The sequence below is a fragment of the Ipomoea nil genome, unplaced genomic scaffold (genome assembly GCF_001879475.1).
Source record: "Ipomoea nil cultivar Tokyo-kokei standard unplaced genomic scaffold, Asagao_1.1 scaffold0804, whole genome shotgun sequence".
NCBI classification, from domain to species: Eukaryota; Viridiplantae; Streptophyta; class Magnoliopsida; order Solanales; family Convolvulaceae; genus Ipomoea; species Ipomoea nil.
Window position 1 is genome coordinate 185837 of NW_017617232.1, and position 72089 is coordinate 257925.

At 35.5% G+C, this 72089-nt stretch overlaps 4 protein-coding genes, 3 long non-coding RNA genes and 3 other non-coding genes across 14 annotated transcripts; 6 read left to right on the plus strand and 4 right to left on the minus strand.

The window, feature by feature from the left end:
* Positions 1-4333: 4333 nt before the first annotated feature.
* On the plus strand, positions 4334-7809 carry LOC109177369 (glycosylphosphatidylinositol anchor attachment 1 protein). The gene is made up of 6 exons (XM_019326726.1): positions 4334-4483; positions 4627-4718; positions 4824-4923; positions 5282-6140; positions 6388-6518; positions 6686-7809. The coding sequence occupies exons 1-6, from the start codon at positions 4398-4400 to the stop codon at positions 7515-7517; spliced, it is 2100 nt and encodes a 699-aa protein (XP_019182271.1). The 5' UTR covers positions 4334-4397; the 3' UTR covers positions 7518-7809.
* A 4766-nt stretch (positions 7810-12575) lies between these two features.
* On the minus strand, positions 12576-30952 carry LOC109177375. The gene is made up of 3 exons (XR_002053573.1): positions 30937-30952; positions 27598-27600; positions 12576-12730 (listed from the first exon to the last, which is right to left on the minus strand). It is a non-coding gene; the product is annotated as an uncharacterized LOC109177375 (long non-coding RNA).
* On the minus strand, positions 21605-21892 carry LOC109177376. The gene is made up of 2 exons (XR_002053574.1): positions 21765-21892; positions 21605-21674 (listed from the first exon to the last, which is right to left on the minus strand). It is a non-coding gene; the product is annotated as an uncharacterized LOC109177376 (long non-coding RNA).
* Positions 30953-32194: 1242 nt separating the features above from the next.
* Positions 32195-35147, plus strand: LOC109177370. The gene is made up of 2 exons (XM_019326727.1): positions 32195-33085; positions 34363-35147. Exons 1-2 carry the CDS (start codon positions 32223-32225, stop codon positions 35000-35002), a joined length of 1503 nt encoding a protein of 500 aa, XP_019182272.1. The 5' UTR covers positions 32195-32222; the 3' UTR covers positions 35003-35147.
* On the plus strand, positions 33096-33655 carry LOC109177374. The gene is made up of 2 exons (XR_002053572.1): positions 33096-33236; positions 33535-33655. It is a non-coding gene; the product is annotated as an uncharacterized LOC109177374 (long non-coding RNA).
* Positions 35148-35611: 464 nt separating the features above from the next.
* On the plus strand, positions 35612-35693 carry TRNAS-AGA. The gene has a single exon. It is a non-coding gene; the product is annotated as a tRNA-Ser (tRNA).
* Positions 35694-35783: 90 nt separating this feature from the next.
* On the plus strand, positions 35784-35865 carry TRNAS-AGA. The gene has a single exon. It is a non-coding gene; the product is annotated as a tRNA-Ser (tRNA).
* A 4799-nt stretch (positions 35866-40664) lies between these two features.
* On the minus strand, positions 40665-44330 carry LOC109177371. The gene is made up of 6 exons (XM_019326728.1): positions 44234-44330; positions 43860-43942; positions 43465-43604; positions 42825-43361; positions 42366-42482; positions 40665-41378 (listed from the first exon to the last, which is right to left on the minus strand). Exons 1-6 carry the CDS (start codon positions 44302-44304, stop codon positions 41121-41123), a joined length of 1206 nt encoding a protein of 401 aa, XP_019182273.1. The 5' UTR covers positions 44305-44330; the 3' UTR covers positions 40665-41120.
* A 3892-nt stretch (positions 44331-48222) lies between these two features.
* On the plus strand, positions 48223-48304 carry TRNAS-AGA. Its single transcript has one exon. It is a non-coding gene; the product is annotated as a tRNA-Ser (tRNA).
* A 2543-nt stretch (positions 48305-50847) lies between these two features.
* Positions 50848-58911, minus strand: LOC109177401 (WD repeat-containing protein 26-like). 5 transcript variants are annotated; one of them, XM_019326771.1, is made up of 6 exons: positions 58710-58911; positions 55643-56531; positions 53072-53173; positions 51754-52383; positions 51215-51367; positions 50848-51078 (listed from the first exon to the last, which is right to left on the minus strand). In XM_019326771.1, the coding sequence occupies exons 2-6, from the start codon at positions 56432-56434 to the stop codon at positions 51007-51009; spliced, it is 1749 nt and encodes a 582-aa protein (XP_019182316.1). In that variant the 5' UTR covers positions 56435-56531; positions 58710-58911; the 3' UTR covers positions 50848-51006. The 5 variants fall into 5 exon arrangements, with proteins under 5 accessions (XP_019182316.1, XP_019182317.1, XP_019182318.1 ...); XM_019326772.1 differs by having other exon boundaries at positions 58613-58911; XM_019326773.1 differs by having other exon boundaries at positions 58574-58911.
* Between the last annotated feature and the right edge of the window lie 13178 nt (positions 58912-72089).

Consider the following 72089-nt stretch of genomic DNA (forward strand, 5'->3'; position numbering starts at 1 on the left):
GGCGGCCCGCTTATTAAAAAAAAAAGGCACAACGCGCAGAGTGAGACGACATAAGACAAGATCAAATTACCTAAAATCCTAAATCAAAAAAATCAATTCTCCTAAGCCGACGCTGCGACTTGCTTGCCTGTGACGCTGCCTGCCTTCACTCTTTTGTCTCTTTGTCGTCTACTCGTTTTCGTTCTTCGCAGCCACTCGCCGAGAGCCCGAGACGCAGCTCAGCGACGCAACCACTCCGATCTCCGACAACCACTCCCAGCGACGCAGTCACTCCGGTCTCTGTCAGCCACTCCCAGCGACGCAATCACTCCGGTCTCCGGTAGCCATTCCGATCGTCGCACTGCTTGCAGGTAATTTATTTTCTTATCTTTAATTTAAATACGGAGTATTTTTTTAATTTGTTGGCTTATTTTTCCAGTGTATATATTGTTTTATATTTGTACTAGTTTTTTACGCGCATTGCGCGATTGAGATAATGCCCAATGTGTTTTTTTTAAATAAGTGCTTTAAAGTATATAAATGCAAGATTATATTGGAATTGTTCATGCATGGATAATTGAATGTCGAATTTGCGTATTTAAATAGGCAATTCTAAATTTACAAATGCAAGGTAGTATAGTCAAGATTGATTATAATTGTCAATAAAATAATTGTATATGTATGGTTGAAACCAAATACGGGACATAAGGGACAGCAAATAAAAATTAAGGCATAAAATATTAAATATATACTAATATTGAAGAGTTAACAGCTAATTGTCAAACAAGGACATTGCGAGGTAGTTTCGTACTTCAATTTGTTGTGTGATTTGAATACTTTTTTTGTCGATAAATCCCCAAAGTAGTTAATATGATTGGCTTAATTATATTATATTATTATTTTTTATTTTTTAAAACAATTATTATTATTATTATTATTATTATTATTATTATTATTATTATTATTATTATTATTATTATTAGTATTATTATTATTATTATTATTAAATATGTGTATACCCTTAGCTCATTTTACATGTTAATCTACACAGCTAATTTTTTCAAATATTTTTTTACAAACCGTTGATATAATTCGCTGGTCAAATCCGCTAACTGCTGATTGTCAAACAAGGACATTGCGAGGTAGTTCTCACTTTTTGTTGTGTGGTTTGAATACTCTCTTTGTCAATAAATCCCTCAAGTAGTTAATATGATTGACTTTATTAATTATATTTTTTTAATTTTTCATGGTATTAATAAAATACTTGGTAAATAAATATATAACATTATTTTGTATTATAACTTTGATATTTAGTTAAAAATAGTGCACAAAAAAGATAATAGACAATGTAGTGAATATAATCAATTGATGAATTTGAATGTAAAAAATTTTTATATTGGGGAAATATAAAGACAATATAACAAATAAAATCATTTATCTTAATTAATTTATTGATAATGATTTTTTTTTTTAATAAAGACATTGTAGGGATAATGTAGCGAATATAATCAATGGATGAAATTGAATGTAAAGAATTTTTATATTGGAGAAAAATAAAGACAATATAACTAATGAAATTATTTATCTTATTTAATATATTGATATATTGATAATGAATTATTATTTTTTGAATAAAGACATTGTAGACACATAATTCTAAATTAAAGAAATGCATATGTATTATTTTTTGTTGTAGCTACTAAATTATTATTTAATTTAATACGAGTAAAATAGAATACTAATTATGTCAATTTTGATTGGGATGATGTTCGAACCTAAGACCTTTCTTATTAAAATCAATGAGTAAGTTAACGGTGAACTAACAGAAATTAACGGAAAAGATAATATTTAACGAAAAAGTTAACGGAAAATCATATTCATTAAGGATAAATTAGGAAATCTTAAGGAAAAATTAAAATCTGATCAATCTGAGCCATTCATTTGATTAAAAAATTTGATCGCCATTTTTTCTACCCATTATAGGCCTAACTCTCTTGGGCTCTTATTAGTATAGTAGAGTAGATTATTAGTATAGTAGATAGTAGATATTACTGTGTATATTTTTCCTTCCAGTGTATATTTTTCTAGGGAATTGATTTTTTTTTTTAATTTTTTTTTCAGTGTAGTGTATATCAGTATATTGTATATTACTATCAGAATTTATTTTTATTTTTTATTTTTTTATTCGAACCAAACTGTGCACTGTTGAACCGGAATCGAAACCGAACCGTCCGTACGGTTCCGGTTCTGGTTCCTAACCAGAACCAATATGGTCCCGGTTAAGGTTCGAGATGAAAGGAACCGGAATCGGCGGTTCTGGTTCCAAATCGGAAAAAATTAAAAATTATAGTGTTTTTTTTATTTACTTTTATTTTTTAATAAACCCGGTTAGAATCGGAATCGGAACTGGGACCTTACGATAAGGTTTCGGTTCCGATTTGTCCATTTGCGGAACCGGAACCAACGGTTCCGAACTAGAACCGAACCGAAACGGGAAACACGGTCACCCCTATATACATGGCAACCCAAACCTGTTGTTAACCTGCTAAAAATACTAATAGGTTCATGGATGAATAAATTTGGAGCGTCTTGACTGAGATTTGAACCCACAACCTCCCATATGAAAGTTTAACATTGGTGTCATTAGACACAATATTATTAAACACAAAGAAAATTAAATTTAAAAATAATCGATTTGATCAATAAATAATAAACATAATAATAAAATGTGAGAGATATGAGTATTTCTCTCTCTTTTTTTTTTTTTATTTTTTTATTTTTATTTTTATGTAAACCACAACGTGGTCCGGGTCTTTCTTTGTCCGTTTAACGGAAGCTAGCCCAAAGGAAATCGTCACTCGTAGGAATCGAACCCAGGTTATTATCCTAGAATTCTTCACCACAAAGAGAGCTCATTTGCCACTTGCTACCCTGTTGGGTTGATATGAGTATTTCTCTTCCTCCACCCAAATCACACTCAAATTTAGGGATGACAATGTGCCCCGTCCCCGTTGGGGATCCCCATCCCCGTCGTGGATGGGGACGGAGACGGGGAAGTTTTGAAATTCCCCGGTGGGGACGGGTACGGGGACGGGGATACCCCTCCCCGCCCCGTCCCGCCCCGCCCCGTCCTCGAATAATTAAAATATATATATATATATATATATATATATATATATATATATATATATATATATATATATATATATATAATATTATATATTTATATTATTTTAGGAATTATATTATTAGATTTTAGAATTAAGATACTATAACCCTAATATATAATACCCTATTCAATGTATTTAGTGTGTGTGTGTATATATATATATATATATATATATATATATATATATATATATATATATATATATATATATATATATATATATATATATATATATATATATATATATAGAAGAGCGCTCATATGCGGCGGGGTCTTACGGTGCGGCGGTGCGGTCAAATTCCAGAATACACCAACAATGTTAACAATATGCACCAACAGTGTAATAAAAACACACCCCAATGAAATGTAATAAAACATCACAAAATACACCACGAACTTAAAAAAACACACCATATAACTCACCACCCCCAATGGTGTATTTCCGAACAATGTATGGTGTTTTTACTCACACCTAATGGTGTGTGTTTGGTGATGCAGGACTCTCTTTACTCTGTTTTGTGTGGTGTATTTCCTAACGTTGATGATGCATATTTGGTGAACTATTGGTGTTGCCGCACCGTAAGACACTGCCGCACCTGAACCCGCCTATATATATATATATATATATATATATATATATATATATATATATATATATATATATATATATATAGTGTTTTCATTGCTTTTATATATACATATATCTATGAGTTATTTTATTAACTAATTTATTTGGCTAGTATTGGCTTTTAATTTGCATAGATTAACAACCAAAATATGAAAATAGGAATTTAATTAAGTTTTGCCACTATGCTAATGGCAGAACATATTTTTATGCATTTTTCTTCACTGTTTCGATTTTTTTAATTTTATTTTTAAAAATTGTATTAGTTTGACACTATGACTATGGATTGATCGGGGATGGGGATTCCCCGTCCTCGCAGGGACGGGAACGGAGAATTTTTTCAATTCCCCGCCGAGGACGGGGACAGGTCGGGGTAGCAGGGACGGGGATGGGGAGTATACTCCCCGCCCCCGCCCCGTTGCCATCCCTAGTCAAATTCTATGACTAGTGGTTAAAAATGTAAATCACTTACTTCCATTAAATTAACATTTTGACTTTACCTTTAAACACTGCAATCGACGACGTCGTTTTACTGTCGTGCTAATATGCAGACTTGCAGAGTCCATTAGAAATCGAAGGGAACTGAAGAAGCCGATCCAATCGGCCTTATCGGCGGTTGATGCCATGGCGGAAATCGATCCTACGAAGCCGAGGCCTCGACCTATCATCCGCATCGGCCTTCTTCTTGTTTCTCACAGCCTCCTCGTCAGGTTATCTTTCTCTCAGTATATTTGTACTTATACACACACTTTTCTGTACATATAACTGGAAGTATCGACTTAGTTAACACTGAAATTGGCACCGAAGTTTTGAAACGGAGACTGATCAATGTTTCATTTTCGTATGGATTCAGCGTTGTGTGCTGTACAGCGGGGGTTTTGGCGCTATTGCTCTTACCAGTTCTCGCTAAGAACACTTACATTTCCGAAAATGCGCTCATGCCTGGTTAGTTGCGGTTGTTAATTTTGCAGTATTTTCCGTCAGGCTTGTGAATTTCAATCTTTTGCTCTAACAGCTTTCGAATCCTTTGTCTTGACTGTTATTCTGTAGGTTCTGCTAGTCCAATGCTTTCACATGATGATGTTTCACAGGCCAGTAGATTTGTGAACAATATACTCAGCTTCAATTCAGGATCAGCTGGCTCAGGCATGTATGTGCTTATTCTCTATTTGTTTAATCTCCCTATCATGCTGCTTTGTCTGATGAATAGGCTTCATTTTTATTTTAGTTTATCGCATTTGATGTAAGTGAGCAAAAATGCAAAATTACTTTGGAAATTCAAATTTCTCATCGGTATTCAGAGTTCAGAATGAAATTTTTTAATTTCACTTTACTTGGATGAAAGCGCATTATCTTGCCTGCCGCAACAGTTATTAAGTAATTACAAATGAACATTTGAGGTCACTACTTTCATAGTTTCATGTTTCATCTCCATTACTGGTTATTTATTTATTTATTTATTTTTTTATATGTATGTAAATTAAATTACCCCAATTTACTGGCCACAGAGGTATTCCAGGAATAATCGCACAGCACATTAAGGATTTGGGTGGTGAAGTAAATTTTCACAAATTCCAGCCTCAAGTGAATAAGTTTCAACCGTTGCGTTTCTTTTCTAGTCCTGATCCTGAAATAGTTCAAGAGAACTACAGCTGTTCAACATATGGTATCAATACAGTTGGAATAATTAGAGCTCCACGTGGTGATGGAAAGGAAGCTATTGTACTGGTGACACCTTATAATTCTATGAAGGTCACTGCGGGTGAGGCTTTATCTCTAGGCATTGGATACTCAGTGTTCTCTCTGCTTACTCGAGTCACTTGGTTAGCCAAAGATATTATATGGCTTGCTGCGGATTCCCAGCTTGGGGATTATGCTGCAGTTGCTTCGTGGCTAAGAGACTATCATACACCATCTTTTGGTGATCTGGGGAAGCTACATTCTGAGATGTGTTACCAAAGAAGTTTGTTTGAGTCAAGTACAAACACAATGACAGGAAAAGAATCTTCTGATGGTTTCCGACGTGCTGGCACGATGGCAGCTGCTCTTGTCATTAAGGTTGCTGATGCCGGTGAAGAAGTGGATAAAGATGCCCTTTACATATATCCTGAAGCATCTAATGGGCAGATGCCAAACTTAGATCTGATCAATATTGTGAACTATTTGGCAGTACATGGGCAAGGTTTTCGGGTGAAGGTTGAGAAATTGTGGTCATTGCTTGACTCTGGGTGGCTGAAAAGCTTAGGCAAATTAATTGAGTCACTGGGGAAAGTGGCTAAAACTTTGAACCCTCAATGGAACTTTGCAATTCCTGTTGCAGAATATGTTGAAGGCACTGCTACACTTGCTAGTTCGCTGTACAACCAGGTATTGAGCTTAAATCAAATCCACCAAGAGAAATTTAAAAAAAAAAAAAAATATATATATATATATATATATATAAGAGAATACCAGCAAAGCATACGTGTCTGCGACTTTCCATCTAAATCTTCTGTTGGTTGGTATAAAAGAGGAGGTTTTGTAAGAAAAGGAATTTATTTGGCAATTATGCATTTGACACTACATACTCATGAATGTTAAGTTTCAACTTTTGTGATCTGTCATTCTCTTTCAGGCATTAGGAATTCCTACAGGACCTCATGGTGCTTTTCGTGATTTTCAAGTGGACGCAATTACTATGAAAGTCTCTCCCAAATATTCAAGTTATGAAGTTCGTCAAAATGAATTCCTTTTGCGAGGTGGCAGGTAAATATCAGATTTAATTTTTGTTTATTTGTGTGTGTGTGTGTGTGTGTGTGGGTACAAATTGGTAGTAAGGTGTGTTGGGATTGGAAAGAACTAGTGTATTCTTTTTGTATTTCTTGTACTCTTGTCAATAGAATTCAAAGTTACCCTTTTGTTTCTAATTACAGGTTGGTTGAAGGAGTCATTCGATGTGTTAATAATCTGCTTGAGAAGTTTCACCAATCTTTTTTTCTATACCTCCTAACTTCTCCAAATAGATTTGTGTCGGTTGGAGTCTACATGATTGCTTTTGCATTGCTTATCTCTCCCCTACCATTGGTTGCGGCATCTCTTTTTATTAGTGCTGATAAATTGGATTCTAATGAAACTGCCTTCACTTTTAAATCTTGGAAATGGCTTAATGCAGCAAAGACAGTTTTTGTTGTCCATTTATGGGGTGCCATCGTTACTCTACTCCCGCAATTTTTTTCCGTATTACCAGATTCATCGATCCCAACCAAGCTTTTAATCTGGGTTTCACTTTCGCTGGTCAGCCTCTTGATCTTGCAAGTTATAATTGGCTCCCCGGTTTCATTCACCCACGATAATCAGGCTCAAAGTACTGAATGGGCTCTATTGAAATCAGTGACAATTGCTGCTGCCTTCATTGGACTGTGCCTTATGTCAGTCATAAACTTTGCAACTGCAGAAATTGGAGCAGTGATACTAGTCCCAATGTGTTTGATGGCTAGACCTTTAAGGCTCGAGGCCAGAGCTATGACTTTGAAGGCATTTGCCAGGGCAGCTTGTAATCTGTTCTTCTTGTTGCTGGGTTTTCCTCCAGTTGCCTTCATCGTTTTCAAAGGTTTGTTGGAAGGATTTAACAATCTTGTAGTTAGTGACTTGTGGAACTGGGTCGAGTCCCTTTGGTTGTGGGGCAGTGCGACGTACATTTATATATGCATGGTTCACATACCATGCTGGGTTTTGTGCATCCGTACACTACTGCATAATTTCTGATCCATTCCCAGGTTCCTCCATCTGCATTGGTGTACTAGCAAAAGAATGACTTTAGTTTCCCATGTATCCAAGTTTTGTTAGATTGCAAATGGCCTGTTAGAATTCTGTCAACTAGAAATGGCCCTTTTGTTGGGCTGATATTCAGGTTAGTTTATGAGTTTGTGGTATAGACTTATAGATGTATCAAGTTTGATTTTATTTCAAGTTTGGAATATTTTCTTGTTTCACTGTTAGGTAATGTTTGGTTCAAGTTATATACGATAATTAGGATAATGTAACTATGGTTATCTTATATAATCTCTTTTGGTTCAAGTCGCTCGTGAAATGTAATGCAGAGTATTATCTTAAGTAACATGATAACCTTCTAAGAATTAATGTGAAATTATAAGAAGAAATAACATTCAAAATAGTTATTCGATTATGTCATAATTCTTAAAATAATCGTCTACTATCAATTCACAAGAAAAAAAAATAAAATGTAATTATGGTTATCTTATATAATATCTTTTGGTTCAAGTCGCTCATGAAATATAATGCAGAGTATAGTATTATCTTAGGTAACATGATAACCTTCTAAGAATTAAAGTGAGATTATAACAAGAAATAACATTCAAAATAATCATTCGGTTATGCCATAATTCTTAAAATAATTCTCCACTACCGATTCACAAAAAAAAAAATGTTCTCTTGACTATGAAAAAAATTACTCAATTTAGTCCTTGATGTAAATAATGAAGGATTAAAATGAGTAAAATTTTGCATAGTCTAGTTGATAATTAATTTGAAAATTATAAAATAATCTAGGGACTGTTATAAATATATTCAATGGACATTTATTTGTAACGGATAATTTTATGCCTCATTAGAGTAGTTATGCTATGCATCCATGGTGCATACGGATGCAAAAACGACGTCGTTTTATTAAAAACGCGCGTCTCCCCTTAAAAAAAAAAATTCAGGTTCGATTCCCAGCAACAACATTATGTTGTTCATTCATTATGTAATTTTAGTTAATAGATTATGGAATTATAGTTCATCGATTATGGAATTGTAGTTCATCGACCATCGATTCTGAAATTTTAGTTCATAGATTATGGAATTTTAGTTCATTCATTCTGGAATTTTTAGTTCATAGATTAGATTCTGGAATTTTAGTTCATAGATTCTGGAATTTTAGTTCATATGTTGTTGCTGGGAATCGAACCTGATTTTTTTTTTTTAAGGGGAGACGCGCGTTTTTAATAAAACGACGTCGTTTTTGCATCCGTATGCACCATGCATGGTGCATACGGATGCACAACATAATTTGCCGCCTCATTATGTTTATTTATGTCCTTTTATATTAGTTCTTTTGTATTAGTTATATATAGAAGTGTATTTCATGTATCATAATGATGAATAAAACAGATGATTCTCCCCTATCTCTCTATTCTGATTTTCCTCTTAACATGGACCATTTTAAGTGTTAACTCTTATCATAATTTAATAACATTACTTTGTGTTTAGTTAAGATCATGAGAATGTAATCTAATCTAAAAACATAATAAGTGTGAAGGAAGGTTATACCCTTCATTTATGTCCGTTTTTTCCGTTAAGTTTTTTTTTTTTTTTTTTTTTTTTTTTTTTTTTTTTTTTTTTTCTACTTTATAATATTTTGGACAAACATACCCCTACCGTTATAACTTCCGTTATCTTTTCCACTATTGTTATCATGCACATGCATCCACCATATATTTTCTTATCTTCTTCAATAATAATAACATTTATACATTATAATTTGGAGTTATTTCCTACACTATAAATATCAAATGTATAAAAATATTATTATTATTATTATTATTATTATTATTATTATTTATAATTATAAATATCAAAAATCTTAATATAAAATACTAATATTGGGCATCTAATTTTTGCGCACGCGCATAAGAAAATACTAGTAATATTATAAAGGTTAATCATACTTAGGCAATATTATGTTATTTGAAATAAACATCCCCTCATTAACGTGATTATCTACCTTGTTTTTTTTTTTTTTTTTTTTTTTTTTTTTTTTTTTTTTTTTTTTTTTTTTTTTTGAAAATAAAAGGCTAATTCATTAATCATAAACAGAAATGTTTACAATATAGATCGTTAGAATGACGGTGCATTTTTTACCGTCAGACATAGAAACAAATTTCCTAGCAATGTTATAGAAAACATGGATCGCGGACTGTTTTATAAATTTGAAGCCGAAGTTGTTGAATGAACTTGGTGCTTCTTCACAGATCTGGTCAACCATAGCCAAGCCTGACTCTGATGTAACCATTTTATCATTCCACGCTTATGAGAAGAACTTGCCAAAGAAACGAGAGGAAAACTCGCCAAAGAAACGAGAGGGAAACACTCACCAGAGAGAAGAGAGAAAACAAACTAGTCAAAGGAATAACGTAGAACCAAAAGATAACAAAATAAATGGAAAAGATGATAGAAAACCTGTCAGATCTGGAGAGTCTCTGACGCATTCTCTGAAAAAACGATCGGAGATAATATGAGATCTAATGCTTAATCCTAATGGAGTCTACTAATGGCACCGCTGGCTCAATCCTCCATTAGAGTGTCAGTCGGCAGCCGGAGGATGGAGTTGCAGGGCCTTTATAGATAAAAAGGGAGAGAAAGCAGTTGTTGGGAGAGAAAGAGATTATTAAGTGAAATAAACTTTTAAGAGTATCTACCTTTTAAACATTGTAATATCACTTTCAAACATTTCAAGTTTACTCTTCGAATTAGGGATTCATAATTCATGTTTTCCTCACTATCATAAATTGTGCCTCCTCCTATATATATATATATATATAGTTAAGTTCAGGTGCGGTTGCGCCTTCGCGTGCGATTGCATCAATAGTTAAGCGAATATACACAATCAACGTTAGGAAATGCACTACAAAAAATACACAAATTAGATACGCATCACCAAAAATACACCATTAGGTATGAATAAAAGCACCATACAGTGTTCGGAAATACACCATTAAGGGTGGTGAGTTATATGGTGTTTTTTTTTTTTTTTGGGTGTTTGCACTTCATTATTGTGTGTTTTCCTTACACTGTTGGTGTATTATGAAAACGGTTGCACGGGAGGGTGCGACCGCATTTAAGCACTTTCATATATATATATATATATATATATATATATATATATATATATATATATATATATATATATATATATATATATATATATATATATATAGGGTTGCATTCAAATACAAACCCCCTTAAAATACAAACACTCCTTAAAATACAAACTTGAGCTCGTGCACACATTAACATACTTACATGCACACAAGGCGCACTGCCAATAATTTCTTGGATTAGCACGTGCACACATTAACATACTTGCATGCACACAACGCGTAGGAGGAAAAATCACAACCATCCATCAAAGCTCGTGCAAACATTAACATACTTACATGCACACAGCGCGTATGAGGAAAAAATCAGGACCGTCCAATACCACCATCCAACGGCGTCAAATTGTCCACAGGTTTGTATTTTAAGATGTGTTTTTACCTGAATGTAAATCTATATATATATATATATATATATATATATATATATATATATATATATATATATATATATATATAGAATAATAATCATATAGGAACCTATGTTTAGGTAGGAACATAAGAACCAATCTAATCCCTTGATTTTTGTGGATCTACGGTTCGTGTTTTGTTTTGTTTTTGTTTTTTTTTTTTTTTTTTGTGTTGTTTTTTTACGCTGATGGTTAGGGCTGTGCAACGGACGGATCGGATCGGATCGGACTGGTTTTCCGTTCATCCGATCGGATTGCGGATTAAAATTTTGAAGTCCTATCCGTCCGTTTTGAAACTAAAACCCTATCGGATATGCTATGTCGGATTTCGGACTACTCGGATCGGATGTCGGACCTAATTCGGATTTGGAAAAGTTCATTGATAATTGAAAATAAAAAACTGAAAAAACATAATAATGATAATATGATTAACAAAATAAGTAATAACTAATAAATTAACAAACTAAAACATGCAAGTGATGCAACAACTTAATAATGGACAGTTTGGAGAGCAAAATAATTCAAGTTTACAAACCAAAGTGCAAAAAGTAAACGAATACATAAAGAATATAAGTTTAAGTGTTTAACTTCCAAAACATTACAAATTTGAAGTTAATCACTTAAACAGAACTTCAGCAAAACAGCAAGTCAGCAATCATTCAAGTAATCCAGTCTAGGCCTTTTCATCAAATCATCAATCACCATTCACCATTTCTACACGACTACACTTCTTCCTGTTAATATGAAAACTTAACAGAATATTATATTATTAGACAACCTATGTAGTCAACAGCTAACTAAGTAGGGGCATTAGGCTAATAGCCTTATAGGCTCAGATTGTAATTTTCCATTTCAAGCTAGGATAGTGGCAAATTGCTCAAATGTGTTATTATAGCACATGAGCAACATAGCAACACTATACCATTTGTTCAGACAGTGGTGGAAGCATCATCATTGCCAAAAAAACAAGTAAGAATAAATAATAATGCATTAAAACTGAACAGAGATCAGTTAAGAGGATGAGAGAAATACCAGAGATCCAGAATGGATGTAATGGGTGTTATGGGAGTATGGCAACTCTAAGTGGGGCAACATTTCTATAATATACTTATAGAAAGTTGCCAAGCCACTTAGACTGCAGATATTCTCACAGTTTCATCTTTTGAAGGCCATCAGCAAACAACAGTACAACACCATAACATATAAAGATAAATAATTACTGAAAACATTACAGGAATGGATGTCAGCATTGATGGTAGAGTAGTTCCAGCTCCAGTGGGTAACTCTGCAAAACAGTTAAGAATTAGTAGTTAGTTATAGACTTACAAATTACAAAAGTACAAAAGAAATGATGTAAGAAATATATATATATATATATATATATATATATATATATATATATATATATATATATATATATATATATATATATATATATAAAATTTACCTTTCTCCAATCTCTCAACCTCATCTAAATTTTCCTCAACTGTGATTGGCTGATTATGTAACCTCAACCAATCTTGGGTACACAGTAAAGCTTCCACAATTTTAGGAGTCAAGGAACTCCTAAATGCATCAAGCACCCTCCCACTTGTACTAAATGCACTCTCAGATGCAACTGTTGAAATAGGAACTGCAAGTACATCTCTAGCCATTTTGGAGAGAATAGGAAATCTCTCACTATGATTCTTCCACCACTTTAGAACATCAAAACTCACAGATTCATCATCCTCAACCAGATTTTCACTCAAGTAAATTTGTAGCTCTGTCTGCTTACTGCTTCCACCACCACTCTCCAATCTTTTTTTTTTTTAAGTTCACTCTTCATCCTTGAGACAGGCCTACCAACTGTACAAGTAGGAGGCTGAGACTGGACATGTTGGTTAGATGATGAACTGTCAGAGTATGTAGCTGCATAGTCATTGTACAATGCAACCATTGAATTTTGGACCTTGGCAAAACATTCTTTGCCTTTGGCCTCTCCATACAACTGGACAAACTGGTGAGGCATGTACTCCTCTTTATCTCTAGGGTCCAGAATATTGGCAAAGAAAATGATATGGTTCATTTTTTCTGGATCTCCCCAGTACTTATCAAACTTCTCTTTCATTTTTGTCCCCATTGCCTAATAAATACAGAAACTCAGAAAGCATAAGCATTTAAAAACGCAAACAAGTAAACAACTTACAAGATATACTCATATACAGAATTACACAAATAAATTGTACAAGTTTTTTACCTTTTCAGTTCTGTCAGCTTTAGTCATATCTTCCAGCATACAACTGAGATCAGAGATCTCAGAGAAGAATGTGTTAGAAGTGACATAAAGAGAACCAGATATTCTCACAGTCATTTCATAGAAAGTTTTCAAAAGCTTCATTAAGCTTTCAACAGTCTCCCAATCAAGGAAAGAAGGTGCAGAACCCAAGTCAGCAGAAAAAGAAGGATCATTTTGATGATATGAGTCAAAGACACTTTGATATTGAATTGCAGTGTTGAGCATAAGGTAGGTGCTGTTCCACCTTGTAGGGACATCAAGCTGCAAAGCTGATTTGGCTTCCACCCCAATGAATTCAGCAAGTTCTCTGAACTTATTCAACCTAGCAGGTGAGTTCCTAACCCATCTCACTGCATCCCTCACCCTTTTAACTGACTCATCTGCAAACCTCAAGCCATCTTGAACCACTAAATTTAAAATATGGGCTATACACCTCATGTGCATATACTGCAACCTAACAGAAGAACCCCCCCAAGACAACAACTTGCTTTTAAAGAATCCCATAGCTGTATCATTAGAAGAAGCATTGTCCACTGTCACAGTGAACACATTTTTAATCCCCCACTCCAACAGACAACTCTCTAAGGCTTTAGCAATATACTCCCCCCTATGAGAAGAAACAGGGACAAAGGAAATGATTTTTTTCTGAAGCCTCCACTGGTCATCAATAAAATGTGCAGTAATGCACATATAATTAATCCTTTGGACAGAAGTCCAAGTATCAGTGGTTAAACTGACCCTTTGGGTGCCCACCCTAAACAACTTCTTAAGACTCAACCTCTCATCTAGGAAGATTTGGTAGATATCCCTAGAAATAGTCCACCTAGAAGGAATCTGAAACCTTGGACAAGCTACAAGAATAAACTTCTTGAACCCCTGACCCTCAACAAACCTAAAAGGGAGTTCATCTATTATGATCATCTCACATAATGCCCTTCTAATGGCTTCTTGATTAAAGACCCAAGTCCCCAAAACCCCCACAGGAGCCTCTGTTGCAGAAGTTGCAACAGTATTGAATGTGAGAAGGGACTGCCTCATATCCTTTGAGACAGGATTTTTTAGGCATGCCATCATATGATTTTTCAGTGATGATGTGCCATGTTTCTTTGACTCACAGAAAAACACTTTCAGGCAGTAAATGCACTTGCCTTGAACCACTATATTTTCAGAGTTCTTTATCTTTTCAAAGTGATCCCAGACTGGAGACCTAGACTCTACCACCCTCCTCTTTTTTGCAGGAACAGCAGGAGCAACCTGAGGCTGCTGAGCAGGATTCTCAGTGCCTTGGGCTTGTCCTCCATGTCCCTCTTGAGTTGAGGGTTGAGGTCCAGAGTCAGGAACATTGATGCTTTCCATCTAAAATGATGGGCATCAATTACTCAGCAAAGGCAACAAGCCAACAATCACATTCACTGATTCACATAAACATACAAAGAAATTTGGATTCAGACACTTTTTTGTGTCATCATGTATCAAGATTTCACAATTTCATATTTACATATTTACATATTTACATTCAAATATTCAATTAAGGGTAATACATCCATAAACATACTCAAATAATGAAAGAAATCCAGATTCAGGAATTGTATCCAATTCATCATTATCTGGATTTCATGTTAATGGCTTCCACCAATAAATGGAAATTTCAAGTTTGAAACTTGATAATTTCACATTCAAGCCTTTAACAGATTACAATATCATAGTCCACACAAATCACAGATTCACAGGTACAAAACTAGGGTTTCTGCTTCCACCTTTAAAGAATAGAACACAACATAGCATAATCTAACAATAACTAGGGTTTCTGCTTCCACCATACTAGATCAGAGAATAGAACACAACATAGCAACATAGCATAATCTAACACAAATATATGAGCATATGAACATACAGAGAGGAAAGAATCAACAGATCAGACAAACAAAAACTAGGGTTTCTGCTTCCACCATACTAGATCAGAGAATAGAACACACCATAGCATAATCTAAGACAAATATACTTATATACGAGCATATGAACATACAGAGAGGAAAGAATCAACAGATCAGACAAACAAAAACTAGGGTTTCTGACTTTCTGCTTCCACCATACTAGATCAGAGAATAGAACACAACATAGCAACATAGCATAATCTAACACAAATATACGAGCATATGAACATACAGAGAGGAAAGAATCAACAGATCAGACAAACAAAAACTAGGGTTTCTGCTTCCACCATACTAGATCAGAGAATAGAACACAACATAGCATAATCTAACACAAATATACGAGCATATGAACATACAAAGAGGAAAGAATCAACATATCACAAAAACTAAAACTAGGGTTTCTGATTTACTTGGTTTCCCCTTATTATTCCCCGGAGAACAAAGGCCTCTAATCACCAGTCCACGTTCCACCACCAACTCAAGAAGGGCTTCCACCAGTCGACCACCGCACACCGGACAATCGGACAGTCCACAGAGACTCAGAGTCTCATACAGTCAGACTCTCAGTCTCAGAGAGGTGAGACGACTGTGAGAGACTCAAAGGAATGAGAGATTGAGAGGATGAGATTGAGAGGAGTAGAGAGCAGAGAACGAGAGAAGAGCTCTGAGCCTTTGAGAGTGAGAGAGTCTCAGAGATGAGAGATTGAGAGAACTGAGAGAAGAATCAGAAGAGTAGGGCTGCGCATCTGGCTACACAAAGGCTTCAACATACATATATACTTACCTCATATGACGTCGTCTAGCATACACAAAAACCTAACCCTAGGTTAGATCGGGTAGTTGGACGGGTCGGATGGGAAAAAACCAAATCCTATCCGACATGCTTTATTCGGCGTCGTTTTGCCTTCGGTTCGGATTAAGCTAATCGGACCACGGACGGGTCGGAAGGGGTGTTTTCGGGCGTCGGGTCGGTCGGGTATGTCGGGTTGGGTCGGGTTTGCACACCCCTACTGATGGTAGTGTTTTTGGGGGTAGGAGGGGTATTTTTGGACATTCAGGCACTCAAACATTCTTTAGAATAAAAAAAGGATCCCCAATGCGTGTGGGAGGTGCTATTTTATCGCTGGGGTTTTGACTTGTCGTAGTTGGACTCTTTCACTCTCAAACGCCACGCGATTCGCTGCTTTGCAGGTTCGACGCCCATACTGTTCTCTCGTCTCTTCTCCAGCTTTCCGTCTCAGATGGCCGGTGGTGGTGTGAGGAACCCCAAGCATCCTCGTCAGGCGACGGCTTCTTCCGCTGCTCGAGGTTTTTTTTTTTTTCTCGTTTTTATGTTTTGATTTCCTGTGCGATCAGTATGTTTATTTTAATTGTGGGTTGCTCATTATATTGGGGGTTTGAGTGTGCTTGTGGCCGGAGGCTCTGGTTTTTTTTTTTTTTTTTTTTTTAAATTTAAATTTTTTGTTATGGCGTGTTTCGTATTGTGCGTGTTGTTGTTGGGTGTTTCTAAGGAAGTTTAGTTTCATGAGTTTAGGTGGTTAAAGCATCAGAGCCTGAACATATATTGAGTAAGTGAAGTACATCCCAATTCGAATTCCTAGCCCCCAGATTCCCATAATAGGTGAACCCATTTGTATTGTCAGTGTAATAAGAACTTATGCTTTGCTCATTCCAAAGTCCATCCATTTATAACAAAAAAGTCATCTCATTTGTGTTTTATTTTCCCGTGGCACTTTGTTTTTTAACATGGCAGGGGGGTTATCCTTGTGCTTTTTATGGCGCACACTTACTTTCCTACGTGGACAGAAACATTTTGCGAATTTCATTTCATGGTGGTGAATATGGCACACACATCTCTTTCTGTGTGCACACTTGTCTTTCTGGATTGATGGTTTCTTGTTGGATGATATAGTTTACCTTGTTTCGATGTGGTCTTGGTCTTTTGGCAGAAAGATTTGTTGTCTGTGTTCCTTGATGATGAGGTGGATTTGCGTTATGGGGCTATTGTAAAGAGGATTCCCTCGAGAAGAATGTAGATGCGCTGGCGTGATGCATGTAACAAAGTGGACTGTGGCGTCTTTGCAATGCGGCATTTGGAGTCCTTCATTGGCCAATCAGTGTATGCATGGGATTGTGGTCTACAGAAAGGCGATACTAAGGATCTTGATTTGTTGAGGAGGTCTTATTTGCATCAGATTTTGACGAATGAGATTAATGCTCACCATTCTAAGAATATTCGTATAGCTTTTTGTTTTTGTTGCTTAACTATTTGATTAGTGGGTTAGTTTATTTCAGTTGGGTATGTTTGGTGAATATGGTTTTTGTTGTCGTATCATGGATTAATTTATTCTGTTTTCATATGCCTACTATTGCTTTTTTATTGGTGTTTCATTTGGGTAGTACTCTCGGCCATGATGGCACATACAGTCCAACGTCTGTGCACATGAGGGCATGGTTACAATTATGTATCACACGCTGTTGTGCTTCGGCAGGCACATAGTACTAACCTCAGGCACATGTTCTTGGTCTTAGGTGCACAGTTCGACCGCACCCACAGGCAGGCACAGAGAAGTGATCTCATGTGCACACATGCTGCCCTATTCTAAATAATATTATGCCATCTCAGACAGATTGAATTAACCGGCTTCACGCGAACACGTATTTGCCTATGTAAAAGGTAGTTGGTAGGCACATATGCGTACCCAAGTGTAGAAATATAGAGTGTGTAAAAAACTGTAGTGCAGTATCTCAGTCAGGCACACGGTCTTTTAATCAGGTGCACACTTTTACCGACCCTGCATACACGCACTCAGAACTGTTCACAGGTGCACACAACCTGCCATAATCCAAATTTAAATATGTCTGCTTAGACATATTGGAATGAACGAGTTCACGCCAACACGTATTCAACTTTGAGAAAGCAAGTTGGAAGACAATTATTCCTGAACAAATACTTCAATAAAGAGTGGGGAAAACTGTAGTCAGTATATATGTCAGGTACCCGATCTTGGTCTCAGGTGCACATTTCGGCCCCACCCACAGGCTGGCACACACCCGTGATCTCAGGTGCACACACGCTGCCCTATTCTAAATAATATTATGCCATCTCAAACAGTTTGGATTAACTAAATTCACGCGAGCAAGTATTTGCCTATGTTGCCTGTATAAAGGCACTCAGAACTGATCTAAAGTGCACACAGGTTGCCATATTCTAGATACAAATATGCTTGCTCAGACTGATTGAACTGAGCAAATTCACGCCAACATGTATTTAACTATGGAAAAGCAAGTTGGAAGACAGTTATTTGTACAGAAGTAGACTAATAAATAATGAGGGAAAAAAAGGGAATTTCAGACGCTCAGAATGGCACACACTGTTTGTCTTAGGCGCTCCATCGTAGCATATGGGCTCATTCCGTTAGGCACGTTTTGTCGTCCTCTGTTTCTTAGTCTTTGGTTAGAGTCCTTTTGCAGCTTGTTCTGATGCATTCTCCTTTGTTGATTTCAATCGCTTCCTTGAACCTTTGTTCTTTGCAATGGCAGGAGGGTGAACCACAATGTTTGATGATGAGTATCCTTTTTCTCGGAAGCGCGTTGCACATCAAACCCAGTAGTAGTGGCGTAAGTTTTGTAGAACTCAATTCCTCCTTCCAACGTAGTGAACACCTGTCCCGTGAAAGGCTTTATAGCCTCGTCACACTCTGGTGTACAGTACTTTGTTGATCCGGGAGAGATATTCAGCAAACACCTGGTTGATCCCCCTATTAAGCCATCTTCACCTGTCGAGGGTAACAATTTTTTTAGTTCAGTATGCAGTTAACTTGTGTGCCTCTAAGATTATAATCAATATGCACGTTGTCAGTGTTTCACTACCCTATTTGGCATAATAATCACACCGCATGTGCACATAAGGGTACACGTGGGTTAGTATGTGCACTGCCCCGTAAACGTGGGTGCACACATCCGCATATGCCTAGGCTAGTGTGTGCACTTCAGCATTATAGGGCGTGCCGTTTAGTAGGGCGAACAGAGTTAAGGAGGGCATGAACATTACTGTTGCCGCATACCGTTCCACACATTGTTATATCATTTAAACTGGCCTATGACTACATGATTACACACTCCATTACCAGTCCCTATGAATTTAAATTTTGAAAACAACCATGGTTACGTATTCAAATATAGATCTTACTGTGATGGTATTCTATTGCCATTATTCCGATCGGGGAAGATCACTTGGTACACGCCCTTGGTTGCTTCAGGGTGCACAGGTCCGACAGATTTTTCTGGCGTTGGTCGGAGGGATTCTGTTGCAGCGGTGTCGTTCGTAGATATTCTGGCGTTAGCCGGAGAAGTTCTGTTGCAGCGGTGCCGTTCGCGGAAAGTTGAAAGAATAGAGTCCTGAATCATCTACTCCTCCAATATTCTTGAGATAATTTAAAATACAATATTAATTAATAATTGTTGGATGCTGAAAATTACCTTAGTATCCCTTGAAATTATTTATACTTATTACTTATTAATTAATATAAACCGTTGATTGGATGGGATTTAAGGCTTAGATTAGTTCTTATGTTCCTATCTAAACATGGGTTCTCACTTGAAGCCCTCCCTATATATGCTAATGTTCCAGTGAGACAACATCTTCCATTCTTCCCGCGAGACTATGAGCACACCGTCTACTACATGAGTGCATTTCTTGTTGTGTCTCACACTATCACGGGAAAGAAAAATAATAAAAAATTTAGTTTATAAAAAGTGTTAAGATAATTATAAATAGAGTTAATATCACAAATGGTCCTCTAACTATAGGGGTAGTACTCCTTCTAGTTTTCGACTTTCAATTTGACTAAAAAGCATATTTTGACTTTCATTTTTTTTTTTACCACAAATAGTCATCCGTTATAATTTTTGTTCATTGAGTTCATTCTTTCCCAATTCTCTTCACAACTTCAACACCCAGAATTTGGAGAGAAAAAATGTTAAATACTCTTCATTCTTCCCCAATTTTCCCTCACAGCTTCAAGCCTTCAACACCCAGAATTTGGAGAGAGAAAATGCAATACCCTTCATTCTTCCCCAATTTGTCTCCTCAGCTTCAACACTCATAATTTGGAGAGAGAAAATACAATACGTACCCTTCATTCTTCCCCAATTTACCTCCATAGCTTCAACACCCACAATTTGGAGAGAATAAGTACCAAATACCCTTCATTCTTCCTCAATTCTCCTACACAGCTTCAACACTAAGAACTTGGAGAGAGAAAATGATGCATCATCATTTTTTTTTTGTGCATCCATTTATTATCTGTATTATATGGGCATGAGATTACTAAATTATAAGTAGCTTATGGCCTTTCACCCTACCTGTTTAATTGTTTAGCTACAGATGAATTCTCAATATGTACATTTAATGTTTTCTTTGACCGGAATTTTATTGTGAGAGGAACATGATACTATCTTTTATTTTGCAAATGCCTTTCTTTCTTTCTTTCTTTTTTTTTTTTTTTTTTTCAACAGTTTTTGCTCATTCAATCTTTATAATTTGTAATTGAGTTGGTTGTAATTTCAACTTATGATGTCACAAGTTTTTCATTTGGAGAGGGGTGAGTATTCCTCCACATTCTGTGTAGGTTATGTGAATTTGTAATAGACAATTATAATCTTTAGTATATTCTGGAGGACAATAAGTTGATGCCTAACATATGAAAATGTCTATAGGGATTAATATGCAGTGAAAGCATTCAATTTGGAAATAACCTTGTGTGTGTGAGAGAAGGCTTCTGGATTTTTCAGTAATTATATTTTCCATAATTTTGAGCAGTTTGCTAATTTTGTTATTTGATTATAGGTTAAATATTTGAAGGAAGTATTATTTGAAGGAAATATTGTGAATATGTGGGAAGCTATTGTATCAAACTACAAAGAATGGGGGTTGAAGTTGTGAAGGAAAATTGAGGAAGAATGAAGGCTATTTAGAATTTTCTCTCTCCAAATTCTGGGTGTTACAGTTGTGGAGGAGATTGGGGAAGAATAAACTCAATAAAAGGTATTTGGTTTCATTCTGCTGACTGCTGAGGAACATTTACTATCCTTATATTTAACAGAAATTATAACGGAGGACTATAAATCTTAAAATCTTAGAATAAAGAAAAGAATAAACAATAATGGCGGATCACCACACAAATTGCAGAGTTGAAACCGACGTTCTGGAGGCGGCTGCAAACCGCCTTCATGAGGCAGTTTCGGCAGTTTCAATGGTTTCTGGTAACCGTAGATGTTTCCGCCTTGTTTTCTTCTTTTAATGTTTCTTTAGTAATGTTCCAGATTTTCGTCTCTAACGAGGTTGTTCTGCATAATGTGGCCTGCGATGTAAAGTTAACGACATTATTTACGGCAATGCTTCAAAAGCACTTCAAATCCACACGCGGCGACGGGCATGAATCTGAACTTACTTGTAACAGTTGATGCTGAGTTTCCCGGCCAGAAATCACTGTCGTCGGCGTTGTCTTTTTTCTCATTCTCGTCGTCTTCGGCGTCATTTTCGTCGCTGATGAACTCTGGGGACGATCCTTGACCTTCGTCGTCGAGAAATTTGAAGACGGTATCTGATAGTCGGCGAGGAATACAAGAAAAGACGATTTTGCCCCTTCCAATTCAGTTCAAATCTTGACTTAAGATTTTTCGGTCACAATTCGCCGGTAATTTGGCTGGCGCAATCAAAATTGATAAAAATTGCATAGTCAAGGTACTAAATTAATATTTTTGAAAGTCAAATGTTGCAATTAACACAATTCCAATAGTCAGTGGACCAAAATTGAAATTTAGTCATAAAATAATTATTACGACATTAAAGATAAGCCTTAATCTTTTAGAAGTAATTTTATAACATATAATATAATTTCATATTTTTACATTCTTTGAATCAAACAGTTAAAAGAAGAGAATTTGATTTGGCAAAAAGATGTTTTTGACCAAAGCTTCTTCCTTTTTTTTTTTTTTTTTTTAATTAAAAAAAAAAAAAGAAAGAAAAACAACCTAAGCCCTTTTTCTCCTTTCACTTTTATGATATTCCCACAATTTCCCTTTTGTCCAAAACAATTGAAACGAACTATAAAGAAGCTTTCTTTGTCAAAGTACCTTAGGAGTTTGAGTTGAAAAAACATAGGAGAATATGATTCTTTAGGTTACCTCATACCATAAGTTGGAAGAATCAATTAATGATGACTTTTTCAAAAGTTGCTCCCTTTTTCAATTCCCCTCTAATCTCATTTCTAAAGTCTATTTAACCATTTTTTTAAAAAATAGATAAGTCTAAAATAAATTGTGATTAACACACTAATTAATTCTTAAATTACTTTTTTGTGTAGGGTTTAATTTCACTTTTGGTCTCCCAATTATTCTATTTGTAATTACTTCTAATCTTTAATTTTAAAATTAATTTGATATCTGAATTTGAAAAACTTTCTCCTTTAATCTTAGTTTAGCCATTAGAGAAACCTCATATGTTTTGGTTTTTTCCTTGGTTTTTGCAAGTACGAAAGAGAGGGGAGAGAGAAGAGGGAAAAGGATGAAAAATAATTTGATAGCAAAAGTAAAAAAAAAAAACAAAAAGTAATTTACGCGCTTGCTGGGCGCGACAGTTGCTGCCCACGTGCGATTTGCGCAATGCCTTTCCCCCTTCTCCTTGATAAATGGACCCCACAAAAAATTGTGATTTGCAAGAAAAAAAAAAAAAAAACTTCCAAAAAATCATGTTTCCCATTTGTTTAAAAATCAGTTCATAGTTTTTTTCGTGCAAAAATCTCTCAAAAAAGCACAATTGTTGTTGATCTTAAGGTACAAAATTTGGTCCTTGAAGAGTTATAACTAGCAAGTGTTCAAAGTTAGATATTATTTATATATATATATATATATATATATATATATATATATATATATATATATATATATATATATATATATATATATTTGATGAGTTCGGGTGGAATGTTTGATATCCTAACCTAAAGTTAAAGGTTGATGTTAAAAAAAAATATGATCAATTTTGAAATTAAGGATTAACTTTGTAAAAATATATTAGTTGTAAGATTAAAATAAGAAATAATTTTGAAGTGCATTTATTACTTTTTTTTTTTTGTTTTGTTTTGTTTTGTTTTGTTTTTGATACTCTTAGTTACGTTAAGGGACTTTCGTATTTTGTAATTATATTTAATATTTAAGGGAATCTATTTATCACTTTAGTTAGGCAGAGTTGTGTTGGAATTTGGTTGCGAATTCACATGTCATTAAACAGCCTAAAATCTTATCCCATTTTATGCCCATATGCCTATTCAATTCTTCCATCTTGAGTAAAATCCCAAAAATGCTGAACATCAGAAGAAAGACTAATATATTCTTCAAAAAGAAAGAAAAAGAAAAACTCATTTGAATTCAATCAGAGTTCAAAGAATGCTGAATGCGTTTTGGAATTTAGGATTCGTTTTGAAAATCCAAAAAATAACTTCTGTAAGTATTTTTTAAAAAAATAAAAAATAAAAAACTTTCAGTGACTATCAGCGAAAATATTCATTTGGATCAAATGAAAAATGAATCAAATATTTTCCAAGATATTCAGAAGACTTTTTTTTTTTTTTTTTTTTTTTTTTTTTTAGAATAAGGGTCAAATAGGCCACTGAACTGCACATCAAACTACAATTAAGTCATGGAACTAAAAAAAGATGCAATTAAGTCCCTGAACTACACAAATTTATGCAATTAGGCATAAAATGACCTGTTTACCTGCCATAGGTTGCGGATTTTAAAAATAAGTTTTAAAATAATTTTAATCAAAAAATTAATTTTAAAAAAAAAAACAGAACGGCCGGAGACGAAGACCTTCGTCTCCAACCATGGAGACGATCTTCGTCTCCTGCCATGGAGACGAAGAGACCTTCGTCTCCTGGACATCGTCTCCTGCCATGGAGACGAAGAACGGCCGGAGACGATTTCGTCTCCGGCCGTTCTTTTCTTCTTTTTTTTTTTTTTAAATTAATTTTTTGTTTAAAATTATTTTTATAATCCACAATCTCCATGTCAGCAAAGTATTAGGTAAATAGGTCATTTTAGATCTAATTGCATTAATTTGTGTAGTTCAGGGACTCAATTGTATTTTTTTGAGTTCGATGGCCTGATTGCAACTTGGTGTGCAGTTCAGTGACCTATTTGACCCTTATTTTTTTAATCTCACAAAAATATTTATTATAAAATGCTTTTATTAGCAATTGAAAAAAACATTTAGGTTATCGCCATATCCACACACTAGTTATTAAATATACTAGTGTAGGGTATGCACGCTATTTGAAAATTATTTTGTGCTTAATTTTAAAATAATAATAATAATAATAATGTTAAAATTATTACAAGTTTTTATTTCAATTTTTTAAATCTATTAAATTAAAGTGATAAATTCTAAATTAGTGTTAAAAAAAATTTGCACTTTTGTCCCTGTTAAGGATATGTGTGGCTGACATTTTATCTCTTTATATTTGTGGTAGTTATGTTCCTGTAGAATAGGTGCGTTGAACAAGTTGTTACAACCTCCTACTATTCTCCCTCTCTTGTACACTATTTATAGCTCATTATTTTACATCAATAAAGTACAGTTTATAATCTTGACATGGTATCAAGAGCCTTGAATCTCCTACGAAGTTTTTTTTCCCCCCTACCCACATGGCTTCCACTACTACAGCCACAAACGATATAATCCAACTAAATGCCCCTACAAACTTTCCTATTAAACTCAATACCACGAATTTCCCAGTGTGGAGACGTCAAGTCCACTCCACACTTATTGGGTTTAATCTTCTGGGTTACATCGATGGTACCACCACGGAACCCGCCAAATTCACTGATACTGCTCAAACTGCCGTTAACCCTGCCCATCTAATTTGGTATCGTCAAGACCAAATCATTTTCAGTGCACTTCTCGCTAGTTGTACTGACACCATACAACCCATCATCTCCTCAGCTACGACAGCCCATGATGCGTGGCAACGTCTGATTGCTAGTTACGCCAGTACCTCTCGAGGACGTATCATATCCCTCAAGGCCAAGCTCACGAAAAATCCGAGAGGGTCTCGATCCATTACGTCTTACCTCAATGACATGCGAGCCTTAGCTAATGATCTTGCGATGGCTCAGTGTCCAGTTTCGGATGAAGATCTAATTGTTTATATATTAACTCAGTTAGGGGAGGAGTACAACTCTATTATATCTGCCGTCCGTGTTCGTGAAAAGCCAATTTCCTTTGGTGAATTGGCAGACGTGCTGACTGACCATGAACATCAGCTGAAGGCAGCGGAAAGGCAGCGGATGAGACGCGGCAACCGGTACTGGTTGAGTTCAGGGACGCAATTGTATTTTTTTGAGTTCGATGGCCTGATTGCAACTTGGTGTGCAGTTCAGTGGCCTATTTGACCCTTATTTTTTTAATCTCACAAAAATATTTATTATAATGGCGCCCACCGACAAAATTGGCAACAAGGGGGTAACAATCGCTCCAGTATTATTTGTAAGTTTTGTCATCTTACAGGTCACGAAACCAAGGTATGTCGCAAGCTAGCCAGATTTCTTAAAGAGCATAATGTTGTCCCTATGCAACCGTATATGTCTCCTATAGCTAATGCTGTGACTGGGGCGTCTCCTCCCTGGATGTTTGATAGTGGGGCGTCGCACCATGTGACACCAAGCCTCGCTCCTCTGCAGACTTTCACCGAGTACAGTGGATCTGATGAACTACGCCTGGGTGACGGTAATTCCTTACAAATATCCCACATTGGCCAGTCTGTCATTCCCACTCCTAATGTTCTCACTCTTGATAATGTCTTGCGTGTCCCACAGTTACACACTAATTTAGTTTCTGTTTCCCAGTTATGCAAGACTAATCGTGTATCTGTTGAATTCTTTGATTCTCATTTTTTGGTTAAGGAACTTCGAACGGGGATTCCGCTGCTACGGGGGGCGAACATTAATGGTGTTTATTTTGGACCAGTTGTCTCTCACCCAACAATTCATGCTACGCAGTTGGCTCGTTTGTCTCAGTGGCACCAATAACTCGGCTACCCGTCGAATAAGGTGTTGCAACTTGTGTTGCAACGTTGTAATGTTCCAGTCTCCATGTCACCTCTGCGAAATTTTTATTGTGCCTCCTGCAATGTTCATAAAAGCCATAAACTGCCTTTTTCTAAAAATACACTTGTTAGCACTAAACCTTTGTAACTTGTTTATACTGATGTGTGGGGACCTACTGAGTACTCTATTGATGAGTTTCGCTATTATGTCATTTTTGTAGACCACTTCTCAAAGTACATTTGGTTGTATCCCATGAAACGTAAATCGGATGTGTTTCCAATATTCATTCAGTTCAAACAGCTAGTGGAAAAATATTTTAGCCTGTCAATTGTTTCTGTTTACTCAGATAATGGGGGCGAGTTCATGAGACTTGGGCTGTTTTTTAATACTCACGGTATCTCTCATTTCACCACCCTGCCACACAGTCCTGTCAATGGTGTCGCCGAGCGACGGCACAGGCATGTCGTGAAAACTGGCATGTCTCTTCTTCACTCCGTGCCTTTGCCTTCCTCATACTGGACCTACGCCTTTCAGACAGCCGTATATCTTATTAATCGGCTCCCTACTCTGACTTTAGGTAACCAATCCCCGTTTTCTGTCTTGTTTCAACAATTGCCTAATTATGCCAAGTTACAACCCTTTGGTTGCCTATGTTTTCCCTGGTTGCGTCCCTATAACACCAAGAAACTACAACCAAAGTCACGTCCATGTATTTTCCTTGGCTACTCGAACAGCCAATCCAGTTATAAGTGTCTAGATTTTGGTTCGAATCGTATTTATGTATCTAGGCATGTGAGATTTGTGCCCCATGTGTTTCCTTATAACGATTTGCAAAAGTCATCTAACAGCTTACCTTCTGATTCTCATGATTCAGAATCACGCAATATTTTGTGCAAGTCGTCTCCTTTGTCTACACAGGTTGAGCCCGTGGGTGTTCCAACACCAGTCCCAACACCGGTTCCAACTCCAGTTCCAACACTAGTTCCAACACCCGTTCCAACACCAGCTCCAACTCCAGTTCAGAGTCCAGTTCCAACACCATCACCGTCAGATGCGTCCAATTCGTCGTCTCCCACTGTCTCAGAAAATGGTCACGGGAGCGTCGTCCTAATCCCCGATATTCCGATTATGTCATTAATCAAGCTACTTCCCATCCCTTGCCTCCTACTTTAGAACCTTCTACCGTCGCCCAGGCTCTTAAAGACGCTCGGTGGAGGAAAGCAATGGATGAGGAGTTCGAAGCGCTGCAACGTAACAACACGTGGCGACTGGTTCCCCGTGGCGCAGCTGTTCCAATTGGCTGCAAATGGGTCTTCCGTGTTAAGAGCAAATCGGATGGGTCGGTTGATCATTTTAAAGCGCGGCTTGTCGCTAAGGGGTTCTTGCAAACTGCTGGACGGGATTATTTTGAGACATATAGTCCGGTTATGAAACCGGTCACGATCCGTATTGTTCTAACCATTGCTTTGAGTAATCGCTGGGGTCTGCGCCAGCTAGATATCAATAATGCGTTCCTTAATGGAACATTGCACGAGGAGGTGTTTATAGATCAGCCTCCCGGGTTTGTTGATCCGTCATTTCCATCTCATGTATGCAAACTGACCAAAGCCTTATATGGTCTTAAACAGGCTCCCAGGGCTTGGTACTTAGAACTTTCCCAGTTCTTGTTGCGTTGTGGGTTTTTGAAGTCACAGGCAGATGCGTCTTTGTTTGTTTATTCTGCTAATGATATTATTGTTTATTTCCTGGTGTATGTCGATGATATCATCCTAACAGGAAACAATGTTGCGTGGCTTGACAAGTTTGTTGGAACTCTGTCAGCTCAGTTTGCTCTTAAGGACCTGGGTCCCTTGCATCATTTCTTGGGTATTGAAGTAGTCTCGATTCTTAATGGCATGTTCCTGTCTCAGAGTCAATATATCACAGATCTTCTGGTTCGGTTTAAGATGGATGGTGCAAAGTCTGTTTCGACACCATTGGCTACTACGGGCAAGTTGCTACCTGCACAGTCTGGTAGTGTTGCGGTGGATATCACTCAATTTCGGCGTCTCCTTGGTGCATTGCAGTACTTGGTCATCGTTAGGCCAGATGTATCCTATGCAGTTAACCGTCTCTCGCAGTTCATGCATTCACCGACAGAGCTGCACTGGCAGGCGGCCAAACGATTGCTACGTTATCTAAAAGGAACAGTTTATCATGGGTTGTTTCTCCGCACTGGGCAACCACTGTCACTGAGTGTTTATACAGATGCTGATTGGGGCGGTTGCACTACCGATGGCCGTTCCACCACCGCATACTTGTTGTATCTTGGTGCTAATCTTGTTTCTTGGAAGTCCACCCGCCAGAAGTCCGTGTCACGCTCGTCGACGGAATCTGAATATCGAGCCTTGGCAAATGCTGCTGCAGAGGTCTTGTGGATAAAGAATCTGCTTCACGAGCTGCGGGTGCAACTAGTGAAACTACCAGTTATGTTCTGTGACAACCTTAGTGCAACATATGTGTGCAGAAATCCGATTTTCCATTCACGTATGAAGCATCTGGCGCTGGACTACTTCTTTGTTCGTGACTTAATCTCTAATGGTTCACTGGTAGTGCGGCACATTCCTTCGTCGGCTCAGCTAGCTGACTTCCTCACAAAGCCGTTGGGCCGCTCTTTGTTTCTTCTATTCCGTTCCAAGATTGGAGTCTCCGACGGATCCTCAATCTTGCGGGGGCGTGTTAAGGATATGTGTGGCTGACATTTTATCTCTTTATATTTGTGGTAGTTATGTTCCTGTAGAATAGGTGTGTTGAACAAGTTGTTACAACTTCCTACTGTTCTCCCTATCTTGTACACTATTTATAGCTCATTATTTTACATCAATAAAGTACAGTTTATAATCTTTACAGTCCCCCTACATTGTTGAACAAAAAAAAATTGTACTTTTATCTAATAATATTGTAAACAAATTTCATAAAATTAATATTTATTTATTTTAGATAATCACTATCTAATCCTTACTAATTCAAATGTAAATTAAGATAAATTAAATTTAGCTTGTCATATTTATTTATTTTATTATTCTAATCTAATGTCTATATTATATTTGGAAAAGGTTCAAATAATCCCTCAAACTATATGTAACATGGAAATTAGAGCCCAAATTATAAAATGTTTTAATTGAACCATTAAACTCATCATAAAAACAATGCAATATAATTAAATCATATTTACCTGTTTTTGCCGATAAAAGTTCGATTATTGTTGACTTAGATGTCCCATCACACTACTTTATATTTTTAGGTCACGATCTCTATATTATAGTGTTTTGTTTAATTTAGTCTTTATAATTTTATTTTGTTTAATTTAGTTTTTATACTTTTATTTTGTTCAATTTAGTTCATATACTTTAGAAAGTGGTACAATTAAATACAATAGTTAACGGTGTTAATATTATCGTTAACTTAGCTTATGTGACATTGGCATCATTACTGTCACATAATGATATTTATATTCCAACTCATATATTATTTTATAAATATTTAAAATTAATTATTTTAACCACCAATATATATTATTACATTAATATGTCTAAAATAAATAATTACAACCATGCTCCCAATGAGCTAGATTTGAACACTTGATGTCAACATGTTTGTAATTATTTATTTTGAACATATTAATGTAATATATTGGTGGTAAACATAATTAATTTAAAATATTTATAAAATAATATATGAGTGGAACATAAATATCATATATGATGTGACCGCGATGACATCAACGCCACGTAAGCTAAGTTAACGGTATTATTAACATCGATCATTAACTATTGTTCTTAATTGCACAACTTTTTAAAGTACATGGAGTGTACTAAATTGAATAAAATAAATGTATAAAGACTAAATTGAACAAAATACTATATTAGATGGACCTCATAGGTACTTTGACCATATTTTTATAATATATTTAAAATTTAAGTGACACTCAAAATGTTATTATTGTTAGGGCTGACATAGATTATTTATCCACAATTTTTAAAATAATTAAATTAAAAAATATTCCCCAAATTAAACGTCATCATATCGTTTAAGGATGCAATAAGAACTTTTTGTGGTTTATGGACTTAATTGTTATTTCACATATAGTTTGAGAGCTGACAATTTTCCTTAACTTTAATAAAAAATAATATTTTGAAAAAGAAAGAAAAGATATGATGAATACATGTATATAACGATAGTAATAGAAAAGATAACAAAATAAATTTGAGAGTATTTTTGTCTAATAAAATGTATTGTATAACTCTTATAACGTAATACACGAAATTAACGAAAAAAATAAATAAATAAAGAACACCAGCCTTCATTCTGTGTTATAAGAATTTATGATATAATTTGGTCATGATGTTAAGTGTGTTAATGTTATACTCATTAGTGTCTTTGTACGAGATTTTTTATGGTGTCAATAATACTTGATACAATAATATATACCATATTTGATTATATCGATATTATTAATACAAATATTAATAGTACGATGTACAATTTAATATATTATATTTATTATACTTGATGTTATTGGCATCGTAAAAAAAAATGACATTCTTATTAAATACTTGTCCATGGCAAGTTGGTAACATGTGTAACTACTAACTACCACTCAATTTTATGTGTAGGTTAACATTACTGTTTCGGTTTCTTTTACTATATTTTTCAATTGAGATATCTTATATTAATTGAAGACAGATTTTTACAGATAAAATTAGGTTATGCGATGAAAAGAATTAATAATTTTTGTGCGTTTGAATTCCAATTAACTTGTATGTTGCTTATGCCAAACTTGACACTCTGTATATAATATATAACATGCTTGAATTGGGTGGGGGTTTCTTGATGAAATAGTAAGATTTTGAATGGGAGGATTAAAATAGATATACACATACTGGCCCAATTACTATGTAGTATGATGATAAATCTAGTATATTCTCAATTACTATGTAGTATGATGACACATCTAGTATATTCCAAATGGGTAGTTATGAGATTGAAATCCGGTGGTAAACACATTTGGTAAGATAGTTTTGTCTATTTTTTTTAGGTGACGAGATAAATCCGCAATCACTATTCGAGGGTGTGCACCGGATATATAGACTGCCTTGTAACCCTAACCGGCAAAAGACCACAATGAAGTAAACCAGCCTAGATTGTCTATATCAAACCAGTTGTCCATAGCAAACCACACCTTGTGATCCTAACTAGCAAAAGACCACAATGAGGTAAACCTATCAAACCTGTTGCCCATAGTAAATTGACTCAAATCAAGAAGACCAATAGACTGCTCTCACTAGAAGTCGAACTTGTAACATTATAGCTATCAAGTTAACAGTCTGATCAACTTGGCTTGAATTGCTTCCTTTCTAGTGTGTCCATAGGCCAACCTTCCCTAATGCATCTATATATTCCGGCCGGCAATAAAAAATCACATTATTGTCTACTTATTAATTTCATTTTCACCTATTTAAGTCAATACCCTAAATTGGATGTGGATGACAGGTAACTCCAAACCTCCAATAATTCTCTCTGAAGTGTATACGTAATCTTATTTTTCTACATATGATGTTTTTATCCATAACAAGTGTTTGCTTGTACAATTATTTGTCTTACCTTTATTCCTCTTATGAAAAAGACCTCCATTCTTACCTAAATTCTATTTTGACTTCCTTGCCAATAAGAATCTTGCTTTTATACATGCATGCATATATTTAACTTCTTTTAAATATTGGCCAATTCCACACCAAAAATTTAAGGCAAAACACATCCAAATGGCTTATTCTCCCCCCTTCCCCAATGTGTGGGCATGGATTCAAAACCTCCCACCAATCACACAATGGAAAAATGACACTATTTCCATGTGCATTTGTTCATCATCTACTTCATACCAACCTAATTCCCTCAAGCTCTCCATAACCAAAACTCTCCACTCCTCCATGCACTTAACCATTTTTGTTGATTACCATCTCCCCATTGTTCTATGGACCTCAAAGCCAATACAACTCATCACCTCAAAGCCAACCACACAATCCATCTCCCATTTGTTAAACAACTTTGTCCAAGATGTCCTCAGCTACGGCCCCGCAAGAAGCCCTAGCAGGGTCGCTCTTAGGCTACCAAGACTAGACGACTCTAACACCATCCCAGACATCTTCAATGTGTCGTTTCTGACCCTCGCTTTCATCATATGCATCTACGAGTGCCCTCAGGAGCTTCGCGCTACCTGCATTCACACTCTGAAGGACCATCTCTCGTGCCCCCGGGCTAGGGCTGCATCGCCGCTACTAATGAGGCTGATGGGCTCAAACATGGAAGAGGAGTGGATGAGGTGTGTGAACCTTGCCATTACCAACTGGATTGTGGAGCTTCAGGCTGCTAGCAACGTTGGCCACACCATAATAACCACACCTTCACCTTTGTTTTCGTACTCGAATTCGTCTTTTGGGCTGTGGAAAGTTCAGTTGTACTGCCCTGTTATTGCCATGGAAGTTGAGAGCTCTAGTGGCCCTTCCCCTGATGACCATCTGCGCTTCTCCCTCAACTATCATCAATTTGAAGGTGTGATTCAACTCAACCACAAGGTTACCATTCGTGAGAATTGGATTGAAGTAATGGTGAACATTGATAACATTAGGTACGTACGTATATATAGTACATCCATCAATTTTCTCCGGCCATTTCTGATCTCACACAAAGGATGAGATGGTACTAATTGACCCGGGTGGTCTGAATCAAATAAGTCCACATAAATAAAAGGCAAAATCATAAAGACAAGATAAATATAGGTCTTGTTTGGTAAAATATTAGTCATCTATCAGTCAATTTTGGCTTATTTGATCATTATTAATTGTTTTACTTGTTAAAAAATCAACTCGAAAAAGCTTAAATTCAAAAACCTGCTCAAAGCAACTTTTTCAATTAACTTTTTGAGAAAAGAAATTATACCAAACAGATATTAGCTAACAGCTAATTTACTAAACACATTTCTAGAATCAGCTAATGTTATCAACTAGTTATACCCTCTAATTAACTCAATCAGCTAACAGCTATCAGCTACTAGCCATTTACCAAACAGGGCCATAGTAATATTCGTGTATTAATGCTTGGAAATATTACAAAGAGTGTGGGGTAATAAAATTGAGCTTGATCAATTGTTATACCATGGACCAGGATCCACCTTATTGAGTTATTGTAGACCCTGGTCCAAAAATCATGTTGTGCATTTAGTTAAAAATTATGTGTCTATAAATAAATTAAAGGCACATAATTTGTTAATTACAAACCCGTAATATGTTAACTGTGTCTAACATATTATGTGCCTTTAATTTATTTACAAACATATAATCTGTTAACGACAAACACATAATGTGTTAGCTACAAATACATAATTTGAATGTCATTTTGGATCAATGTCCACAATGCAACGTGGATCTTGATCCATGGTATAATTTGTTGAGCTTGATTGTCAAGGCCAAGGCAATACCAATTTATACAAAGAAAAGGGCCCAACAAACTCCTAAAAACGTGGTGGGCCGAGAGGCTAAGTCAAGGCCCACCATTTGGGCCCAGAGACGGGCTGCAGGATAGAAATAGCTAGTGGCCGTGGGTCGGCCTTGGGGGCATTTTCCCTCTGCTCGGATCTTGTCCTTTGGTCGGTGCCCCGGCCCTCCCCGCCTTGTTCGGAGCGTCCCTTGCCCCCTTAGCTCTCGGGTCATAGACTCTTCTTGGAGCCCAGGTCATGAATGTACTCTTTTTGGACTTCGGGTCGTGAGCTCTTGGACCCTGTGTCTCCATTCTTGGGTCATTTCGAATGTCTCTATAGAGAATGACTTTGTTTTGTTGATAGATAAGATAATCTTCAATATAATATAATATAATTCTCCATGCAATGCAATTCAAACATGCATGTAGGTGTGATGTGATGAGATTGTTGGATGAAAGTCTAATGAACGGAAGAGGAGCAGGGAAATCCGAGAAGCACTTCCCATCAAGAATATCCCTAAAGCTCACTCCCACCCTACAAACCAACATCATAAGCGTCTCAGTTCACAAATCCTCCGAAAACCCCACCACAGAAATAGGCATGGAAAAGACAGTGGAAGCCTCATTCGAGCCACCAAACCTGGGCCTGGGGCTAAGGGTTGCTGGAGGGGAAACAGTGGTGATGAGCTTAAAACCATGGAAATTCGAGCAATCCGTGAAGGGCGACAGCACGTATCTCAACTGGTTTCTACACGACAGCGTGGACGGCAGGGAAGTGTTCTCATCAAAGCCTTCAAAACTGGCATTGGTGCACCCCAAAGCATGGTTCAAGAACAGGTATTCAAGTGCACATAGGCCCTTCACGAAGCATGGAGGGGTGATCTTTGCTGGGGATGAGTATGGGGAGAAAGTGGTTTGGAAAGTGGACAAATGTGCTATGGGGAGAAGTATGGAGTGGGAGTTGAAAGGGTGGGTTTGGCTAACTTATTGGCCTAATAAACATAGGACATTTTATACTGAAACTAGGATGTCTAAATTCACTCAACTCCTTCATCTTACCCTTGTCTAGCTACGTACGTTTGACAGAGATGCATGCATGCATGCATATACATACATTGCATATATATAATTTCAGTTTCATGGTTGTTTGGATTGAATAAATTAAAGCATTCCTGCATGCATTATATTGATATGTACAGATGGAATATAATGATGAATTATTTGAGTTGCATTTGTGTAAATCAATTCAATGGCTTGATTACGTACAAAACTGATGCAAATCAACTCATCTCTTAATTCGTGGCGGTTACAAAATCGCCGCTAAATGCATTAAAAACCGCAACGAAATAAGTTTTCCATTAATTTCGGCCCGCAGTTGTTGAAAATCGCCGCTAAATCATTCGCGACACACTATTTAGCCACGATTGAATAACCGCCGGAAAACACAATGATGTAGTACTGTATCCTCAATCTGTTGTAATTGCATTTTAAGTTTAAAATCACCGTGGGCCAAAAAAATGTGTTGTGTTCCTGAACTTATATGAAAGATTATAAGGTGAAAAGTATACCACAAAATAGTTAAAAGTTACCAACTTAAAGGGGTTGATGCGAATTGTTAATGTTATTGTCTGTGGTAATTTATCGATATAATACTTTTGCTTTGAAAAAGCATCAATTGGGGGACGTGCCGGAGTGGTTATCGGGCATGACTAGAAATCATGTGGGCTTTGCCCGCGCAGGTTCGAATCCTGCCGTCCACGCAATTTTTACTTTTGATGCTAATACGCTCTGTCTGTGGTAATTTGTAAGTTTAAGTTAAAGAAGTTGATGTTTCGAAGGGGTATACGTTCGTGGACGTGCCGGAGTGGTTATCGGGCATGACTAGAAATCATGTGGGCTCTGCCCGCGCAGGTTCGAATCCTGCCGTCCACGCCATTTCACTTTTCCTTCGCTCAGAATTCAGACTCAAAGGTCTGTGTATTAGCCAGGTCATCTGACTCTGCAACGACTGATATAAACCAAATATATTCATTTAACCATTAAGGGATCATATTTCAACTCTTGAAATAATTAAATGACAAAAGTGTGATTTTCTCATCTATAAATAAAGATATATAAATATATCTAACTACTATAATAATAAGAGCTAAAAGAAATTTGGCCTATAATTGATATAAAAAATGTACGTCAAATTATTAAATGATGGGAAAATGATACTTTTCTCCCTATGTTGTTTGCTTATAGCACATTTTCCTCCGTGTGTTATTTATGTAACTACATTATTCCCCTCAATTATTTTTAAAGTGGCTATTTCTCCCCCTTTCCGTTAACTAAATATTTGGACTAGGGTGGGCACTTCGGTTCGATTTATCCGAACCGATCGGACCCGACCCGACCCGAATCGAAGCGAACTGAACTAGTAATAGAAAATCGAACGGTTCGAGATTTTATAACCCAAACGGTTTAGTACCGAACCGAACCGAACCGAATGCTATATAATTTTTTTAATAAATAATAATAATAATAATAATAATAATAATAATAATAATAATAATAATAATAATAAAAAATAAGTAAATCCAAGTTCTTTGATGTCTGCTCCGCCGTTCAGTTCTCTTTCTTACTTGTACCGAACCTTAAATCTTTTATTTGATTTCTTCATAGCTTGTTTTCCACTACAAGAAAAATTGCGAATCGCGACGGAATTTTTCCGTCACGAATGGGCAATATTCCGTCGCGAATCACGTTTTGCGACGGAATTTATTCCGTCGTCTATCGCCTTGTCGGATTTTGATAGACGACGGAATAGTTCCGTCGCAAATTTTGGCGACGATCTTCGCGACGGAATAGTTCCGTCGCCATTTTGCGACGGAATATTTCAGTCGCAATTCCGTCGCAAATGTTGCGACGGAACTGTTTCCATCGCAATTCCGTCGCTATTTCTGAACCGAATATTCCGTCGCCATATTATCTATTCCGTCGCCAATTCGGTAGCAAAAGAACACGACGGAAATATTTTCCGTCATGATTCCGTCGCATTGTTTCGAACAAATATTCCGTCACAAATCTTATATTCTGTCGCAATTCCGTTGTGTTTTTTGAATTATTTCAAAATAAAATTAGAATTTTTAAATAGTGATGAATGTTTTTAAAATATTAATATAAAAAATACTATTAATTCTAAAATAAAATATAACATAATTCTACATTAAGTTCAAGTAATAATACATTACCAATCCACATTTAATACATAATACCCAATAATTCAAGTCTAAACAACATAATAATACATCATCAATCTACATTTAATACATAATAATAGTCAATTCAAGTCTAAACAACATTGTAATAGTCCTAACAAACAACCATTAAAATCAATTGATTTGAAATGGAGGTGATGATGAAGTATCCGCTCTCCCGCCATCAATAGAATCAAGTCGTTGTTGCATAAGTGGAATAATAGCCTTCAAACTCTGAATTTTATCTTGTACACATTTGCAGAAGTAACATTGTCGGGTGATGGTGCGGGTATTGTCAAAAGTCTAGCTCCAAAACGACCTCCACGTGCTCTTGGCATCTTTCCTACAAAAATATGAAAGATTGCAACATTTGTGGTACAACATTACAGTGATGTTGGAATTCAAGCCCTCTCATTTCATCCTATCTCTTATATCATTTGTGGTACAACATTACAGTGATGTCTTAGAAGCATATTTAGTTTTCAAAAGTTGTGCAACTCTTTTGCTTGCCAACATAAATGTTTTTTCATCCCCAGTAACGCTTTGTATACACATCAACTTTGTATATAAATATGAAGGTTCTATTTTTCTTATACATTTTGTCCAAAAGCACTCACTTTGTATATATAAAATATGTGTAAAATTTATGACCAACAAAAAAATAATACTATAAAAATAGGTACCTGAGGAGTGTTGTACTCAATGAAGCAGTAGCCTAGGGTCTTCTAGTACTGGAATATATTTTGAGTGCACTAGCAATGACAGATTGTGTCCAGAAATTAATTATATAGTAATTGACACTTGTTCTTTTAATATCAACTATACAGATAGATGATTATTCATCTTATCAATAAAAATATTCCAACTGAACCAACTGAAGAGTCGGTTGTGCAAAAACGTTAACTGATGTTTGGTAATTAGTATTTAGTATTGTGTTTGAACTTTGGATTGCTATTTTGTTATATAATGTTTAGATTTTGAATTTGGATTATGTGAATATGTATTGTTTGGTAGTATGTTCGAAAAATTAGGAAATGTTGAAATTTGGGGATCTTAAACCGAACCGAATCCTAATGTTAAACCGAATGGTTTAACTTTTTTAAAACCGAAAAAACGAAACCGAAACGAAACTGAGAAAAATCGAACCGAAACCTGAAACGCCCACCCCTAGTTTGGATTGTTAAAAGTGAGGGTAAAAATTGTATTTCACTTTAAAATGGTAAAATAAGTGAAATACCATTTTTACCCTCACTTTTAACAGTCCAAACATTTAGTTAACGAAGAGGGGGAGAAATAGTCACTTTAAAAACAATTGAGGGGATACATTACACTCCTCCAAACAAGTGCTTTCTCTCCCTTTTTTGTCTGTAAAGGCCCTTCGACTCCATCCTCCAGCTGTTGGCTGACGCTATAATGGAGGGTTGAGTCGGTGGTGCCATTAGTAGACTCCATCCTCTGGCTGTTTTAGGAATAAGTGTTAGATCTCAGATGATCACCGATCGTTTTTTCAGATAAGGCGTCAAAGACTCTCCAGATCTGACAGGTTTTCTATCATCTTTTCCATTTATGTTGTTTTCTTTTGGTTCTACGTTATCCCTTTGTTCCTTTGACTAGTTTATTTTCTCTCGTCTCTCTGGTGAGTGTTTCCCTCTCGTTTCTTTGGCGAGTTTTCCTCTCGTTTCTTTGACTAGTTCTCCTCATAAGCGTGGAATGATAAAATGGTCACATCAGAGTCAGGCTTGACTATGTTTGACCAGATCTGTGAATAAGCACCGAGTTCATCCAACAAACTTCGGCTTCAAATTTATAAAACAGTCTGCAATCCAAGTTTTCTATAACATTACTAGAAAATTTGTTTCTATGTCTGACGGTAAAGAATGCACTGTCATTCTAACGATCTGTATTGTAAACATTTCTATTTATGATTAATGAATTAGCCTTTTATTTATAAAAAAATAAAACAATTGAGGGATAAAGTGGCTACATAAATAACAGAGAGAGAAATTGTGCTATAAGCAAACAACTCAGGGAGAAAAAGTGTCATTTCCCCTTATATGATTTCAATAAGAAATGTCTTAGGTTCGAACCTCATCACAATCAAAATTCTCTTAAAAATTATATTCTCTGTTGACTTATTCATTGATTTCAATAAGAAAGGTCTTAGGTTCAAATCCTATCCCAATCAAAGTTCGCATAATTAGTATTCTATTTTATTTTTATTAAATTAAATAATTTAGTAGCTACACAAAATAATACATATGCATTTCTTTAATTTAGAATTATGTGTCTACAATGCCTTTATTCAAAAAAATTATTCATTATCAATAAATTAAATAAGAGAAACAATTTCATTAATTATATTGTCTTTATTTTTCTCCAATGTAAAAATTCTTTACATTCAAATTCATCAATTGATTATATTCAATACATTGTCCCTACAATGCCTTTATTCAAAAAAAATATTATTCATTATCAATTAATTAATTAAGAAAAATAATTTGCTAACTACCATGTAGTGTGATGACATTTCGGTTATCCATCCAAGTAGATGGGCAAAGTTTTGAACCCCAGTGGTGGGGACTTAGATTTTTTGGGCTGAAAATGTTTGAGAAAGTATAGAATAGATACTACTTTGTAAAGAATCATAAGTATTTAAGAAAAATAATTTCATTATTTTTCTCCAATGTAAAAATTCTTTACATTTAAATTCATCAATTGATTATATTCACTACATAGTCCATTATCTTTTTTTTTTTAAACTATTTTTTTAATTAAATGTCAAAGTTATAATACAAAATAATGATATATATTTATTTACCAATTACCAAGTATTTTATTAATACCATGAAAAAAAAAAATTAAGTCAATCATATTAACTACTTGGGAATTTGTTGACAAAGAGAGTATTCAGATCACACAACAAATTGAAGTGGGAAACTACCTCGCAATGTCCTTGTTTGGCAATCAGCGGTTAGCGAATTTTGTTAGCAGTTAGCAAATAGCAGATTATATTAACTGGTTTGATATTGCATTGATATACTTTGAAATACTTATTTAAAAATAACCATTGGGCATTATCTTATTCGCACAAAGCGCTTTTAACTTGGAGGGTGTGGTTGAGTGGAAGGAACTCATCCATTGGTTAAGGGATCGATCTTTGACTTTGGAAATGGATTAGCCTTAAATCTCCAAGCTAGCTGTCTCCACATGATTTGAGAATTTTAGGCGGGAAGTTAAAGTTTAAAATTTTGTTTTTTATATGTTGTTAAATGCAAGAGGGCAGAGGTGCAGCTCTGATTCTCCTTTCTCATCTGCTTCGTCGTAGTCGTCATGTGTGAGGAGCTTCATTTGCAGGCTAATGTCACAGGACAATGAGTAATTTGTGCAGTGAAAAAATTAAAGGTTAAATTTGTATGTATATATTCAACTAAGAACGTACAAGTACAAACATAATACATGCATTTACACCATCACAACAATTCTAACAACTGGTGCAAGTGGAACACAAACTCTAGTATTACTTGTGGTCTTCATCCTTTTCATAATATAAATAATTGGTCGGACCATGACAACAGGAGAAAGTGACAAATTTATGCATATTGTGGTTACATTGAGAACAGGATACAGTCTCTGGAATTTTATCCAAATTAGATGAGAGATTGAGAGCACAACAAGAGTGTTGATTGGAAGAAGAAGAAGAAGTATTAAGCGTCTCATAGCAATCCTTAAATGCTTGTTCAAAATCATTGGCATGTGCATTGTTCTTCCATTTCTCATCGTACTCATTCAACACTCCTAACATTTTGTCTCCCACATCACATGCAATTATTCTTTTCCCTTTGCCCAACAAAGCCCATGATCCAATTGTTGTGCAATCATCTTCATAAGATAATAATTTTCCGAGCCCTTGCAGAATTTCATCGCTCCCTTGATCAAGTCCAACCTTATTTAAATATTGGATCCTAGATGAGGCCAAACTATAAAGTCGTGCCCAAAAGTGCTTAACCTCATTAAGGATAGGTATATATATATATATCTATATGCTCTGGTCATCTCTTCATTCATTTTTCTTCTTCTTCCAACATATATATATTCCATATCTATTTGAAATTTGGAACGAACTTCACGTAGCTTAGATACAAATTCTATAACTCGTTTAAAGTTATTGCCTCCGCATAAGAAAATGTACTTTTCATCATCATCAATCTGTTCAAAAGAAAAATACATAGAACAATATAATGTTTTAATAATGCTTAATTGAATGTTCATTTAATTTTTTTTTTTAAAAAAAAAAATTGCATACGGAGTAATAATTTTGTTTTAACTTTTAAGCATGAGGGGACATAGAAGCTAAGATAATTGAATTGTAGTGTATAGTATATATAGTAGGCTGTAGCATTCAAAAAAAAAAAATATAGTAGGCTGTAGGCATGTAGGCCGTAGTTGGATTGCACATTAATGGGGCAAATTATGCTGTGCATCTGCATACACCATGCATGGTGCATACGGATACAAAAACGACGTCGTTTTAATAAAACGCGCGTCTCCCCTTAAAAAAAAAAATCAGGTTCGATTCCCAGCAACAACATATGAACTAAAATTCCATAATCGATGAACTATAATTCCATAATCTAATCTATGAACTAAAAATTCCAGAATGAATGAACTAAAATTCCATAATCTATAAACTAAAATTTCAGAATCGATGAACTACAATTCCATAATCGATGAACTATAATTCCATAATCAATGAACTATAATTCCATAATCTATGAACTAAAATTCCAGAATGAATGAACAATATAATGTTGTTGCTGGGAATCGAACCTGAATATTTTTTAAAGGGGAGATGCGCGTTTTTTAATAAAACGACGTCGTTTTGGCATCCGTATGCACCATGCATGGTGCATACGGATGCACAGCATAACGATTGCATTAATGATTATATACTCAACATGCTCCCTCACGTGTGCGATGGGTTCTAAGCAACACGTGAATCTAAGCAACACGTGAATCGTTCCACGTAATCGCTGACCTTTGGTCTGGCTCTGATACTAAATTGAAGTATGTGTTCTATCTCAACTAAAAGTCTAAATTCGTAGTTGGAATGCACATTAATGATTATAGGCTCAACAAGCTTAGCTTATAGTTAATTCATTAGAATTGAAGTACAGTTGAGGATTCATAACTTACCCAACGGTGTAGCCTCCGCTCGAAGCCGCGCCACCATCCTACTACAAGCTCAAGATTCCAAGATTCTTTAATCCAAAGTTCTTGTTCTCTCTCACGCGTGTAATTGTATGAACGAAACTAATGAATAAAATATTATTGTATTTATATAAAATGGTTGAATTCTAAAATAATAAACTTTTTAGTGAATTTTTTTTAAAAAATAAATAAAGATAGACAGTGCATAATAATTCACTGCTGGAAATTATGAAATTTCTGACCACTTGAAAGTGATCTTAAATCAGGTCGAAAGTCTTGTTCCGACCATTTTTGGTATCCGGAAAAACCTTTGTTGCTATTTTCGACCACTTTTTGCTTTCGACTTGATTTAAGATCACTTTCAGGTGGTCGGAAATTCCATAATTTCCAGCAGTCATGTACATATAATAAACGAGTAAGAGTTTAATTATAAGATAGACATACCGAACTTTTCATCTTCGTGTCAATGTCGTTCATCCAATAATTGATCTTTTGGCGGACCTCTCTCGCGAAATTATATATTTGTTTGTCAATGTCATCAATCACACGGCCAGCACCAGAAGTCCTTTCCCTCAACTCATTTTCTAATGAAGGGATTATATCACCTGATATCATTGTTCTCCTTTGATAAAGTTGAATATCCCATGTGAATATCATGTGTAGTGCATTACAATGAACCAATCTTCCCCGTTTGTCCAGTGAAATGACAATAGGGTCGCCCCCAACTTGAAAAGTTGAGATACACTTGTCTTTAAGAAATCTTACAAATTCTGGTGCAATCCATTTTTGTGGATCCAATACAAAATAATTTTCGTAAACAGCTCGCATTTTTATATGCTCATCTTGATCATTTATAATTGGAACCCAAATCATCTTTACTCCTGTGCGCGACGCATAATATGCACAATAGGGGAAGTGTTTGCCGGATGATATTAGCAATAGCAATCCCTCCCCTTCAAACTCATCTAATCCCCCTGAATACTGTAAATATAAAAGATATTTGGAGGTCATCAAATCTAGTATTTCCCACGTACACATATATGATAATAATATAAGATAAGTAAGAACAAATGCTTATGCATACTCGCCACCCAGTTCGGACCAAAATTGGCTTCTCTTTATTATTTTTGATATTGAATATCAATTTAAGAACGTCCAAGATATTTGAAGAATTATCAAACGCATGTAACAACGTTTGATAATTTTCTTCTGCTCTTTTTGCCTCTGCATACACAAAACTATAATTAATCTCATTGCTAAATTATGATTTTTGGTAAAATCTATTTAATCAAACTACTGTAATTTTGGATTTAATTAATCATTTTAATTAGAAAAATTAAGGATTATTTGTTTGCGTAACAAAGTTTAACTTTTAGAGTCAATTTATAATAACTTCATATACACTAGAAATTATACATGAATTATAATCATAAACATTTCGTAACTAAATATTAAAGTAAAATATTAAGCCAACGTAACCTAGTAGTGGGAGGCTGGAAGCCAGAATCTCTTTGATTTTGGTGGATACATTGGACAGTTCCGTCATGATATGATTTTGTGGCCTGAAGAATAAGAGCAAGGCTAATTAATTAATTAAAAGCTAAGCAAACATCAATAAATCAATCTTCACTATACTTATTTGCGAATAGTTAATTAAACCCAATTTACACGTGTTGTTGTGCAATGTAAATTAATGCTTTGAAATATTTTTCAACTTTATTATATTGTATTAATGATTTATAGATTTTTATATGAGATATTACAACTAATTACTTATAATGATTATTGAAAAATTAGATTAAGGCATAATACATGTACTTTAATTTATACAAAGTTAAATCAAGTGGTCTTACTCGAGGCCCAAAATAAGTAGATGAGCGTAGGTAACAATACTTCTTGCGATCCAGTAGTTCGCCAAAAACATTGATGATGAATGTCGAAGCTCAACCATAAGCTTGGTGAGATCAAAAATGGATCTTATTGAGTCATTAAAAGAAATTTCATTGTCAGGGGATAGCATTGAGTTTAGACTATTTCTTAGAGCAGCCATGTTGTAGGATAGTCCTTTCCGATGACATGATTGTGAGGCAACTTTAGATTTTCCTCGGATGATCGCAAAACATGCGAGTAACATTACTCCCTTAGCATGCCACATATACTTTGACAACAAACTTAGTAGATAAATGGCAGTTGAGTGACTATCATCATAGCTTACACAAGTGAAGGCTATCTAAAAATGAGAATGAAATTTAAAAGAAAAAAGTCATCATTCAATTTGTACTCAATATAAAATTGTGTGATGAATGATTGGAAGATTTATATATACCATACCACGAAAGAGAGTTGTAAAACATCAAATGAAATCACCTTCTGGATGTGTTCTTGTAATTTGAACCTGTCTTGCATTGCTTTTTGAGGAACCTAAATTCATACTCCATTAACACAAAGCTAGTGTGATGAAAACAAGAATGAAACTATCTCTAAACAAGAATTGTAAGAACATTTAAGAAATCTCTCTTTGGCCTATGATTATACGATGTAAATTACTTGGTGACATTGATAATAATAGTATAAATTTGTATTAATTATATATGTGCTGCATTTAGGTAATTGTATGATAAAAAAATATACAATGCTTACTAAATCTATATATTTGTCAAGAAAAATTTTAAAAATAGTTCAATAAGTATATTGACAAACCGTATTGAAATTGAAAATATCATCTACAAATTTGAGAAGACAATTGGCATCAACATCTATGCCACCATTCGGATTATGCGTATCCTTGACTTGTTCCATGATGATCTTCTCTTCAACATGAGTCACTTGTGAAATCACTGTTCTTGATAGAGAAGCAGGTTGGGTTGTCATGTCTTGTAGGTAAGATAAGAAGAGAGAATTGACTCTTTGAAAAGGGAATAATTCAGGTTTACTTGGATTGGTTCTGGTAATGACAATGTAGCGGTTATATAATATAGAGATTAAAAATCTTGTGGAAGAATTAATTGAATTTGCTTCACGGTAAAAAAAAGAACCAAACTGAGGAATATAATCACCTATTTCATTTTTGGATTATTATATGAGAAGCCTGTCTTCTTGCTTACAAAACACAAAAGTAAAATAGAATAACTAAGGAGTTAAGGATAGTATTATTTTTTGTTTGGAAACATGTCCTGTCTCTTCATTTCCTTCCCTTACTTTTATTACTTATTCTTGAGAAATTAAAAAGAAAAAAAAAAACCAAACAAACAAACAAACTCCTTATGATCATCATATATATAATGCGGAGTACAAATTTTATTTTGTCTGGTCTACATACCAATTTAACAACAAAACGACGTCGTTTTGTTAAGTTGTTAAAAAAAATCATATGTTTCGAATGCACATAAACTCATAACAGAATACACATAAACTCATAACAGAATACATAATACACAAACTTTTAACAGAATACACATAATGGGATTTGGTTAACATAATACATATAAACTCTTAACTGACTACACATAAACTCATAACACAATACACATAAACTTTTAACTGAATACACATAATGGAGTTTGGTCTGTTCGGAAGGACGGAGTACGTCAGCAAGAAACGCGTGCGTTTTGTGCCTGAGCGCACATTGCTATGTGCGCCGTAGTGCACGATATAAATTGCCCCAATTTAATAGCTAAGCTTTTTGGAGGCTTGAACAACAAACAAAATTAAAAGAAGAAAAGAGCAATGGTAAAAGAATTAAAGATGGAGCTGAGGTAGATATAGCTTTATCTATCTAAAGGAGAACTCAGTGATGAAGTAAAGTATTATAATATTGATTTTGTGACCCAAATTAAACATGCAAACACTTTACAAGAATTTTTCTACTTTCCCTCATCAACTCCACTCTTCTATATATCATGTTCTTGATTTCTTGATAACTAATACACTATTACTACTACAAATAAAAAGTGCAACACATACAGATTCAGCTGCACTAGTTAAGCTAGTTGAACTTCATACCTCTCACATGGATTGTGAAAGGGAAAATTAAAGCATGGAATCAGTGTTATCTTCTCCGTATGGTATCAGCATGAGTATAATAAAGTGCACATATACTCACCAGAATTCACTATTGGAAATTATGAAATTTCCGACCACCTGAAATTGATCTTTAATCAAGTCGAAAGTCTTTATTCCGACCACTTTTGGTATTCGGAAAACCCTTTATTGCTATTTCCAACCATTTTTTACTTTCGACTTGATTTAAGATCACTTTCAGGTGGTCGGAAATTCCATAATTTCCAGTAGTGATTTTTAAGTAATCCAGGCCAGAAAGAAAGTTATGAAACTGTGAGTTGAACTTCTTCTTCTTCTTCTTCATCTTCTTCTCTTCCTGTTCCCTCCCAATTGCCCAGATTTAAATGTTCTTGAAGAAAAGCAAGCGCTTTCCCATACTTTTCAGACCATTCTTCTGCTAGGGATGCTTTCTCTTTCTCCTTCACCCCAAACAAGAAATGATTATCTTTACGAATTTCACGAGCAGCTCCTTTCCCTTCCTGTTTTACGCGTTTCTTTAACTTCCTCATCTCAGCCCGTTCACGATCTCTACCCTTAACAAAGCTGCACAATTCAATTCATCATTAGACAATCATATATATATGTCCATAAATGAATATAATAGTACCCAACCGGCCAATATATATAATGCAACATTATAAGTACTAAAGATTATTACTTGGTCTTTCAAATTTGGGATTAACCATCTTGATAGGCACAGGCTTTTGCTTCCTCATTCTTAGAGGTTGACGCAGCCTGTGATTTTCCTCAACTTTCCTTTCAATTAGTTGGATAACACTCTTGATTTTCTCCTGTAATATGATTCTGTGCTGCCAGTTCATTCAAAAGCTTTGCGATTGGCATGAATATTTCAGGAAAGGAATTAAATAAATCCTTCATAAATATTAATGAATCCTTGAATGGTCTCCATGATTGCTACGAGGATGCTGGCCCTGCATACAAGACCATCCATCAGATATCATTAAAGTCTGGCAGTCCAAGCTAAGGAGACAACAGAATGAAGAAATCACACTATGGAACATCTCAACCTCTTCCTGTGTGTACACATAATCAGGTGTGGCAAAGCCATCATCGACCGTAGTCTCTTGCGACTGCGGCTCACTCGCCTGACGAGCACGTGAGTTGTTGCCTGCACGCACATACGTAAAGGCTTAATGCACACACCAAACAACTAGCAAACAAATTCCTCCACTTCCTGAACCACCCATCCATCTCACACAAAAGAATAAATCTGGCACCAGGCCATTATGTAAGTGTAGCTAAAATCTAAACAAAAATAACTAATTATTTCGCAGCGGTTACAAAATTGTCGCTAAATGTACTAAAAACTGCCACGAAATAAGTTTTCCATTAATTCACGCAATTGTTGAAAACCGCCGCTAAATCATTTGCAACACACTATTTAGTCACGATTGAATAATCGCCGGGAAACACAATAGTAGCAATATGAAACCGCCGCTAAATCATTTGCGACACACTATTTAGTCACGATTGAATAACCGCTGGGAAACACAATAGTGGCAATATGAAACCGCCGCTAAATACCTTATTTGGTGTAGTATTGTGGCCTCAATCTGTTGTAATTGCATTTTAAGTTTAAAATCATCGTGCACTAAAAAATATGTTGTGTTCCTGAACTTATATGAAGGATTTTAAGGTGAAAAGTATACCATAAAATAGTTAAAAGTTACCAACTTAAAGGGATTGATGCTAATACGCTCTATCTGTGGTAATTTGTAAGTTTAGGGTTTAATTAGTTAATGTTTTGAAGTAACATATGTTTGTGGACGTGCCGGAGTGGTTACCGGGCATGACTAGAAATCATGTGGGCTTTGCCCGCGCAGGTTCGAATCCTGCCGTCCACGCATCTTTACTTCTCCTTCGCTCAGAGAGTCAGACTCAAAGGCCTGTGTATTATAGCCAGGCAGAAACGAATGAAAGATTAGCCAGGCCTCTGTATTATAGCCAGGCAGAAACGAATGAAAGATTAGCCACGACTGATATTAATACCAAGTATGATTTTCTCTTCTTTTTTAAATTTCAGACCGCTTCATTATATGAGTATATGTTCACAATTTTATTACTATATGTTCATAATGTCATAGCTCTATATTCATAATTCTATAACTGTACATTCATAATCCCATAACTGTACATTCATAATGGCACAAACGAATAACGCCGTTAACGGCGAGACAAAATCAAATCTTTTTTTAAAACTGGAATGATGCGTTTTCCCTGAAAACGACATCGTTTTGGACTCGTGTCCAAATGCATTGTGGACACGGGTCCAGGGCATAATTTGCGGGGTAGAAAAATAGCGGTCAAATTTTTTAATCAAATGAATAGCTCAGATTGATCTGTTAACTTTTCCGTTAAATATTATCCATTCTGTTAATTTCTATTAGTTCACTGTTAACTTACTCATTGATTTCAATAAGAAAGATCTTATGTTCGAACCCCATCCCAATTAAATTTGGCATAATTAGTATTCTATTTTACTCTTATTAAATTAAATAATAATTTGGTAGCTACAACAAAAAATAATACATATGCATTTTTTTAATTTAGAATTATGTCTACAATGCCTTTATTCAAAAAAAAAAATTATTCATTATCAATAAAATTTTTTTTGAAAACCATTATCAATAAATTAATTAAGAGAAATAATTTTATTAGTTATATTGTCTTTATTTTTCTCCAATGTAAAAATTCTTTACATTCAAATTCATCAATTGATTATATTCACTACATTGTCTATTATCTTTTTTATGCACTATTTTTAATTAAATATCAAAGTTATAATACAAAATAATGTTATATATTTATTTACCAAGTATTTTATTAATACCATGAAAATTTTAAATTAATAAAGTCAATCATATTAACTACTTGAGGGATTTGTTGACAAAGAGAGTATCAAATCACATACCAAAATTGAAGTGAGAAACTACCTCGCAATGTCCTTGTTTGATAATCAGCAGTTAGCGGTTAGCGTTAGCGGATTAGACCAGCGAATTATATCAACGGTTGGTAAAAATGTATTTGAAAAAATTCGCTGTTTAAATTAACATTTAAAATGACTTAAGGGTATAATAATAATAATAATAATAATAATAATAATAATAATAATAATAATAATAATAATAATAATAATAATAATAATAATAATAATAATAATAATAATAATAATAATAATAATAATTGTTTTAATAATAATTTTTTTTAAAAAATATAGATGTGTTTTGGGGAAATCATTCTCAAAAACGCTAAGTGAAAATATTGTAAATTGCAATATTTTTATTTTCAGTGGTTTGGAACAAATTGTTGCTTTAAACTGTTGAATAACCAAAACACTTTCTTTAGCATTTTGATCTTTGGATTACATCATATTTACCAAATATCCAATATCTTTGGGTTACATTATAATTAAAAATTTTAAATTTTTACTACATCAAAATTTCTAATTGGTTGAATTAAATGAACACTGAGCAAAACACCTAAAGGACTGATACCGTTGATTCATTCATTGATCTTGCATATATGTGCATTCATTAAATATATTAGAACCCTTTGCAACAAAAATACTTGGTTACTATTTAAAAATGTGTTGGATATTAAAGATATGTTAAATGTGTTTGATCATGTTAACATCTCTTTTATTAAGCAATATGTGAATAGAACGATCTATTTATTAGCTCGAAAATCCGTTTTTATGTTAAATTGCATGGAGTGGTCTTCCAACCTTCCACCCTTTCTTTGTAATGTTCTTTTGGAGAAAATGAAGTAAATCATTTGGTGTTCAAAAATAAAAATTAAAAATTAAAGGACTGTTTAAAAAAAAAAATGAAAGAGAAATCCTACATTGCATATCATGTACACCTATCCCATTTTGTGTATGGCTTAAGTGAAATTATTTTTAATTCAAATTTTTTATAATATTAAATTTATTACGTAGTATTAGTGTATAAAATTTATATACTTAAAAATTACATTAAATATTAAATATACTATTAAACATAAAATTAAATTTAGAAATAATTTTAAATTACTAAAGAAAATATCCAACAAAAAAAATTAGTTTAACCAATGAATAATAAAGATAATAATCAGGGGTAAAAAGTTTTTTTTTTCTTCTTTTTTCCTTTCTTTTCCCTATTGAATTGCAATTCATATGAGGCAAAGTATAATTGTATGAATTGTAATTCCACAAAATGAGGAAATTGCAATTCCCTCCAACCAAAAATATTGCAATTAAATTACAACTACACTCTACCAAACCCCTCATTAGAGAATTTGTCCAACTTATAACAAATATGACCAATTCTTGAGAACATTATGTTTCATCTTCAAACCAACTTAACAAATCTTCATTATAAACAACACAAGAAAAAGGGACAAATAATGCTACAAAGAAAAGAGTCTGGAATTTATTACTGTAAGTGAATGTGCACTCCACATTCTTGTTAGATATAACAAGTCAGGTTGACAAAGAAGTAGGCAGTAAAAGAATTTACACGAAAGCAATCATCAATGGAAGAAACCGCTTTTAGGTAAAAGACGAGTTTCACAATCCACCATTGCAATGGTGGACACCATTACTAACCGTCCTGACGGTACAGTTTTGCTGCACGTTTACCTGTAAAGGATTTACACGAAAGCAACCATCAATGGAAGAAAACGAACCGCCTTAGGTAAAACACCCAACAGTTTCATGATCCACCATTGCAATGGTGGACACCATTACAAACCGTACTGTTTTGCTTCAAGTTTACCTGCTTCAATCCCCATATCCGAATTGTTCGATCATCACTTGCAGAGGCCAGCATATGAGGGTTTGCTCCATTCCAGCTCACGCAGTTGACAGTCCCGGAATGCCCATGCAATGTCCCAACAAGTTCACCCGAGCTTCTATGCCATATATAGACCTAAAAGAATAAAATAAAGATGTATTAGAATCACGTTTATATGCATATAATATAAGGCAGTGTTGTAAAAATCGGCCTAGGCGGCCACCTAGGTGCCGACTAGGCACCCATAGGCAAAGGCAATTTCAGCCCTAGGCGGCTTTTAGTCGGATGACCGACTAACTGGCCGACTAGGCGCCAATCGGCCGAGTTGAGCGCCTAACTTGGCCGAGTCGGTGCCAAACTCAGCCGAGTTGACATTCAACTCGGCCGAGTGGTTTTTTTTGCCTGCTCGGCTACTCCTCTTCTATATTTCTCTAGTCATGTACTCAACTAACCATCTAACATATGCAGTTGACTAGTTTGAGAGATTATAACAGTCTGTTAACAAGAGAAGAAGAAACTACCTGCGAGTCCTCACTTCCACTTGCAATAAATGCTTCATCTAATCCACCAAAACATGACCTTACAACAAAGCGATTGCGTTTGTGGCCTTTAAATTTGGCTATGCATGTCACACTTCCATCGATATTCCAAAGATGAATTTCTTGGTTAAGCAGACTAACCAAAAGGTACTTGCTGTCCTTGGATAATACAAATGAGGTTATAACTTGATCCTCCTTAATTGATTTCTCAGCTTTTGATTCCCATCCAAATAACAGTATTGTTTTCTCTTTATGAACAGAAACGATCTGTTTCCCATCGGTAGTGATCCCAATATCAGAAGTTCTAATAGTCCTTTGCCCTTTCCAACATTCCAACTCATTTCCATCAAGATCCCACATGCTAATGCTTTTGTCAGTAACGCCAGTAAATATCCTTTTGCCATCGGGAGACCATCCACAAGATATTAAACCAAGCTCACTTTTCTCATAAACATGAACACATTCCCCGGATTGAACATCCCAGCGTCTAACTACTTCCTCCGCTCCACAAGTAAGAATCTGATTGCTATCAGGGCTCCATGAAATATAGGAGACAGGTTTTTGGTGTGCAGAAAACCGATGCTTCAAGGAGACTCGACCATCCACTTTGACCTGAAAAGAACAAGAACAGTTAAGTATTTTTTATTTTTTTGGTGTAAACCACGAGGTGGTCCGGGTCTTTCTCTGTCTATTTAACGGTCCAGGTCCACCCGACTAATCCCCGTTCGCTCCGGGAGGCACGGGAGCTGGCCCAAACGGAATCGTCACTTGTGGGAATCGAACCCGGGTTATCCCGGAATTCTCACCCACAAAGAGAGCTCATTTGCCACTTGAGCTACCCTGTTGGGTTAACAATTGATAACAATAAAGTAGGCATGGGGAAAGGATTTTTCTGACAAGATTAATGGAACCACACATTTCATTAAAGGATTTTTCCAATAATAATTTTATTAAATAAATACTGAATCCACAAGGAAAATATGTCAAAAGATTTTCCTTTTAGCATAAAGTCACAATTTTGCAGCTTTATTTGTGAATTGTGATTGAATTATTCTTATCAATTATTTCTGAAGAATGCCAACATCTTATTCAAAAATCAAGAGTGCAAAATGAACCTCTAGCATGAAGATTGGTATACGCATTATAGTGATGTGCACACATATGAACAAGTAATAAATAATGCAAGGCAATGCTGAGTAGATTACAAAAGAAGAGGTCTAAGCAATTAAAAGGAAACAAATTAATGCTTTATCACATCAAGGATATATTAAGGGCAAGATGAGAACACTCCAAAAGTTACCTCCCATATAATAACAGAAGAATCTGCTGATGATGAGGCCAAGAATTTTCCATTGTGCGAAAATTGCAAGAACCAGACTTCATCACTATGCCCCTGCAGGATCTGCAGAAATTATATTGTCAAAATACTCAGATCCCCAGAAAGCCACCAATGATAAATTTTTTAAAAAAAAAACTGTAATCAATGAGATGAAAACTTGGAAAGGATGGAAACACTTTAAATAGTGTCAAATTCTGTGCATGCCTCATTGGAAATTAACAAAACTAACTCTTTGATTTTCATTTTCAGTGGTCAAATCATAAATAAAATCACCATCCAACACTCCAACTCCAACAAACATGTAGGTACAAGATTATGAAACTAAATTGCTAAAATTGCTACGTCTTGCATTGTAGGGTAATACAAGAGTTTCCTCGCTTTGTTGAAGAACCATAGGTGTCTATTTGTAATCAGATCCATTTTCCTGTCATTATCTGGCACTGTAAGATTACATCTGTGGGCATTCCTTATGTCCAACAAACCTCTTGTCCACTGGAGTCAAACATTGGCGTCAAAAGAGTTATAACTTTCAGATATTTGTCACACCATTGTAAAGGTTTCAATGAACCCTTTTACCTTTTTCTCTTTGGATGGTCATAAAACAGGGACCTTAAACCAATGCCAAGAAATCCAAGTGGAAAGCAGCAAATGAAAGAAACTAGGAAGTCACATCCATTGGCAAAATAAACAATTATAGACAGCTTCAGATAATAGTAAAATTATTTGTTCCAAAAATTCATTAGTAGAACACATTTGATCTTGTTAGCATCCATTCTGTTCTGAATTTGAACGAAAGTCCAGCAGTTATTAAAGAAAACGTTATTATCTAACACGGCAACTAACTCCAAACCAATAGAGAATCAGTTTCCTATATACCTTTAGCATTTTAAATTAGGTATAGAGTTTGGCATCATAAAAGCTCTGAAATGCCTACTCAAGGAGGGCAAGACCAGCAAAAAAAAAAAAAAAAAAAAAATTACAGTTTGCTTGAAAATAATTCCTTTTGCTTGAAAAAAAAAAAAAATACAGTTTCCTGTATATCTCAACAAAAATATGCATTTTGCTTGAAAATAATTCCTTGCACAAAATACGTTCTACCAACTTTTAAAAAGTGTCATCAGCATATTTATCTCCTCTTCATCACCCTTGCCAGTTCTCCAACCAGGGGAAATTTATTCAAACAAAGGGTAGGAGAAGCATTTTACTCAAGCTCTAATAGCTAAATTCAGCGCCCACAACAACCATCAACCTCTGCATGCCTTCAATGCTGTCAAAAGAATAGGTAAAAAACCTTACCTCCTAAAGTAAACAAAATTTTGAACTCAACACTCTAAGAGATTGGAAGAACCAAATAATCAGGTCTAGGGATGGCAATGGGGAAGGGTGGGGTAGGGTGGGGGGTATCCCCTGCCCCCACCCCAACCCCTGCACTCACACCCGCACAGGGAACAAATATCCACCCCCGTGGGTATTTTGCAGGGGCAGGGAATACCCACGACACAATTTTTATCACTATTCATAACGACAATTTCAAAATTTTAAATTTAGTATAAAATTTATAATCCATTTGCACAATAAAATATCAAATATACTTCATTAAAACATTACATCTCAAGAATAAAAATGAAAAAAAGAAAGTAGGTACAAATTTATAAATATAAACCATACAATAATATATGTTTGTGTGTGTGTGGATGGGCGGGTGGGTGCAAGGGCAGGACAGGGATACCTCTCCTCGCACCCACCCCCATACCCGCACAGGTAAACAAAAGTCTCCCATAGCCAACCTCATTACCCAAATCTTGTGGATATTTTATTCCCCATTGAGGCTGGGACAAGGGTAACCCGTTGGGTGCAAGTACCATTGACATCCTTATTCGGGCCCACAGGGAAAAAAAGATTCTCTAAGATCATGGGAATAATGCAACGACATTTTGCTTCTTAATGAAAAAACAATTAGAGGAAAATGAACATTGAGGACTTCAAAGCCTTCAATATGCTCCCAATTAAATTTCTTAAAAATAGCCTTAATAGCCTTTCAAGCTCTTTTTTGTTCTCCAAAGATGAGCCATGAATTTACTCGCTCCCAAAGCTTGGGGGGTTTGCCTGGTAGGGTGGCGGTGTGACTCACTCGGCATGTGGTTGATTATTGGCGATTGGACTTATGGTTGGACATTCATAGTTAGGCCAATTCATTGATTGGGTTTAGGCTCTATACTTGTAAATGTGGGTTTAGTTGGTTGAGTTCTTTCTTTTAAGACGTCTATAGCTTTTGCCTTGACTGTTTTTTGTAAGGAAGGGTTTGTTCCTCTTCCTATAGTTAGTACTTAGTAGCTTGGTCCTTCTATGGGACCTGGATTTTGTTATCTTTTCTTCTCTTAATAAAATGGTCAGTTAAAATAAAATAAAATAAAAACCTTTAATAGCTTATAGTGCTCGGCCAAATAAATAACAAGTTCAGCAATTGGTGTGAAAATACCATAAATAAGCTACATGTTAAATAACAAGTTTTGAGCAACTATGTTTTCTCACCTGTAAGGTTTGAGAAGGGATTTGATCTTTGCCACACTGATGATCAGTGAGTAATGACATTTCTCCAGCCAAAGAGTTGTGAAACCTACAACCATCTAATTGTAACTCCAGGGCCTGTTCAACAAGATGCACCAATCTTTCCTCAGGTATCATTACTGTAGGAGGAAGCAATCCCTTCAATTCCTCAAGCAGTTTTGATCTCGACTTCATTCTGACAATGTTCTCACCTGATATGCCAACATGAACCTGCTGTGAATGAGACAAGATACAGGAGGAAAGCTCACGTACTCTATTATGGTTTACGCCTAGAGGGGCAATCTCAGTCCTTAAAGTCTTCAAAGCGCCCATGACATTTTCACTACCAAGAAGTTCAAGTAGTTTCTGCTCAAACAATACAAAAGATGCCAACTTTACGGTGGTTTGATCCACAATACCAAGTCTATGCAATGTGATTACACTTTCATCCCATTTCCCATCGAGGATTTGCTGCATAAACAAATTTACAACTGAGGAGTGCAAATGTATCCCTGACTCCTCCTCTAGCTGTGCCCCTGTTTTCTTATAACCAAGAGAATATAATGCCTCAGCTATGATTTGAACAAATTCAACTTTCTTGACAATTCCTTTCGAACCAACAACATCATTGCCCCCTTCACAAACTAAGGACCGAGCCATTGAACAGTCACTCAATGAACAATTTGTGGGATCTCTAAGAGACTTTCTGTTCAAGAGTTCTCCTGAAGATACCTTCACACGTTTGAATGGCGGTTCATCATCCTCTACACCTCCCATGAACTGTATAAATCAGTCCATATATGACTCAAATATAAATACAGGCAAAAGATCCAAATAGTAATTCTATGCCCTCCAACAAATAAGTAGAACCTTCCTGTGTTATCAATAAAAAGAAAACATATATGTGAGAACAGAAAAAATAAAACGTAAGAAGAGGATGCAATAATCAAATTGTTTCCTGACACCTACACATTCTGCTGAGAATCATATACTGATTAATGAGAGTCTTATACTGCTGTCAATTTCAATATGGAACCTTACAAACCACTACTAATTAGTAAGTTTAGCATATAACAGCAGCTTATTTTGTTAAATAAAGGGCAATCTTCACTAGCAAGCTGCTGTCACCAACAAATACAAGTTAAACAACAAAAGTAAATACCTAAACATAAAATAGAGATATACAGAAATAAAATAAAGCATATATAGGGACTTAGGGAGTAGGTAAAACAAAAGGAATATATGGCCTATTACATTAGACAACAACATTTAAATAATTAGAAATAGCATATCCCTCCCGGAAACCTTAAAAACCTATGTTTTTGTTTTATCAAATATAAAGGGAAACTCACAAACCTTGCATTTTTTTTATATACCTTTCAGTATAATGAGGTTTCCTAAAACTAAATAACATTAAATCTATGTTATGATTTCAATGCTCCAGGGACAAGTAATAGGCAGACAAGAAGAATGGGGATGAGAAGAGTCCAAATAGATCTACTACATTACAGTGTAGATGCTTCTTGAGTTAAGCAAATAACACTGAGATGATTATAGGACAGCAAGAATTAGATAATTATATCATTGCTCAAGTCCATTGCACTTAATACACGGTGTATTATACACCCCACAGTAAATATTCATCTCTGTCCTACGAAATGTAAAATGTTCTGCGTTAATGTTCATGCCTTTGAAGTAATAGTTCACCGCACTTGTTGGTAACATTCATCACTGTTAAGGGAGGATCATAAAGCTTGATAGCTAAGCAAGTTGGAGTCTATAGTTTACTGTTTATCAGTTGACAAGAGTTAAACTTTTGAGTCCTCCTCTTATGTCTCATATCACATAACTACATAGCCAATTATGCAATGATTGCACTAGAGAACTTCTTTAATTATCCATTTAATATCCTTCCTTTTCTTCTCAGAGATGTCACCATAATAACTTGGTTAAATTAGCTCAGAACGTCAACCTTGTGTTCTTCCCTAGGCAGCACATAACTAGGAACCAAATAAATATTAAGTGTCATTAAATATTAATAAATGATTCATATTTCATAATCATGTTCCTAAAATTTCCATTTATGTCGCGATAAGAGTAAAGATATCAGGACTCTTATAGCTCCACCGTTACTGATACCGATTTCTCTCACTTTCCATTACACCCTACTTCTTTATCGTATATGATCTCAAAGTTGGAAACTAAGTAGGGAAGAGAATGCACAAATCAGTCTCAACATGTATAGCTCCATAGCTGACCTGCTTCACCTTTGGTGTATAAGTCACACAACTCTTATGATTAAAAATATATTCCAAAATTCTACAAATTCATTTAATGTCTTAAAACAAAAATTACTCTGTAACTCCTAATGCACCACCTAGGCACCTAGAGTCCTAAAGTTGCAATTAGAGAAGGAAAATAGCTATTGCCCTTTCATAACTCAAGCAAAATTTTTAAGCTAGATAAAGTGGCTTGTATTTTTTATAAGAAGAAGAAAAATAGTTCTACTACATTCCCAGTCTGAAAAGCAAAATTATGCTCATAGGAGCTAATTATATCTAGAGAGTCCTAAAGCTTCAATTAAAGTACTACCCTTTCAGTTCTGAAAAGAAAAAAATTAAAGCTAAATAAAGTGATCTGTATTGTTGTTATTGATAAGTGATTTGTATAATCAGTCCTATATATGAGAAACAATCAGATGACAGATAATACTCCTAAAATAACACTGAGCTAAATCAATCAAAAAAAAAAAAACATGAAATCGAACAAATAAAAAACAAAAAACAGAACAAGAATCTGAAATCCAACTCCAGAAATCCACAGAAATGATAAACCAAGTAGAAAAATTAAACCCAATTCAAAGACGGTGCTAGTAACCCGTAAAGCAAAATGCAGGAACTAATAAATAGACAATACCACAAGAAATAAACAGATTAATCAAGAATCTCCAAATACCCAGACAGTGATTTCAAGTATCCGAGCAAAGCAGATGCCAAAAATGGGGGAAATGTAAGTGAAATGAAAAGGGGAAAACTTGTGTGTGTAAGATTACACTTGATTCTGTGGGCGACTTGATTGATGCTTGGCTATCTAAATATCCGTAAATGGCATAGTCTCTAAGAAAAATGATTCTTGATAATGGCGGTAGGGTGGGGCAAGGGATTTGGAAAGAAGATGGAAGAAAGTGAACCGTGGATTACAATTTTCTATTCATATATTCAATATACGGTGCAGATAGTATATTGCGTGAAGGAAACCACCTTAGGTTAATTGAAGAAGAAATCGACAAAAGGAGGTACACTAATATAAGATTTAGTTCTACTCAGGGTGTATTTAAAAATTTGAAAAATAATTTTCTAAAGAGTTAATACTCAAAATGGTCATCCGACTATTACCTAATACTCGATTTAGTCTCGGAGAATTAAACGTACTCAACTTAGTCCTCTTAGTTTTCAATTCACACCTAATATGGTCCTCCGTTACAATTGTCTTCTATCCACCGTTATTTTGAGGGCAAAAAAGTTAATTACTTGGTCCAATCCTGTTTCTTCCTCAGGTCAACGTCGTTGGAGGCCCTCCTCCACACTGAGTACTGCCACCACGTTGTCCACGCGTCTGCTGCCAGCCACCTTCAGGCCTTGTTGAGCTATATTCGCGACAGCTGGCAAAGCAGAACCAGACGTCGGATAATCCTCGACTAACAAGAACTCCTGCGCGCTCAAAAAATTAGCCAGCTCCTCCAGAGAAATTGACATCGCACGAGTAGACAACGAGGCAATTAAAGACCGGAACTCCAGCCGTAATCCACGAAACACATAAAGATTCAGTTCGTCCATGGAAACCGGCCATCCAGCAAGTGTGAGGTCCTCGACAATGATGCGAGCTCTGCTCAGATAATCTGCCACTGAAGCATCTCCCTGCCTAAGCGTTTGTAGTTGGCCAAGCAAATTCAACGAGCGAGCCTGTGACGAGGAAGCCAACGTCGTTTCAACAGCAGTCCAAACGACCATTGAGGTATTCCTTCCTACTTCCAGCGTGCAAAGAAATCTGGCAATGGAACATGCAGTGGCATGGGCCTCAGTGTGGTGGAGGCTTCTGTTCGCCTGACTTATTTCCAAATCGCCGGCCCTCTGGTGAGACCATAGCTACGGCTACTACGATGCGTCGATGCTCCGTCTCGTGGTCTCGGATTGTGAACGGCTGGTGGTTCGCATGGGAGAGGTCTGGTGGTTGTGGATGGCACCGATACAATCTCAAACGCAAAAATATATTAGCTTGGAAACAGAGTATGGAATATAGCTGGTGATTTGACCTGAATTCTAACGCAACAAATTGAAATTTCAAAAGTCTGCTATATTTGATGCTTCTTAATATCAGTAGCTGCAGAGGCCCTTGGCATCCTTAGATTTAGCAATGGTGAATTTGGACTCTTTATAAGTCATGGCTCTGATAGGTAAGGCCTCACTCTGCCTCTCTCCATGTCATCTTCGTGTTCGTGTACACTATCTCTGTCTGTTCTTTGAGAATTCTTACTCAACACTCTATCTGGTTTAGTTTTGATCAGTTGAAGTCTCTGCTAGCCAGGAAAGACTCTCATCATCTTCTTGTTTGTCCGTTCTTTGTCGAATATGAAACCTAAATCCATGAATGTAACACCCCATTTTTCTTAACTTTAAAACTTAGATTTAAGCAGTCTAAAAAGACAAAAACAAGAAAATAAAGATCAACTAGGATATATATAAATCCAAAGTCAACAACTGAAAGGGAATGTCACCGTCATAATTACCCACCCTCGAGTAACTGCACAGGCTAAAACTACTAACATACTAGAGTCACTGCTCAACACATAAACAAATAGGGGAAACAATCCCCGGTGTCTACGCACCAACATAAAAATGGTAGTCTAACTACAACCAGTCAAAAAGGGAAGATGGATACTACGTCTACCATCTACTAAGTACTAGAGTTACACAGTACTATAACGAATGCGCGCTCTCATCAAGCATAAAGTCCACCTGAAAGGGGTTATAAAAACACATAAGAAAATAAACTTGTTAGCATAAAATGCTAAGTATAAAGTCACTCAACCCTGTAACATAAGTATAGATATAGGTTGGAAAATGGTTTGCATTCAATCACATCTCAAGTATGCACCTAAGCAAGCATGCCAATCAATCAATATATCACAAGTAAGGATACTTTATATATAAGCTATATATTTAACAACATATGCATATATCAATACATATCAACTCATAAGTTATGCTCTGGCAAATAACATGTACTACAAACTATGATTGAACACTTCTATAAAGATACTATGCACTTCTTGCAAATACGAGGATACTTAACAAGATAGATAATGAACGAGTGATATAGATGTCAAGTAAGATTATACTTTCATGTTACTACTCAAGGCAATGAATGATACTTTACTTCTCATATACTTAAGATAAGACATATGTTATGCCATGATGGAATTCAATAGATAAAGATATGAGAATATGTATATACTCATACTCTCGCTCATAAAAATATTACTTTTCTGTGGAGGATCTCAACCATATCTCATACTTCTCATGATTCTCTTTTTATCATCTTTCTCATGATTCTTTTTTTTTTTTTTCTTTCTTTCTTTCAAATCCGGTCTGCGAGGCAGGTACTCCGCCGCGGCAAAACCCTAGCGAACGGTGTTTCCCACACAACCGAACCGCCGCATCCGTACCAACGGAACCTCAAACTCGTGAGGGGGGAAGTAAGAACTTCACGAATCGTGAACGGACCTATCCGGGCTCGGCGAATATTAGCCAGCCTAATACTCATCTCGCCCACAGAACCGGTACTCGTGGTTCTTAAACTTTCTTTCTTTCTTTCTTTTTGTCTGTGGAATCAGGTATCGTACTTCCAGTGTACACACCCCCTAACTAGGATTCCAAGCCCAGCGGGTAGTATCGAACCTAGCAACTCGGGAACATCAACCAAGTTACTTCTAAAATACTCTTTCGGTTTTCTGTGACCGTTTCTTTTCTCTGTTTTGTCGGTGACTTTACCGATATTTTCTCTGTTCATCCGAAAGGACATAGTTCTAACGGAAACCTCCAAAAAGTTTTCCTCACTTCATATAAATAGCATATATATCTCATGCAACTTCTCTTTCTCATGATGAAAATCTAAATAACATGCATGCTTCTCAAATGCATATAGATATAGATTTTTCAAAGTAGATATAAGGGTTTTGAAAATATCTTGAGGCACTACTATTGGCCTTCTACTATACATATGTGAAAATGGACTTTTAATGCAAAGTTTGGAAAACAATGACTTATGCAAGGAATCTCAATGATCTTGTCAATTCTTCTATTCAAGAGCTAAACAATGCAAATAGCACATTTAACTAATTTATCTTGCAACTAGAAGCTAACATAATACTTCGCAATCTTATACTCCAATCATCAAATTAATACTTATGGACTAGGGATCATGCTTGGTATGGACATCTTGCTTCTACTCACTAATCATGAAAACACAACTCACACTAGCGTGTCGTTACGAGCCCGAGTCTCCGAGCCTCACGGGCCCACGATTCCCAGTCCGAAACAACACATAGCTGAGCCTCAAAGGGTCCGGCCTCTCCTCAAATTGACCTAGCGGGGCTAGGTGGTGGGCCTTGAGAAGCCCCGCCACTTGGCTCCGCCAAGTCACATATTGGAGTGATGGATCACGCCATGATCCGTCACTCTGGTCCGTTGATAACGGATCCCTCTTGGGTCCGTTGGCTAGGCCCACACGGCCAAATCCCGGTCTCAAGCAGAGAGCTCCTCTGAGATGCACCGGTGAATCAATCTCCATTTTTTTGATCTCAGACCTCAACAAAACTCTTCCAGACAATCATGGATAAATCATATAACATCACCAACACATAATAAACACATTATCATGCATTCTTATTCATTTCTAAACATCAAACCTCAAGAATCTAACAACATTGAGCTAAAATAATATATTTGGGAGTTCATGGTTTATACCATTCATTCCTAAGCTCTTCTTCCACACCCTTCATCTTCCTTCTCCCAACCAAAGCATAGCAACCACTTCATTATTTCAACTCAAAAACACAACAAGACACCCACATAAATACATCATATTAACAACTTAATCTAGAGGATGGAATGGAGAAAAAGAGGAGGAAGTTTACGAAATCTTGAACCCTAAGCTTTGCTAGAAGAGTCTCTAAAGAGGAGAGGAAATGAATCAGAGAGAGAGGCACGAGAGATTGAGGGTGTTGGCTGCTGAAATGAAGAGAAATGAATAGTGTAGCTACACTAAGGATGCTTAAATAGTAGGGCACAAAACCCTAGGGGAAAGGCTGAAGAAAATTTCGTCAAGTGAGGGCTAAACTGGTCATTTCGCAATTAAAATCTCGGGTTATAATTTTGAGTCAAAAGTTGGGTCGAGTTATGATAAAAATAGGTTTCAAAATTTTTAGGAATAAATAGATTTATTTGTAAGAATACTCTTAGGTAAAAACAATTGAATTAGATTTCACAGGTTCCACTCAGATTAACTTTTTGGGTCAAAACTTGGTACATACTTATACTCAATAAATAGGATTTTCAAAATATATAAATATTTGGTGTTGAATTATTTGAAATAAGGAATTTAAAATAACACTATATTATAGGAAAATAAATTTTGGGTTGTCACATTGAACCCCTTTAACATCTAAAATGACAGTAATGCCCTTCAAAATAACACTATATTAATGAAAATTCTAACGGCATACCACATTGGGTACCGTTTAAAAATTAAGAGGACTAAATTGATTACGTTTAATTCTTCAGGACAAAATTGAGTATTAGCTAAATAGTTAAAGGACCATTTTGGGTATTAACTCTTTTCTAAAAATGATTCTTTTTTTAGAAAATATTTTAATTTTTTTTTTAATGTCAAATGACTATTTTTTAAAAGTATTTTAATTTTTTAGTGTTTGGTTAAGTGTCAGAAAATTATCTTTTTTTTTTTTTTTTTTTTGTTTAGATGAAAGTTAAGAAAGTTTATTTTTTATGTTTGGTTCATTTTCTTGAAAAAATGAACATATTATTTGTTATAATAATAATAATAGGTTGAACCCCAACCCGATCACATGTAAATCATGGTGCCTCAAGTGAACATGAACCACAGAAGCTAGACCGGTGCTTACTGCGCACAAGGAGTCCCCCTCACTTTGAGAGACTGCTCCCACACTGCCGCTGGTGAGACTCGATCCCTGGTCATTCTTTTAAAATTTCACATTTATGACCAATTGAGCTACCCATGCGAGCTAGGCCTAAAAATGTTGGTTTAATTGTTTGTTAGACATTAATTATTCATATTATTTTGATTTAGTATTTTTGTATGATATTCTTTCATTACCCTCTATTATATTATTTTCTTCTCTTTAATAACCCCGCATTTTGTTAGTATAAACTTTAGTAATGGAATATTTCGTTAACTATTTATTATTATTAACTTACTATAAGAAAAGTATTAGGTTCAAACTACATCCCAATCAAAGTTATATTCATTACATTTATTTTCTTTATATTATCTTTATTTTCTACAATTCAAAGATTCATTACCTTCAAATTCATTAATTAATTATATTCACTACATTGTCGGATCCATTGTCTTCTTTTTACATTATCTTGTAATTAATAAATATCAAAGTTATAATACAAAATATGTTATATATTTATTTACCAAGTATTTTATTAATACTACGGAAAAGAAAAACAGTTTGAAGTCCATCATATTAACTACTTGGAGTACTCAAATAAAAAATATTAACTACTTGGGGAGGATTTGTTGACAACGAGGGTACGGTATTCAAATAATCCAAGAAATTGAAGCAAGAAACTACCCCGTAAAATCTCCGAATTAGATCACAGTTGTTCACTTTAAAGGTAAATCATATTTATTTATTAAGATGATTTAAAATGTATTAATTTTTACTACATTATCTAATTATATTCCTTAAATAAACAAGGAAATTTCTCTATTCACAAGAACTGATTCAACAATAATGGTTGAACCAAAAGTACCTCAAGCTGAACACCTAAAGGACTGATATGCTTTTATGTTGATAATAATATGCAAATGGTAATTAGATCATTACCTTACGTATCTACATTTAAAAATGCCAATGCAGACAATAGAACATCATGACACACTTGACGCATCAAAAAGATGTCGAGATTACAACAATGCTGCAATCAATTTTGCAAATCCAGAAAATGAAGAAATTTCAAAAAATAGTTACTATTGCAACATTCATGATCTTGTATGTAAAATACTTATTGTGCATCTTTTAAATATATTAGAACTAATATAAATTTACAATTCATTTCATTTTTTGGACTCAACCTGTTTAGATTAAAAGCAAAATAAACATCAACCTTGACAATAACAATACTTAGTATTTGAATTACCTGCAGAGTCATTGTTGTTACTATCAAGTAAACAAATTATGGAACTAGAACAAGAGGTACTACTCATGAACCTTCTACAAATATAATAAATATTAATATTTTGTTCACTACTTTCACATGAGAATCTACGACACATATTACATGATGTAGGGAAAAAAACTACCACTGCCAAATATCAACTGACGCTTTCAAGATAAAGAGTTTATAGTACAACTAAGATCCAGTCATATACATAACAAGGCAAATCTAAAACTTCCTACACCATAATTTCATTGCATGGCGTTGCCCTCTATGCTACCACCAGTAACCCAATTGCACATACACACTACCAATAGAAAAGAGAAGATGACAAGTACTGAAGATGAAGACAATGACAATGCTATCCAAAAGAGAATTAAGAAGACTTAGAGAAAATCATACCAAAAGTAATAGTTATTTAGACTATCATCTTTAGACTAGCGTTATTACAAAGTTGCAAACATTTATTTTATTGACAATTATAATCAATCTCTCCTATATTATCCTGCATTCATATACTTTGAATTACTGCTTTAAATAAACAAATTCAACCTTCAATTGCCTATGCATGAACATTTCCTATATAATCTTGCAGTGATATACTTTGAAGTACTTATTTTAAACTAATCATTGAACATTATCTCATTCGTGCAATGGGCGTGAAAAACTAGTAATAATAATATGTGGTGATGGTAGAGGTGGCCAAAGTTGTAACACCCCGTGTTACGATCCCTAAAATCAATTAATCATTTAACCAATTACCCAAAAGAAAGAATTAAATCACAATAATTAATTAGGAGAGGCTCACCATAGTCCATGAGCCCTTATCCCTAAACCCAATCCTTAGTCCTAAAAGGAATAGAGTTAGCAAACCTATAGTAATTAGGCCCTAAGTAAGACTCTTAGATATATAAATAGGGAACATAAGGAGGCACCTAGAACTCCCACCACAATAATCTCTCACCACACCAAGAATTCCAAGAATTTCCCTAGGAGAAATCAAGAAAGAAGAAAGCTTAAAGAAAGACCCTTCATAGCCAAGGAATCAATTAAGGCTAAGAGGTAACCCATGTCTCAACAAAACCTATTTTCATAGCTATGATTCCCCTCTTAGGCCTTCCCCATACTCTCGTGTGTTGATGATTCGTTATATTGATCTTGGTAATTGGTGTTATGATTCCATGGGTAATCTTGATGATCTTGATGATGATAAGAGGTTCTTGATGATTATATGGTGTTCTTGATGTTCTTGATGATTACATGATGTTCTTGATGTTTATATGATATTCCTACCGAATCGTGATATTAGAAGATGAATTGTGTTCTTGTTGATTTAAAAGTAATTAGAACCCTAGGTTATATCGTGGAATTCGTATGGTATTATTCTTGGTAGATTGGGTGGGAATTTGTATGTTTGGGTGTTGATTATGTTTAGAAAAGCATGATAGGTTATGTGCCGTGTGTTTCTTGATTTTGATCCGTTAATTGTCTACGTGTGTTATCAATTGCGTTTGAAAGTGTCTAAGCATGGTTTCGGGTTCCACAAAGGTTCCCGGGGCGTTTTTGGTGAAAAAGAGTCAGTGGGGGGTAGGTGGGGGTAGGGGACCCGCCACCTACTCGCAGCCTATTTGGGCAATGCCGGCAGCGGGCAGCCGGCGGGGGGGCAGCTGCCCGCCGGGCACCCGCTGCCCGGAACAGTAACGCCGGCGGGTGAACCCTCACCCACCGGCTATCCGCTGGTTTGCACCCCAATTCGGGATTTTGGCTTCCCCGTTTGATGTTCCCCCGACCCCCGTGGTGTCCCAACGGACTCCGTCTATCATGCCTATGTCTAGTTTGATATTTCGGGTACCGTTCGTATGTTGTATGAGCCTTATATATTGCATGCTAGTTGAATTGGTATCCCGTTGACCTAGGTGAAAGAAGTATGAACCCCTTAGGATTATTCTTAGTATGTGAAGGACCACGCATAGGTTTTGTTTACGTTTTCTCCCCTGTCCCAATGTGTTAATGTGGGTTGCATGTGCTTGCTATGTGTTATGTGTGCATGATACCCCAATTTGGTTGCGATCAAATTGGTTATACGGGCAGTTGGATGGGTTGAGAACCATACTAACTGTTAACCAGGCCGGTTGCGATCGGTCAGGTATATAAATATTATATAGGGCTGCGGTCCACCGTTTGGTTGCGATCAAATGGATTATACGGGCAATCGGATGGGTTGAGAACCATACTGACTGTTAACCAGGCTGGTTGCGATCGGTCAAGTATATAAATATTATATAGGAATGCGGTCCACCGTTCTACATGAGATGCGGTTCATTTTCCTGGCTGCGGTCAGATGACATACTCTTGGGCTGCGGTCCACTATTTGGTTGCGATCAAACTATGATGAGCTGCGGTTCATCGGTCGGTTGCGATCGACCCCTCCGTATTGTGAGACGGGGCAGGGTGCTGCGGGGCCGTGTCAGAGCTATATGCGCTGACCATCATGTATGGGCATGCGATTGGTCCTGTGGCGCCAACAAAGTGTGCTATGTGATGAGATGAGAAGGATTGATGTTATGGCTGTTATGGAAACGTGACCATAGGACTCTTGCTAGTAAACTCTACATGCCTAATTGTGATTATTGGTTGTGCTTAGCTATAACTGTGCCCTATGTTGAGAATTGTATATGCTTGATTATGACTGTTGATTGTGTGTACCCCTATTTGTCGAGTCGGTTCCCTGATTTGAAAACTAGAGTTGCTTAGGATATATCTTCATGCTTCGATATGACTTTTCGTATATCTATATATATGTCTATATGTATTGTATTTCAACGCGTTAGAGTGGGTTACCAGCATCTCTCGCTGAACAGATATATTTGGCTTTCAGGCACAGAAGAGTAGACACTGGAGCGCGCTAGAACCTTGAAGCGTAGAAGTAGTTAGTTTCCCTTTCGGCCTACGTGCCATGACTATGTATTTGCATTATTGAGGATAGTAGTTAGTTAGCCTGTGCACCTGAGTTCTCTAGCTCAGGTGTGGCATAGCACCCCGTACTCTTTGTATTATGTTTTGGGAATTAATGAGATTTCACCTTTATCATATGAGCTTCAAAAGTTTAAAAATTTCGGGGTGTTACAAAAGTCCTGGCCTGGGCTCAGGCCTAGGCTAGCACGGACTGAGACCGACTTTGAATTACCTAGGCCGGTCTTGTGTCGGTTCCGTGCTTGGGCCCGAACCCTTTTTGTGGGCCAATCCAAGACTAGGCCCAAGATTTGTATTATTTATTTCTTTTCGTTATATTTAAAATAATTATAAGTTTTTTTGTTTGAAATAATATTTGATACAATAATGATAATAAATATTTTTATTTTAAAAAATATTTGAACCATTCATTTCAAAATTATAACTTCATAACGCAACTTCTGCTATCACGAATGGCGTCATGCTTGTGAGAGTGTTCATGAGATGAAAGTTAAAAAAAACTTATCAAGGTTGTCACAAGGCCTATCACTCTTGTGACCAGCCTCGTGACGTGCCTAATCCATGGCTATAAATTGGAAAATTTAGTTTCATTTGAGTCATGTTAGGAGTTAGATCATTTTCTTAAACAATACAATAGTTAGTTGAAAATCTAGACATTAGTTCCAATTCTTAGTTCTTAGAACCCTATAACAACAATTTACATTTCAATTTCAATTACAAGCTTTGTTCTTGAATATATGTTTGTTTTCTTAGATCATGTGTGACTAATCTCCCGAGGAATGGGACATGGATGAAGATTATGATTACGAAAATGTGACGACTTTGAATTGGTTGAATATGAGTGATGAAACGTGATGTTAACGATGTTATTTAACATTATTGAGTCCCAATTAGGATATAATTACTGATCTAGGCTGAAGGGGTTAATTAACCTTATTTCACCTTTGAGAAAATGGAAGTATGGATGTCAAGAATAAGATGTTTGATAAAATGTCTCTTAGACACTCATGGGTCATGAGAATGCCCTCGTGTGTCTTAAGAGTGTAGAATTTGGACCCCAATTTTTTAGGTCCAACTCACCACCCTCCTTGCATTGGCCCTTTAGGTCCAACATACCCTATATTCCATACCCATACTCTAATCACTTTATGGACCCGAGCCCAATTCCTACCGATCAACACCAATCGTTATGCTGTGCATCCGTATGCACCATGCATGGTGCATACGGATGCCAAAACGACGTCGTTTTATTAAAAAACGCGCGTCTTCCCTTTAAAAAAAATTCAGGTTCGATTCCCAGCAACAACATTATATTGTTCATTCATTCTGGAATTTTAGTTCATAGATTATGGAATTATAGTTCATTGATTATGGAATGAGTTAATACCCAAAATCGTCCTCGACTATAGTGGTTTTTCTCAATTTCGTCCTAATCGACTTTGGTGACCTAATACCGTCCCAGACTTTTGTGTTTCGCTCAATTTAGTCCCAGACTTTTGTGTTTTTGCTCAATTTAGTCCCTCATTTGTTATTCTGTCCATTTGGTGTTAAATAAATAGACAATTCAGTAATTTTAATATTGGCATCTCTTTACTCATAGACATGTGAACTGCGAAATTCCTTTTTTTTTACGAACTACTCCCAGAATTACTCCTAAAACTGCGAATATAAAATTTGATTTGCAGGTCCGGGAGTAATTCTGGGCATAATTCGTACAAGAAAGAGGAATTTTGCACTTCACAAGTTGAAAGTAAAGAGAGATCAATATTGACGTTACTGAATTGTCCCTTTATTTAACACCAATTTGACGGAATAACAAATGGAGGACTAAATTGAGCGAAACACAAAAGTCTGGGACGATATTAGGTCACCAAAGTCGTTTAGGACGAAATTGAGAAAAACCACTATAGTCGAGGACGATTTTGGGTATTAACTCATTATGGAATTATAGTTCATCGATTATGGAATTGTAGTTCATCGATTCTGAAATTTTAGTTTATAGATTATGGAATTTTAGTTCATTCATTCTGGAATTTTTAGCTCATAGATTAGATATGGAATTATAGTTCATCGATTATGGAATGAGTTAATACCCAAAATCGTCCTCGACTATAGTGGTTTTTCTCAATTTCGTCCTAAACGACTTTGGTGACCTAGTATCGTCCCAGACTTTTGTGTTTCGCTCAATTTAGTCCTCCATTTGTTATTCCGTCAAATTGGTGTTAAATTTAGGGACAATTCAGTAATGTCAATATTGATCTCTCTTTACTTTCAACTTGTGAAGTGCGAAATTCCTCTTTCTTGTACGAATTACACCCAGAATTACTCCCGGACCTGCAAATCAAATTTTATATTTGTAGTTTTAGGAGTAATTCTGGGACTAATTCGTAAAAAAAAGGGATTTCGCAGTTCACATGTCTATGAGTAAAGAGATGCCAATATTAAAATTACTTAATTGTCTATTTATTTAACACCAAATGGATAGAATAACAAATGAGGGACTAAATTGAGCAAAAACACAAAAGTATGGGACGAAATTGAGCGAAACATAAAAGTCTGGGACGATATTAGGTCACCAAAGTCGTTTAGGACGAAATTGAGAAAAACCACTATAGTCGATGACGATTTTGGGTATTAACTCATTATGGAATTATAGTTCATCAATTATGGAATTTTAATTCATATGTTGTTGCTGGGAATCGAACCTGATTTTTTTTTTTTTTAAGGAGAGACGCGCGTTTTATTAAAACGATGTCGTTTTTGCAACCGTATGCATTATGCATGGTGCATACGGATGCACAGCATAATTTGCCGATCAACACCGTGCCTTTGGAAAGTCATTGACTTTGTAGAGATAGTATCAACTATCAAGTACAATCCCAAAGCCTTAATTGACTTTGTAGAGAAGTAGTACCAAGTATAAAAAGTTACCACACCAATCGACATGATAAAAGTTTTCTATATATGTGTGTATGCGTGTTCGTTTTTTGTCTTTTTTTTTTTTTAAAAAAAAAAAAAAATTATCAAATAAGTTATTTTATTAAACACATTTACCCTCAATCAACTAATTTAATAGCTCTTAACTTTCAGTTTTTTTTTTTTTTTTTTTTTTTTAAATTTGCAATTAAGTTTTTAACTAGCTTGTCAAACAAGCCTACGTAAAAATATTGGAATAAGAGTCAAATTGTCCCATTAAGTCAACTGGATAGTGCAATTAAGTCCTCTAAGTAAAAAAAAAAAAAAAAAAAACTTCATTTAATAAAGCGGTAAAATTGTTAAATTAAGTTCAAATTGACTTATTTAACAAGTTAAATCTATATGGTGTTGACACATGCCTTTTTTATTTTATTTTATTTTTTAAGCAATTTTTTTATTTATTAAAAATTAAATATAATATTAAAAAAATAAACAGCCATGGCTGTGGCTGTCCGGCGAGGACAACCACGGTCGTCTGAGGAAGACGGCTACGACCGACGAAGGAAGAAGGCCATGTCCATCTTCTAGATCTGGAACGAGGGGACTAATTTAACATTTTTCCTAAATATATTTGTAAAGGTTGTAGCCATGACTCGCATTAAAACCCGGAGATCAACGACAAGAATCTTTTCCTTTTCCTAGCACTAATCAGTTTTTATGACTTGCATGCCGTCCAACATTTCATTTCATTTTATCGTCTACATTCCATTCACACTCTTATTAAGGCTCTTAATATAAAAAATGACCAAGACCTTATCCACTCTTTTGTTTTATTCTCTCCCTTGCGTGGAGAGCAAGGGTGAGATTAATTTCCTTTTTTAGTAAATTAGTAATTTTAATTTTAATTCATGATTTTTAATGTAAAATGTTAAAGTTCAGTAAAATGTCTTGTATGGAATTAAAAGTTGAGTTATCTCTTATATAGTTATAGGGTATTATTTATTTTTTTAAAAATATTATGCGTCTTAACATTTACATGTTTTTTATACTTTAAAAAA

What these genes read in the sequence shown, in the direction of transcription:
- LOC109177401 (XM_019326771.1), bottom strand. Translation starts at nt 56,434, where the DNA reads ATGGGAGGTGTAGAGGATGATGAACCGCCATTCAAACGTGTGAAGGTA. An exon ending in CTTCTGTTATTATATGGGAG is followed by an intron (nt 52,384 to 53,071) that starts GTAACTTTTGGA and finishes TGTTCTTTTCAG; the next exon opens with GTCAAAGTGGATGGTCGAGT. An exon ending in GGATATGGGGATTGAAGCAG is followed by an intron (nt 51,079 to 51,214) that starts GTAAACTTGAAG and finishes AATCCTTTACAG; the next exon opens with GTAAACGTGCAGCAAAACTG.
- LOC109177371 (XM_019326728.1), bottom strand. Translation starts at nt 44,304, where the DNA reads ATGTTTTTGGCGAACTACTGGATCGCAAGAAGTATTGTTACCTACGCT. An exon ending in CTACTTATTTTGGGCCTCGA is followed by an intron (nt 43,943 to 44,233) that starts GTAAGACCACTT and finishes CTTATTCTTCAG; the next exon opens with GCCACAAAATCATATCATGA. An exon ending in TGGTCCGAACTGGGTGGCGA is followed by an intron (nt 43,362 to 43,464) that starts GTATGCATAAGC and finishes TTATATTTACAG; the next exon opens with TATTCAGGGGGATTAGATGA.
- LOC109177370 (XM_019326727.1), top strand. Translation starts at nt 32,223, where the DNA reads ATGGCTTATTCTCCCCCCTTCCCCAATGTGTGGGCATGGATTCAAAAC. An exon ending in GTGAACATTGATAACATTAG is followed by an intron (nt 33,086 to 34,362) that starts GTACGTACGTAT and finishes ACATGCATGTAG; the next exon opens with GTGTGATGTGATGAGATTGT.
- LOC109177369 (XM_019326726.1), top strand. Translation starts at nt 4,398, where the DNA reads ATGGCGGAAATCGATCCTACGAAGCCGAGGCCTCGACCTATCATCCGC. An exon ending in TCTCACAGCCTCCTCGTCAG is followed by an intron (nt 4,484 to 4,626) that starts GTTATCTTTCTC and finishes GTATGGATTCAG; the next exon opens with CGTTGTGTGCTGTACAGCGG. An exon ending in GGATCAGCTGGCTCAGGCAT is followed by an intron (nt 4,924 to 5,281) that starts GTATGTGCTTAT and finishes TACTGGCCACAG; the next exon opens with AGGTATTCCAGGAATAATCG.